Source organism: Drosophila persimilis, unplaced genomic scaffold (genome assembly GCF_003286085.1).
Source record: "Drosophila persimilis strain 14011-0111.01,24,50 unplaced genomic scaffold, DperRS2 tig00000431-arrow-pilon, whole genome shotgun sequence".
Taxonomy (NCBI): Eukaryota; Metazoa; Arthropoda; class Insecta; order Diptera; family Drosophilidae; genus Drosophila; species Drosophila persimilis.
Window position 1 is genome coordinate 3,012,697 of NW_020825312.1, and position 52,878 is coordinate 3,065,574.

Below are 52,878 nucleotides of genomic sequence, written 5' to 3' on the forward strand. Positions count from 1 at the left end.
GTACCACCCGTCGAACTTTTTAAGCATTTCCTAACTCCAATCGACTCGAGCCTTTTTTTGAGAGATTGATAAGTTATGGAGTATCCAACGAGAACAAACCTTTATTACAACTAAGTGTTGAGGCAAAATGGAATGTATTGAAATGGAACTAGTGTGCAAGGATGCCTCCATCTCACGATATTACGCATTGACATTAGTATAGCCAATTCCCGAAAGCAGCCCTCGTATGCTAACTCTAATTTAGCTCTATTTAAAGAGAAATTCGCATTAAGAAAACAATACCCTTTGAGTATGAATTTCCCATAATATGATTTAAAAGCGATATTGCAGCTTAGTTTACTCGGCCGAAAGTCGGTAATAAATATCATATTGTGTATGCATTAAAAACTTGTACTTGCATTGATTTTTGTAAGCTTTTTGTAATACACTCATTCTGTTTTAATTCAGTTAATGGACAAATTAAAGAGAACAATAGTATATATGTTGAGTATTTAATAATAAAAAAAAAAAACGACATTTAATTATGGATTTACGTTTACAAAGTTAAAAGCTAGGGTACACAAATATAAAGCGTTTAAAATCACATGTGCAATACCATATTAATAATAGCATTATGTATTGAAGGCCCGCTATGGACGGATCCAATTTACAGTCCCGTCTGCTACGACGAGTGCTGAATAAATCATGACTGGATATCGTGCGAGCTGAAGCTTCTGTTCATTTTGGTTTAAAAGTTTGTCCGTTGGTCCGTTCGTCGGTTTGTCGCTTGTTCGTCGACTGATAAATACGATGGGTAACACGATGGCTTGAACTGGCAGCGGCAGTGGCTCGAGAAAATTAGTGGTTGCTCTGTTTGAGCAGCAAACAGAGCAGCGAGCAGGACATGTAAATTACGGCGCTTAATTAGAACCGCGGCGCGTGCAATGGATTTAATAAAAAAAACTCTCGTTCCCCGCCGCAGCGCTCCAATTAAAAGCCACTGAAGGCTGAGGCTATAAGCGCCGCCACAAGGCCAAAGCCGCTAAGAAGGACTTCCGGGGAATAGGACCTCCTGTTGGCCGCATTTTCCACGTTCACAAAAGGAATCGCACTCTGATTGAGAAATGGCATCGGCTCGAGCACACTTTTGTACACCTTGCGATCGTTGAGCGGTTGGATGGGTCGGAAATTGTTGTTCAAGTGCTCATCGTTGGCTGTTAGCTGGCGGAAGGCGTTGAGCTGAGGGCACATACGTAAGAAATGGATAATCGTCATTCAGGAGAGCGTTTTATGCGATTAGGTTGACCCACCTGCTTCTCCGTTATATCGATCGGCTCCATGAAGTCAATCCAGGTGACATCCTCGCTGCACGGCGGAGTTGTCAGCGAGCCTACGTAGGTATAGTAGTTCAGGAGATCCCATGAGAGGTAGTCCCGCAGGGGCATTGGGTTTGTGAAGTTAACCGACATGCCCTTCCTGCCAATCTTGGCGAGCTGGTTTGTAAAATCCTCGTAGCTCTCAGTACCCTCTTTTTTGACCTAAATATAAAAACACTTGTGGGTCATGCAACCGAGTAGACCTCTTGCCAGTCCCCTTACCTGAAAGAAGAATGCCATCACGGCAAGCCCGTGATCCTTGCCGAGGGCGCTTTCAAAGTTCGGGTACTCCAGATTCCGCAGCACCACATGCAGCTCCGCGGGGTAGGCGTGGTTATCTATCAGATCCTCACTGCCCACCGTGTCGTTCTCGCCCCAGTGAAAGTGGAACTGCTCGAACTGGTATCCGGTAAAGGGAGACAGCTCGGAGAGTGGCCCGCCTCGGACCCGCGGCTCCATGCCCTCCTCATAGGTCATCCTCACCAGCACCGTGTGCCCGTTGTTCGATATGTGCATGACCTTTGGCGTCACCATGGTGTTGAAGAACTCCAGCGTGGGATACGCCTTATCCTCAACGTTGACCAAATCAATGTTTATGGGGCTCTGCTGTTTGCCACTGCAGCGGTTGTAATCCTCGCTCCAGTGCTCGGGGCCGTGCTGCCCCCCATATCCAAAGTCCTGAGCCAGGCCAGACGACGCTGCGGGAAGAGAGGGGAGAATAAGCAAGCCGAGACTGTTGTTAATCGATCTCCCTCAGGTGCTAATTGCTTTGGCACTCGCCGACGTATCGGTGACATCGTCTGTGCCGTTGCCGACAGTCTGGATTGAGATGCGTTATTTGATCAAGCTATCTATTAAAGCGACAACTATTTTTGATCGCGGGGAAAGCTAAAAATACCCTTATGTTGGTCCTACCACTCAAAAGACTCAACTCAATTCGCACTTTGCGTCAAGGCACACATGCTGTACTCCGTCTGTCGTCAGAGGGCATCAGGTGCCTTCAGATCAAACATCGGTCTACACGTAATTGCACATTTAATTAGCATCAATCGAGCAGCAATTATCCATGTAAAGTTTATTGAGTTCCGCCGCCGGGAATACTTTCCGTGAAATATTCCATCTACGAGTATAGGAAAGGGCAAAAACAGTCTGCCAGTCTGTTTCTCAGCTTAGAGAAGCTTTAAAAACATGATATGTCATATATAAAATTTGCATATTAATAGCCGAAGATTATTTTTGTTCGCGTCTGCGATATTATCCACTAATTTGTGGGCAACAAAAAATCCCAACAAAATTAGCAGAACGCTCAAACTGAATTAGCTGTCATTAGTAGTCGATGTGTGTGTTTAGATGCCCAGACAAGTTACAAATTTACGTGAATTATGAACTAATTTTGACCAGCTGGCCTCTTTAGTATTTTCAACCACAAATTAGCAAAACATTGCGGTGAAATTAAATTAAATAGCATAGAATAAGTGGATCACATGGAAAATTGAAAAAGTGCGCCCAGGGCAATCGGAAATCATGCGTGATTAATGGTGAGGCATCGACTAGAACAATCAGAAGGTTAAAGATCAGTCAGGTGACAGTCAGCAAGACGGTAGACATAAATTGAATGTCGTATCGCAGACATGTCCCAGACTTCTGACGATGTGCCAGTCATAAAGACTTCAAGCTTTTAGTTCAACCGCCTTGATTTGATATATCATGGAGATAATCGTTAGGCACAATTAATTCTTGGAATCATACGAGTGGTACAGTACTGTGTTTAGTTAAATGTTTGCCCGTAAACCAGCTTGCACCAGCTCGGAGTGCACTTATTTATTCATTCATTCATTCATTCATTCATTAGTTAGTCTTGGGATATCACTTCTCGGGGAATTACGCAAATATTTGTATAACTAAATTGCCAAGACACCAAGTGCTCAATTGATAAATATGTTTAATTAACGCAATTGAGTATTCAGTGTGTTATTTGCTGGTTTGCTCACCATAGGCTAAGATCAGGGCAAAGGCCACTGTAGCACTAACATTACACCTCCACATGGTTTCGATTCGATTCACTTCTGAGAGACACTTGCCGCCTTATCGGGCTGTCGGGCCGTCGGGCTGTTGGGCTGGCGGGGCACTGCGCTTGTCACCTTGTAAATTATTGTAACTGTTAAAGGCCTGCTGCCAATCGAGAAATCTTGCGGCTTTCCGACGGTATTTGTGTCTATTGTCTGCTGTCTGCTGTCTGTTCGTGCTCACCCGCCAAGTGCGGTCACACAACTGCGGTTAGGGCCGGAGCGGTGCCTAAACTTATATCAGTTAGCCAGAGCTTGGCTGGTGCTGATTGCTTCTGTTGTCCTCTCTTTCTGCTCGATGTGGCCCACTGGTACTTCCAATTCCCCTTCAATTGAATCCCCAATCGGCCCGTGGTCATGAGAGTTCCACTTGGGCATCGACGCAATGTCCGCTCCGCTACCTGCCCCATCCCCTGCCGCAGCCCCATCCCCTGCCCCAGCCCCTGCTCTCAGCGACAGGCGAGTGAGGGGCAAGTTTCTGCGGGTAATCAAAAGGGAAGACGAAAATTCAAATGGTTTGCCACTGCTGTGCTGCCCTACGCTGCGACAGAGTCCATCTGACTGGCTGTTCTTGAAATACATTACAGGAACGGTATGATTTTCGGTGTTTGCTCTCCTTCCACACTCTACACACGGATATCCCAGCGTATGTATCGTGTGATATCCTATGTTCTGGTTTTGATATTCATATTTTGATATTATTTTGAGCTGGAGCTCCTCTGTTCTGATTTTTAACTACAGAAACGTTATCATTCGAAACGAATATACATATTATCTGTTGTATTGTATTTTGCTAGTAGAACATACCCACTTTCAATGCGGGGTATGCTCGAGTAAGCCCTCGCATTGGAAGCATTCCGTTATTTCTATTCTTGCTCTTTTGCACTCACCTCTCTCACAGCATTACAGCATTGCCATGCTTAAGCAAGTTCATAATTCTACGATAGAGTAGGGCATAATCAATGCAGATAGAAGACATACTGAAAATCCAAATGCTAAGGATATTACAAGACATCGTGTGGAAATATATGCTCCAAGCTAAACCGAAAACCATGTAGAGAATCCAACTGTAGTCGAGTATTACAATGCTGAGCGAGTATACAACATTTATGGAAAACAAAGTGTGTGCACTATTCGATGAGGCGAAAGACGAACTTCTTTCCTTGCGAATGACTAATTGTGTGCGTGAGGGGAGGGGAAGTAAGTGTCGAACGCCAAGTTCGATGACGAAGGCGAAGACGATGTTGATAATGGTGATGACAGAGTCGGGGACAGCTGGTGGCGAAAGCCAAGACTGAAAAGTCGGATGCCAAATGCCAATAGTGCACGAGCGCGATTGTGGGAAGCGACTTTCGGGAGAGAGTGGGCTCTCGAGTGGACGGGGTTGCGAAACTAGTACATCTACCAACAAGTCTCTTCTCTGATCATTGACGGGGTCGGGTCGTGAGAGCTATCTCATGTTTATAGAGCTGTACGAGTACTACACATTTCCATATGAACAGTAAATCTGGGCGATACTTAGGTTGATTGCTTTGCTGTTTATCTTGGCATCACATGTCGCAGCCACAAATCGCAATGCAATTGAAATGTACTATGCATGCTTAATGGAATTACTATTGCATGGTAATCGGTGCAGTGCAGTGCAGTGCAGTACAGTGTGGTGCGGCCTGTTTGCTTTGGACTGCGTTTGCATTCTCCCCGGGCATTAAACATTAACAATTTAGACTGCCTTTCATTGCAGTTTGAATCGATCAATAAACTATTTTTACTACCGATTCGACAACCGATCGCATGCCTAATGGTGTTTCCATATGGCTTCGTGTCAACTCAAACGATTGTCTATGTATAATTTGCTCTGATCTGAGGGGAATTTTTCGGCTGACCCACTCACCGGATTGACTCATCTTGAATCTCGAAGCTTGAAGCCCGCGTTTTGGCAGTGGAAACTTTTCCATTTTGGCACTTTCATTGTAGTAAACTCTGATGTACTGGGGCGTGAGGAGGGCGTTTATTAAAACGACCTCCAAGATATGTCAAGCGAGAGCATAATGTCTGGTTCCGCGCACAAACACGACCTACAATCTATTTACAATCTGGAAAAGTTTCCCAGAGAACACTTACGCTTGTGCCCGCATTTTAATAGTAGACTCTTTTTGTATTCTTATTTTTTGAGCAGGTCTCTAATTACTTTGTTTGGGGTTTCGGCTTGGGCTTGGGCTTGGTCTGGGGCTTAGAGCGGGAGAGAGTAAGTGCTTTTTTCTGCCTTTGAGTTCTTCACTGGCAACAAAATATATTAACGTTCACATGTACATATATATATATACATATATATACTGACGGTAGCCTGCGGTGAATGCGTAAATGTTTTATAATTCGGTGCCACAAAGTAGAACTTTTAATATCTAACCCCGGGAAGACGGCACACGACGAATGTCTGTTGGTAATGGGGGTAAAATGTGTGTTGAATGCGAAACTTTTTGCTTTTTGGTTTTTGCTTTCATTTGCCCACTGATTACAAAGCCTTTGCTGTTGCTTTGCCCAGATTTAACCAAACCGAACGAGACCAAACGAAAACCACTTGCCTACGAAATACATAAATGCACAAATATGAGTATTTTGTCGGAATTGTAAAAAAGTCGCAGCGCCAAGAGTTGCCCGGAGCATGACGAGCCACCGTGATTACGGAGAGATATAGATAAGGGTAGGGAGGTGCTTCCATATGTATGTACTGGGGTATGTGTGTCATAGTTCAGATAGAGATGGAGAGAGCCAGTTCTGAACAAAGCTCCCGGCAATAATCCCAGCGACTGTTCAACATCATCATCCACATCCACATCCACATCAATAATCATTCTAATAAGACTCGTTGGCATTTAGCATGGGACAGGGAACAGCAGGGGCGGCCTTTATTCCTATTTATTTTTAATTAAAGTGCAACTGCCGACGAGCTGCGGCTGGCTTTAGTCAATTTACGACTAAAAGTGGTCCAGGAGAGTGCCCCGACCAGGAAGGGCTGCCAGTTTGTCGTCGCAGCTCGAACTATTTGTTGTCGCGGTCTCCAAAACCATACTCCAGGGCGTTTATGCATTGGCGCCTATCATATCGGTATAGCTCCGTTATCGTCACTACCTCTGAACCTCTGAATGAACGCAGACACTGTACTTTCAAAGTGCCTTCAATTGCATAATGCAGTGTAACGTGTCCGGCTAGTGGCACGGAAAGGCTGCGGTTGCCCATGGCACGCGCGCGCCACAGCCGCAACTCCAATCCGAAAAGGGCCTACAGGCATGGCGCGGCTCGCCCATAATCACCCATAAGCTCACAGCTTTTATCAATGGTCCATGCACCATCTACCATCCGCCATCCACCATCCATCATCCATTAAGGCATCAGAAGTGCTAAGCCAATGACTGCTCCTGGGCCCTGCGCCCTGGGGCTTACTTTACTGACCAAATCGCGGCATTCTTTGTCACCGACAAATCATATATGTATGCGAAACGGTGCCATCAGCAAGCCAACTTTTAGGCATGTGGATGCGGTTGGCTTTAAGAGCGGAGAGCCCCCACAAAGAGCACTCGCCAATGCTCTCTCTCTCTTTCTCGCCGTTGCCACATTCTCTCTCTCGGTGCTTTGCAGCTACCAACTGGATGGTCTGCTCGGCGGAGGATGCCACTGCCTGCGACAAGCAACAATTTTCATTGATAAAAACGCCAGCTGCTGGATCCTGTGGCTCAGTCGTACGCGAGCCTTCAGTCAGTCCGTGCCGGATTGGCGAAAGTCCTTTGGGAGTCTGACGAGTCGGTCTTTTCGGTGGATCTCCTTTTTCCGTGTGAGGGTCCCAGACTTAATTAAAACTCGCGTACACGCCGCGTGTCAACAAGTTTATTTCCTGCATAAGCAGCTCAGAGCGGCTTACGAAGACATCAAACAAACGGCTTAAGGCCTTTAAAAAAATCACCATTCAGCATAATTTTACTGGATAAACAGTTGAATTCGCAGGAAAGTTTTACGTCCAATTGGCGCCACTCCACAATCGCAGTTGGTAAACTTTGGGTCCGCCCGATGATAAATTGTTAAGGAACTTTTCCCAAAGAGTTTTCCTTTTCGGCAGCAAGTGGCAATTGAAACGACAATTTCGCAATCAGATAACATTTAAGTTTCGGGAAAGTTACAATGCCGCTCTGGTAATCCAAATAAAAGCCGAGCCGAGCTAAAGTAAATAGATTCAGTATCCTCTGCGATTTGAAAAGACTGCACAATAAATCCAAAAGGTGAGCAGAGTCACTGATTTGATTGGTTTAGCACACATCCGCTACACTTAAACGAACAAATACACTCGCCAAAAAAGTTTGACCAAACTCAAAATATCTCGAATGAATCCTCGAAGAACTAATTTAGATGTAAGCAGCCCAGAAATATTGAGCTGAGAATAAAAAACTCCCTCGTTTACCAAATGAATTGAATCAGAAAAATGCTTGTTGTGGTCTCTTTTTTTTATGTTTCTAAAATGTTTCTTAAAAAAGAAATTTCCCATAAATACGTGTCCTAGAGAAAGCCAACTTTCTTGTTTCATTAAAGATCAATCTATCTATAAAGTACAAATTACTGCATCAAAACTGGTAAGTTGGTTGAAAACTTATAGCGGCACTGTATATATGTATATGTATTACAGGAATACCATGTTGATTGTGAGCCTTTGAGGATATTTTTATAGGATATTTATAGGATATGCTCCCAAATGCAAAAATGTGCAGGCCACAAAAGTACATATATTCCAGCCGAGATTTTAATTTAGGTATTAAGCCTAGATATTTAGTTGAATACAGCCCTAAACACACATTTCACACATAAAAAGTGCAACTTTGTTGGAAAGGTTATTGAATGGATCAGCATAATCGAGGATTTAAACTTTTTAAATCTCTTTACTTGCATTTACGAAACCTCTAGTCAAGTCTCTAGTAGAATCCCCATTCGTTTTCGGAGTAAAATACAAATATTGCTGGAATGAAATTTAACCAAAAGAAACCTAAAAGTACAAAAAGATGTACCAATGTTTTCTTACAAAATATTCAACCAACTCCTTTAAGTTTCATAGTTCTACTGAGCGATTAGCAATTCCAAGGATGATATATTTGTTCATTTTTGAATCATTTATGCCGTAAAACATCTGCAGTTATCTCAGATCTCTAGAGTTAATTTATGTGTCGCAAGTGCAAAATAAATTGCAGCGTTCCCTCAGTGTAGAAGTGTTGACTTTACATTTTTTGTGCTTAACTTTATTTGCTAGCCAGCATTCTGTCTGGCGTCATTTTTAGGGCTTTTTAGTTAACGCTTGTCACATTTATGATGAATAAATAAACTGCGATTCGAACTCGTGTCCAACCATATCCAATGCAACTTTCGATGGGGGAAAATTGTATTCCAGATACATTACTCATTAAGTTGTTCAACAGTCAGTTTATTTTAAGAGGATTTAGACTTCTCATTCATCCGTGAAAACACGGTAACGGGCGTCTTAATTGACAATTGAGAAAAGCTTAAGCTTGTTTGCTCATGGGCCGGAAAAACAATCCAATGTCCGAGAAACACTTGACCATCGCCCCGGCGACTAAGCGGATTCCAACGACATGTTCCATTCCGATGGAAGAAGCTGAAATATATCAAGAATGAGTCGACAAGCTGCAGTGCTGGCTCCATTCCTTTATCTTTATCTTTTTCTTTGGCTTTCTCGGTCTTTGGGCCCCGGCCCCATTTCGGCTAATATCGCCTCCTTTGTTTGTCAGACACACCTGAGTGGCCGCCGGTCTTTGTGACATTTACCAAGTTAACAAGTCGTGGCATCTTGCATCGTCTGACTTATAAGCCCCATGAAGAGGGGCTCGGACCCGGCCTGTGAGGATGCTCCTTGAGCAGCTGGCCTCGGGGAAACCTCTCTTGGCCTGCCCGGAGTGATGCAGGGCGTCCGTATCAGTTTCTCCTCCATGCTGCGCACCCTCTCACATGCCACTGCGAGTGCACTTCTGAGCTTTGGCCTGCCACCGGGTGGGTCACAATGCAATCCGTATCTTAAAGCTGTCGTGCCTTAAATCCAAGCAAAATGAATACTTGACATGCTCTAATGCGACGGCGTTCTCGGTTTCAGCAGCAGAGACCTGTCTCGTGGTCCCAGTATCTTAGCAGCAGAACCGGCATCAGCACCAGAACCATCACCCAGAATCATCAGCCAGCACCCGCATCCATCAGAACTACATTTAGGCCTTTAAGTGCCTGTTGATGATGGCGGCATAGAACTTTCAGTGGCAGCCTTGGGCGGCAAACATTTCATTTAGAATATCTAGACGGGCCAGGGGCAGAGGCAGAGGCAGGGGCAGGGGCCGAAAGAGGTGAGTGGTAAGTGCGGATGAGGACTGCAATAAACTACATACTACATACATAAGTGAAAACTGTGAAATGAAAACTGGCGCGAGCGTAAATCAATACACCCATGAGGGTCATGGGCTCACATCGTAAAAGCAAAAACAAAATCACAAAATAAATATGTGCAGAATTTTTCTTCGACGAGGATGTACCCCGTATCAAGGGTCAAAGGTGACCCTTCTAGTGAATCCTTTGTGGGTTTTACGAAAATAGCAGAATGTTCAATACGCTTGAGAAGTTTTTGCCAAATACGGGTTCACCGGAGCAGAGCTGCCTTCTGATGCTGCATATGAGAAATAAGTGAGGCACATTCCATTCCATTCCATTCCAGGCGAGTCCTATGAGCCCGTTCCACAGATATGTGACAGATATATGCGTCCTGCGTTTCCGAGTGGGAGTGCAGAAACGAATGCCAGTGGCAGTCAGACCCTTTAAAGCTTCCCCCAAACGCGACATGACTATTTAAAGTCCTATAATGGTCGGTATGCATGTTCCTGTACCAGATATGTGCATAATACATTCATATGGTGCTTGTTCGGTGGCTGGTGGAAACTTTTTTATACAGCAATTATAACCAAATTCGTGTTTTCATGGGGATTCCCATATGGGATCCACCAAGGCGAACAGATCCAACGGAACGTGACGAAACTAAAGCCCGTAAATTGTCGTTAATCATGGTGTTTTCCACGCCAATTTGTCTGGATATTGCATTCACAGCAGAGACAGGGGCAGAGGCCGAGACAGAGCCAGAGCCAGAATCTCGATTAATGGTCTTCCAAGCCGAGTTCCAGGAAAACGAATGAAACAGTCTGATGAATTCGACAAGAGCTTGCCAAACCAAGCAGTGACAGTACTACATTTTTTTTTTTTATGTTTTTAAGCATTATAAAATGTTTAACGATTCCTGGAAAGTGCCAAACTATGGATGGTTGAAGCATCAATACTTCAGCCAACAGCAGATAAGCCAACTTTACAACGTCCTTGAAATGGCCACGTTCTTTGAAAATATTTGCTTGTCAATGTATCCATTGCTATTAGATTGCTGTTTTTGATGGGCAAAACAAACCCGTTTACCATGCACTCGTACATTTATGACGCCATCCTTTCATGATGTTATAGTATATTTACAAACAAACGAATATATATATACATACTCGTATGTGTATGTAATCCAAAGGTATTCATTTCGAAGCATCCTTTTGACGAGCTTTGCTTTGCGCTCTTTGATTATTAATTGAATTTATTCGCGTGTTTGTTTTTAGCATAGAGTGCACATTATTGCCCAGATATTTTTATTAGGCTTTAGGCTTTAGACTTTATACTTTGCGTATTTGTTTTATTGGTTTGAGAGCAACAGATCAAAAGAAAACTAATAAAAAAATACACTACTGAAGAATTTCAGCAGGACCTGTATACGGGCTAAAATCGATCTATCTGTAAGCCAAGGCAGAAGGTAGGAAGGAGCCAAAGAAAAGGCCAAATTATGTCCAAGAATAGTTGAACCAAGAGCTCCCGGGACTTCCATCCAATCGTCGAACTTTGTCCCCATAAAAACGTTGTTTGAAAACACGCAAAGTTTTCCCTACACATATTTATGCATAACTTGTCTCCTGCCAAGTTTCCATAAAACGTTTACATTGGGAACACGAATAAATTAGATTTTATTTAGAGCAAAAACAGGGGTAATCCGTGAGCGGCGTGTTGCTGCTCAGCGTGATGTGATGGCGATGCAACGCCTCTTATCCTCATTAACAGCATTGATTGGTGCCCCCACTGGAATCCAATAGCGATTACACTATTCAACACAACTATTTTTAGACATTGATTTAAAGTATTCCACTATTTCTACCCATTTACATATATTGCCTCCAAAAATATATTTATAATTTAATCAGAGAGAAAAGACTAAAGTAAAAATAGGTTGACTAGTGTAGCATATTTATTCATACCTTGTCGTCTGCCAAGTTTCCGTAAAGTTCACCCCTCCCCCGTATCCGCCCTCCTCCAAACACAAACTTGATTTCATTGAAAGCGATTAGGAATAGCACAGAACCCCATATGGTTATGTATCCCTGCGCATCTGGGATACATTGGTCATTTCACATTTATGCGAGTTGAAATGTAATTATCTGCGCTGAGAAGCTGGTTATTAACATCTATTCAATGAAATGCATCCATGTGGTCTTGCTCAATAATTGTGTTAAGAAATAATCAAAGTAGGGGCAGCTGTCCTTCCAGTTGAATGGTTTCGAAAGGCTGCTGATACGGCCAGTACGGCTTACTTTTAATAGCAATTCAAGTACATACCAACTGAATATAAAATAATTAGAGCTGGAAAAGGCCCACTCCCACTCCCACCACCACGCCCACACCCACACCCACGCTCAAAGCTCGGACCGAGTACTATAATTTCTATGCAGCACTCGCCACAATTTAGTAAAGTGATTCCCACTTATCTGCATTGTTCATTATGGGGCTCCCATCAACCTCTGAATGCTTTTTATCCTAGTCCCGCCTAGTCCCCCCCCCCGAGCGCTCTCCGCAATGCAATTGCCATGACAGCTGTTTGCACTGGCGGTAACATCAGCCGAAAGAGCTTTGCTCCGCAAACGAAGGAGCAGCCACTGCAACCACAAGAAATTGAAACTTAATTTAAATAAATTATTGTTGCTTGCTCTTTTGCGCCCGCTCTCAGCGATTTGCGTCCTTGCAAGTGGCCGGATAATTGTCCCCACCCGTCCCCGCAGGCCGTGCCCAGGCCGCAGTTCTCCGGCAGATGAGAGGCGGGAACCTTTCAAACCATTTCCACCAGTAATTAAATTTTGAGTGCAGATGAAATTGTACCGGAAAAATAAAGAATAAGATGCATTTGCATTTGCATTCGGAAGCCAAATCCTGGTGCACCAGCCAAATGTGCAAATTCAATTGAAGGGCCAGTAATTCCCATATAAAAGAGCCACCGTGGAGGTCTGCACGGGCCTAGCACGGGCGATAGATAACACTTATATAAAGGCCTGGCCGATTGCGACGGCAGTGGCGATACATTGAAAGGACTCGACGCGACACGATACGACTCGGCACGACACGACTCGATTCGACTCTAATCAAATGAATGTCAAACGTGCACTAACAAGTCACGCCAGTTCGCACAAAAGAAAAAAGGCTGGAGCTAATGGGCTCCCTAGTTAGAGAGGTTGTCGCCTAACAGGTCTGGTGGGGTTGCTCACATGATTCTATTTCTTTGAAGATTGGCGATGGGGGAGATTCACTTCCTTTGATTCCCCTTCTGTGAAGCGGCTGCTGGGGAAACATCAATCACGTTTCAGCAACTGTCCTGAGCGATTGTTGTTCGACAATTCGATTAATCTGCTTATGACAGCTTCCAAACGTGGCATACAATCAGTCAACATCTATTTTTGTCTGCCCAGGCTGGGAACCGGCCATTAAAGTGTTTTTTGAAATCAATTCAATATGTATTTCGCAAACTGAAGTGCAACGTTGCTCAGATTTGGTTTCAACTAGTTACACCCAATTGACCAATTGCTTATCGACCAAATACGTGGAACTGTTCAAGTGAAATTTCCTACTCTTGAATGAAAACTCAATCGGGAACAGTTTTCCCTTCTTTTGCGCTCAAATTGAACAGAAATAGTTCATTGTATTGCGGCAAATGGCTTGCTAGTTGTTTATATTATCTGATTCTATATTTTGTTCATTTTCTACTTGGCATTCGCGTATTGGCCTATTGGGAGAAAGTACGGCCCAAAGTTTGAGCAATCTGACAAATCATTGTTTAAGTGGCGTTCAGTTTTTGTGTGTGGAATTTCTTGAAAAGTCACTGAAAAGAGCATCTGCTGCAGTCTTTTGAACTGTCGCACATGGCACATTTGTGGGGCACTCAGGCCCAGCCTGTGCACAGCTCAAATTAACTGACAGCCGACCTTAGCTGCTTACTTGCCACATGCCTCTAGACGCCGGCGCCCAAACATGTTTCCTCATGTGTGGCGATGGGAACGCCGTCCTTTATGAATGATTAATTGCCGTTAGCATTGCCAATGCCATTGCTTTTTGCCACAGAATTTCAACAAATGGGACAAAACGGCTCGTTTCGATTTGCAGGAAAATTTATTTCGCATCGAGCCAGAACAAAGGCCGAAAGTTATGAGGGCAAAAACCAAAAACTAGTGTCCTTTGTGCGCGCAGAGCAAGAGCAAGGGCTATGACAAATTTCAATTGGCCAATTAGTGCCAATTAAATGGCATAAAGCACCAACCACAGCAGCAGCCACAGCCAGCGCCGCATTCAGGCCGTTTACAAAAACTGAACTATTTTCCAGCGGGATCTCCCACAAAAGGCAGAGCCGTCAAGAGTTGTAAATATAATAATACTCGCATAATAAGAAGACGCTGGAGCGGAAGGACCCGGGACCTGGTCACTTGTAGTTGTTGTACTCTCGTTGTGCAGTTGTTCTGCTGACTGAAAGCTGAAGTTGTTCTTTTCCAGCTGCTGTTTCTGCACAAACTTTTGTTATCGGAATTTGTCTTTGGCCTCGGCTGCCAAGTGCTCTGACTCTGACTCTGACTCCGCCTCTGGTTCTGGTTCTGCCGCTGGCGCTGGCGCTGGCTCTGACTGAGTCCCGCGAAGGAGGTTGACTTTGAGAAGTTCATGTTTAAGTTTTAGTTGTAGAGCACTTGCGGCAGAACCTCAAGTTCGTGAGTCCTGCAGGGCGCACGTGGCCGGATTCTAGTTATTTAATAAGCAATTAAGTTGCCCTAATTAACAAGGCTTCCCAGGATTTGCATAATCAGTTCTCATCGGAGTAGGTGCCGGACTGAATGAATGCTTGCCTGAATACCTGCCTGCCTGGCCGCCTGTCTGGACAGTCCCTCCAGCAGCTCAGCCGCAGAATTTGGGTTACATTCAGGTGTTAATTGATTTCAGTTCCGTCCTATTAATTCATTGGGGGTGGACGCACCATCATTTTTGTCTCGAGAGGCCGTTCGAGCAAACATATAAATGGCGGCAGACTCCGTGTGGCAAGTTCAGTTGTTGCCAAAACATGAACGTGTTCAGACCTTTGTGAAACGCTGCGCATGTGCCAAATAATAATTGAAATTGAGTTGCTTTTCAGATTTCAAGTGTCTTGTGGTGGAATAATAAACTACACTGTACATCTATCCTTTATAGGCCAAATAAAGTTTCGACCCAATTCGTAGCACACTTTTTCGGGCATTTTTCGGATACCTTTGTATTTAACTCTTGAGCGGCATCAACAAAAATATAGTTAAATATGTCAATTAAAGAGAGGAAGTGAGAAAATACTTAAGTTTGGATTTCTTTCAAACTCCCTCCATCAGAGCCAAGACAATGTTATTGGTTTCACGCTGGTTGTAAGAACTTCTTCATCGAGGGCCCACCTGCTGCTCCCTCCCTGGTTGATAGACAAAGGCTGATGTTAAGTTTAGGTAAGCAATTTAATGCAATCTGTATTCCGAACGAGGCAGCCGAGAAGAATCATTAATAGAGACTTCGGTGGTGGCTATCAAAACCTCCTTTAGAAGTCATCATCACTGGTCATCTTGCATCTAGAGTTGCAATCTTTGTATTGGCGTCTTTATTATGCTTCAATTTCCGATATGCTTGTGATTCGTTTCGCTTGTTCCCTTTGGCCGTATGACCATATTCCTTACCGTTTATTTTAAAAACACTTTCTAGATAGTTCACGCCTTTTCCGTTTACTTATAAATACACAGAAATGAAGATAATCCGAGTAGCGGGTATCGAATTTTGTTTGTCTTAAACTTTGCTGAGGGCCCAGGTTTAACTTTTTAAGTTTTTGGTTGAGACAAGGACCGAGCTGAACCTCTAAAATGTGATTAAATTGATGCTGAAATAACTACTAAGCCATGACCATCCGCAAGAAGGCGGAGGACTAATCAAACCAAGAGCATCGATTAAGAGAAACTACGCTTTTATATGTCCTCTTTCAGCCATCCCCTGGCCGAGGGCTAATTGGTTGTGTCTGTGCACATTGAAAATGCTTCGTGACCGCCGCGTCCGCCATGATGCACTACCAATGAGGACAGCCGGGGAGCTGCAACACGAGGCAGCATTGCCAAATGCGGTAATTGGAGCGCCGACAAGTAAATAAGCGCAATCCCAGCGTCCAAGCGGAACTCACCTCTGAGGCACATCGGGCACACGCAACCTGTCACGTCCCGGCTCCAGTTTGAGTTTGGAGAAGCCCGTACATTTGGCAAAAGGCGAACCGCACGCCATGGTCATGGAGGCCCTCATGGCAGCCCTGCCCACGCTGACGACGGAGGCAGCTGGCAGCAGCCTCTGGCTCACCAGTGCGCTGTCCCTTTCCGAGATGCTGGCCAACAGTAGCACCAGCCCCAACGCATCTCTGGTTGCCACCACCAGCTCTGCGGCCGCAGCGACGGCATCCACAACTTCCGCAGCGGAAGCTGTGGGAAAGGTCCCAGACAAGCACGAGGTGAATGACAATGTATCTACGGTACTGAGGTAATTATCCAAATGACCTGAGGCTAATTCCAAAAGATGAAGGGCTCTGTGTAGCCTTTGGAATTGTATGTACTTGCTAAACATCCTTTGATTACTTCCAGTTCATATCCCGGCTATATACACTATCGCGACAAGTACGACCTCAGCTACATTGCCAGAGTGAACCCGTTCTGGCTGCAATTCGAGCCGCCGAAATCCAGCACGTTCTACCTCATGGCCGCCCTCTACTGCCTCATCTCGGTGGTGGGATGCGTGGGGAATGCGTTCGTCATCTTCATGTTCGCGAACCGCAAGTCGCTGCGGACGCCGGCCAACATTCTGGTGATGAATCTGGCCATTTGCGACTTTCTAATGCTCGTCAAGTGTCCCATTGCAATATACAACAACATCAAGGAGGGGCCGGCGCTGGGCGATGCAGGTGAGTAGCGATGCAGGCAGGAGATTGGGCGCTGCCCCCCACTAACCAACTCTACCCGCAGCCTGTCGCATCTATGGATTTGTGGGCGGCCTAAGTGGCACCTGCGCCATCGGGACACTAACGGCCATCGCCCTGGATCGGTACAATGTCGTGGTACATCCGCTCCAGCCCTTGCGCCGCTGCTCGCGACTTCGCTCCTACCTGATCATCTTCCTCATCTGGTCCTACAGCTTCCTCTTTGCGGTGATGCCCGCCCTGGACATCGGGCTTTCCGTTTACGTGCCGGAGGGATTCCTGACCACCTGCAGCTTCGATTATCTGAACAAGGAGACCCCTGCGCGCATCTTCATGGCCCTCTTCTTTGTGGCCGCATACTGCGTTCCCCTCACCACCATCGTGTACTCGTACTTCTACATCCTCAAGGTGGTGTTCACGGCGAGCCGCATCCAGTCGAACAAGGACAAGGCCAAGACGGAGCAGAAGCTGGCATTCATCGTGGCTGCCATCATCGGCCTGTGGTTCTTGGCCTGGTCGCCCTACGCAATCGTGGCCATGATGGGGGTCTTCGGCCAGGAGCGGCACATCACGCCCCTGGGCTCCATGATACCGGCACTCTTCTGCAAGACAGCCGCCTGCGTGGACCCGTACTTGTATGCCGCCACGCATCCCCGATTCCGCGTCGAGGTCCGCATGCTCTTCTTTGGACGCGGCGTCCTGAGGAGGGTTTCCACCACACGATCCTCATACATGACCCGCTCAAGGTCCTCGTTCAACCGACGACTGCGTCCAACCCCCGACGCGGAACACCGGGTGGAGTCCTACCTAATGAACAACAACCTGATGATGGTGCCCGAGGAGACGGAGGAGAACGAGGAAATTGTCGTTGTGGCTGAGTTTAACAACTCCTCGTACAGCGGCATGGAGCAGAGTAAGTTCTAAAAGGTAAGAGCAAGTCGCACCACTGAAAGAGCAGATGACGATCTGCCAACCTGGAACTGGAAGACACATACATAGATATGAGTGGCGTTGTGGCGCAATCTGTTTAACATCGAATCCTCGGAATCCTCAGTCATAGGGGAAATTTGTCATGCATACTCGAACACACACTGGGGACCCGAAACGAATGCGCAATGTGAATCTCTATGCCACAAAGAAGAGCCAACTGCTTTGTTCGGTCACTGCAATGGATGCCATGCCGCCGAGGGACTCCCACATCGCGCCCCATAATGAAAGCGAACGAAAAATGAAACGGAAATGAAAATGGAACTGGAACTCTTGGCCATTGTGCTGTGTGTTATGAAATCCCTCTTCCTTCTCAAGGAGGAGAAGCCATAGCCATAACGATAGCGACAGCGACAGCGATAGCGATAGCGACAGCGACAGCAACTGAAGAAAGTGATAGCAAAACAAACTCGTATTTAATGAGCTTACGGAATGTTTTGAGGGAATCCGAGTACAATAGTCGAAGTACAGCATGTGCAATAGGAACTGGTAATTATGTAAGTCTAGGGAATTAAGTGGTAGGCATAAGCAAAGGCAACATTAGTACAAAGAGCGATTCGATTGGGAGTCGCAGAGGCCGAGCCTGTGACAGTGGCCGTGGCAGTGGCAGTGGCCATGGCCCGCCGGGCAATGCGATGGAAATACGACACATAATATCAGGGAAAATCATACATTGAATCTGGATAATTGGGCAAGCCGGACGCACGTCTGGCATTAGCAACTAGGGGAAATTTCGGGGGACAGCGACAGGATGATATTAAAAGGATTTTCAGATTGTTTTTGTGTTCGGCCACTATTTGAGGGGTGCACAATCAGCCTGATTGCGACCCATTTCAATTGCATTGTGATGGCAGCTTAGTTGTGCATTAGAGCTTTCAATTATTCAAGGGAAGCCACAGATACATTTTCAATTTCGCAAAGTAAATTAATTTAATTGCTTTTATGTCTTGATGTCTACTCCTGTGGCCCCGTGTACCTTATAGATATAGTGGGATCTGATCTGTATGTTTGTATGTATATCGTAATCACTCTACCTAACTAAGCGAACGACTCTGATAAAGTCAACGAGTACTTGTACCTGTCACGACGATAGAACATAGAAAAGGAACTAAGCAACCTATATATCGAATTTATACCCCATAAATGTACTACTCTATCTGTGTATCACTTTTTTTTTGTATGTATGTATGTATGTATGTGTGTGTGTAAGAATATGTACTATGTCCATGTATTTAGGGACAGTACAATTACAATGGGCCGGAGAACAATGACGGAACAGAAGATGAACCAGTCGCCAAGCATTTTAATTACGAGAATACAAATTTAAGCCATTGTTGGGCAAACCTGTGTACTGTTTCCTTCGAAATGGTGGAGAACAATAGGCACGGACACAAGCACGGATACAGTGGCACTGGCACGGGCACCGGCACGGCCACGGGCACGGGCATGGGCATGGGCTCAGGTCCAGTAACTCGTACCGTGTTGGTTGTAATGGTCCTCAAAACAGAATTGCAGAGAGTACCTGGCCAACAACGTGAAAGGGAAACAGAGCAAAGGGAAAACAATTTAATTAGCATATTTAAAATGCACTTTGACAGCAGTTTATTTTTGTGTGTGCAAGCGCTTGTATCCAAATTAGTTCAATTCCGTAATTGTTTAATAAACATGTTTTGTATTTACGGCAATGTTGAACCAAAGAACCTTCAATAAATGTGTGCAAAATGTTGTAATTAAATATATTTCAAGGGCCATAAGCGCCGCTTCCCAGCCGTGGGTCATCCAACAGGTGCACGGGCCAGCAAATGAAAATATTTCTGAGTATAAAAACGACTGCACAGGACCTAATATAGTGAGTGTGTGTGTGTCTGCTGAAAGATCCCAGCAGCAACTAAATCCACACGAGTCCATTGTCTTTTGATTCCGGCTGATAATGCAATCTGCTGCACACCCCTTCCCCAGCAGCTGCAGCAGCATAAGCAGCCGCCACGGGGCGTATGCTTTATTTGCGCCGAAAGAAGCCGCATGCATTTCCCCGTATTTTTTGAAGAGCGCATACTCACAAGAGCCCCCCACCACCAAGGTATACTGAGTAGAAGGTAAGTCATTCTCCCAGTCTCAAAAAGGTTACATTACAATCATCCGCCTATCTGGATCTATCCGTATTCACGGGGACGTTGTGAGATGCGGCAAGATCCACGGCTCTACTTTATGCCTACAAAGCAAACAAATCATAGAAATCAAACCGCTTGGGAGATGTTTGTATATTAGATTATATCTGTTTTCTTTTTTTTTAACAGTTTTTTATATTATTACACCATAATCTGCCGAAGGAAGTGCAGTAAGTGAGAGAGAGAGAGAGAGAAAGAGATGGGGAAGAAAAGAATTAGTAAGCGCGTGACAAGCGCATTTCTTTCTTCTGGCTATAACAATAATCTGATCTGATTCAGATTCAACAACCTGCTAGATATGGCCATTCTCTTTCGTTACCTGTAGGGGCGGAAGGTGGCGGGGCGAAATTTTGACTTGAAACAGTATGAAATCACGGGAGTCTAGATAAAAAATTTGGTTTCTCTAGCTCTTATGGTCTCTGAGCACTAGGCGCTCGACTCAGCTATTGATGCTGATCAAGAATATATATACCTAATGGGGTCGGAATATTACACACCTCCAGCTTCACGAGTATACCGGCATTTCTGTTGTATAGTGGCTGCCTTCGCACCTTCAATGAAATATACCTTGGGCTAAACGATGTAACAGAGAGAAAGAACGAATAAGAGAGAGCGTTTGCCCACGTACAGTGGACGCCATTTGAATAGAAACCTCCTTTAGTACCAGCTCCAACAGCTGAGAGATTTGCCCAGTATTTCTGGCTGGTGGGGAAACACGGGGCCAGACACGACGCCGGCGCCGGCTGTGAAAGCAGAGCAAAAGCAAAATCCACACGCAGCATAACAATAATTTCAGTCGTATTTTTCCCGACCAGCCCGCGGTTGTTGTTCCAACAAAGATTTCTTCCACACCCAAAACGGAACTTGTTTAAACAGAAACTTTTATTTATTTTACACATATCGAGAAAAGTGATTGCCGGCTACAGAGGCAGAGGCAGAGGCAGAGGCACAGGCAGTGCAGCAGCCGTCGAGTGAGTGTGTGAGGAAAAGTGAGAGAGGAAAAGTGAAAAGCCGGGCGCAATAAGGGGAAGAGAGCGAGTGATTGCCAGCATCCAAGGAAAGCCAACCCACACCCCAACCTCAATCCCTAGTCCAAACACCAGCCGACCCAAACGACTCCCAGCTCCCGCGCTTATGCTCGGTTTCGGTTCGTTTTATATACCCGTAAAGACTACGGGTGTAGTGCCCCCGCGTTTTGCCTAATTGTATTTCGATTTTCCGCTTTTTTTCCTGCTCCCAGCTCCCAAAGGCCACTTTGTGGGCATACAGCATACAGCCATGACGGAGCAAGTGGCGCCTTCAACGTGCTCCACTGTATACTCCACTGTGTACTCGATGGCATGTGTGTGCCGATGCTACAACTCGTATTGTGTGGCGTGCCCGTGCCCCGTCGATGCCCAGACAAATATTGACTAAACAAACGCCATGTAGGCAATATTATTGCTAGCGATTTATCTCACTGCACAATGCACAGCCAGCCGCCCACATCGTTTACAGGGTGACCCCAGACATGCACACCCGTCTGGGCACAAGTGCCCCCCCATATGGGAATGTTTATGTATCCACGGAATCCGGCAGTCGCGTGTCTATAGCCCGGGCCATGTCGACAGTTAACATTCGACATTCGACATTTCATGCTCATCGCCATCGCAATCGCAATCGCCCACTCGTTTATCACCTGCGATTGCCAAGTCTATTAGGGTCGCGCGCCTTAAATTTATTCTCAACTTTGGGGCACATTCCGCACGTTCCCCTGGCAAGCACTTCTGAGGACTCTCTCTGTGGGACAAAATGTCTGGCATACTCCGGCGAACAGCGAAAGCAGACAACAGCGCCCGAATGACAATTGAAAGGAACACAAATGAGCATGCAAAGAACGGCACTCGAGTGCATAGACTAGCCTGGCGGCGGGTGGGATTCCGTTCCTCCGTTATCCATTCTCCTGTCGGCACACTCAAATTACTCATACGACGGGTTGGTTGCCTGTGCAACAGAACACAATGCCAGGCACCACCTCAAGTGACGACGCGAACGACTGTCGCCGGTTGCACCGTCACTCACTCTGGCACCCAGATCCAGTCACTGCCACAGACACCGATTGAGGTGTTGTTTGCACACAGCCTTTGAAGGAATTGTTAATCTGTGAATTCGCACACCCCCATTCGCAGGGCGGCAACTATCCGCGGAGCGGGAATGTGCTCATAGTGTGCCACGAGTATTGGGATTTAATACACTTTCATGTACCCAACACTATCTGAAAGGTGAACATCCCTCGAGGAAGTTCGCTTGGGGCTCCGCTCAGAAACCCTGTGGTATGATGGGATGAAGGCAGAAAAATAATAGAACCCTCAACTTAAGCATTAGTTGAATAAGATTGATTCGAAACGACAGAAGGAGCTGAATCCTTTTTATATGCTGACTGAGGGACGCTCTTTCCGCATGAGTAACGTTGACAAACTCAAAAGTCTCCCCGAGGGGCCCGACCATTCAGATATTTTGAGGCACATCCATCCCATCCACATAACGTTTGGCATGTCCCAGGCCCTTATGAATGAAACATGGCATTCGAAGATTGCGTGAGTACTGTGGGGTGCTACTCTTACTATTCGCAATTTGAAATTCATACCGCATGCTACAACGATTTCACTTTTCTGCTTAGATAAGTTTTCAATACCAATGCTTGGCTGCATCTTCCTGACTTCCCCCGTGACGTCAATTGTTTCGGCTCTTTAGTTCCGATTCGTTTGGGTTTGCTTCATCTGCTCGGTTCGGCTTGCCTTTTATGGGGCAACAACAGCCGCAGCAGCAACAGCAACAACAACAGCAATGAAAACAAATCGGAATAGTTTCCCCTGCCAGCATTCTGGCAGCCTCCCATCTCAGAGGCGATGTATTAATTAATTTGGGCAGCAGCCGCACACTACTCGAACTACACTTTTACTCTTTTTACCCTTGGAGAGGGTAGACAGATGTTTGTAGGTCGTTTGACCAGATTTTTGCATCGCAGACAAGATCTTGATCGGAATTACTCCCAGGGGCTTAAAGTTTTCGATCATACATATACACCCCATAGGAACTATGAATGTGCACACCTTAGGCGCAAAAACCCAGATTCAAAGATGCTAGAGTATCAAAAGATTCGACATGTAAGTCCCAGCTAGCCTTCGCTTCCCTTGCACCGCCCATTGTATTCCCAACTGCAGTTGTTTCTCCCAGTCCCAGTCACTGTCCCAGTCACTGTCCCAGTCCGAGTCCCATTCTCATTTTCGTTTTCATTCTCAGTATACCATTCATTAAGAGGCAGCCCCGGTGCGCACTGATGAGCGCTCGCTGCGCTTTTTGGCAACAGTGCCAGGAGCAGGAGGAGGTGGAGTAGAGGGCTGCTGGGTGTCTTGCTTGGAATGCAATTCACCGTGCGTGTACTCCGCCTCTGCACCGGCACCTGCCCCTGACGCTAGCGCAGTGCCTGTGCCTGTGCCTTCGATACAATCGGGCGGTATATGAATTTATAATTGCATCATTTTTGGGCACACAGGCTGCGAACGCTGCGAGGATGACATTCACTCGGTCACTCAGGCTGCAGTTGTAGTTGCAGTTGCAGTAGACGTTGCCGTTGCCGTTGCCGCTGCAGATGCAAATTCAGTGGCATATACGAGTACATGCGCGTATGACAAATTTGCATGCCATCCCACCGTGAGAAATGCGTCAAATGGTGCGCCTTCTCTGGGTTCATTTCAATAAAAACACTCGGGATGTGTTGCACACAGCTGAATAAAATTTCTTGTCCCCTTTTCTTTTTTTGTTCTGTTTATTTTCATAACTTTGCAAATACCGAAATAACGCATTGGCCCAAAAAACCAATTGAAATATTTATAAACTCCCAAAAACCAATCACTAGCCCGCATCAGTGGCAAAAAATGCCTCAATTGGGTAATCACTGAATGATAAATGGCGCCTAATAATTACTTGTTTGGATAAAATTTTCGGGTTACCGAATACGAGTATTAACATAACAAAACAATTCTCAGGTATTGCCTTATAAACAATTCGTCAGAACACATAAATATGCACCTGTATTTGAGGTACAAATAGGAAGACTAGAATAGATTTATTGTGTGAAAAGTTTCTTGGAACTGTATTTATACACAAAAATTTCTATGGAGTAATAATACTTCTCCCAGATTTGGCAAGCCAAAGGAACAATCAATATGTATGGATATATTCTTGATCGGCATCTTTAGCCCTTCTGTCTGGTGGAAGTGGATGTGTGTAACACCCAGAAGGAAGCGTTTCCGACCCTATTAAGTACATATATTCTTGATCAGCATCAATAGCCAAGTCGATCTAGCTATGTCTGTCTGTCTGTCCGTCTTGATGAGCGCCTATATCTCAGATAAACACTGTGTCCTCTGAGACACAACCTCTCGTTGTTAGATGTGTTCATACAGATGTACGAGTACATATAAGAAATTCACACCATTCCTTATGGGAACTTCATTTCTTTCCTCCAGGCACAAGCAGGGGATGGATGATGACTGAACTTAGAAACTAGTGGAATAGAAGAGGGCCAAAGGACCACGCGCAACCAAGCACCGAAGCCATCAAAGAACATATCATTTTGTGAAGGAACCTAGTATCAGTATTAACAGCATGTTGGACATCACTTGGCTACCCACCGCCTGCGGCTCTCTGGCACCTGCCCTGATACCGCCGGCACACATTGCCATTCTGTGGTACTTCTGGGAGAACTACTCCCGGTACGTGGACAGGCACTTCTGCACTTGCTCCTGCTGGGACACCGTGTTCAAGGGCCCCTACGAGTCGGGGGTGGCCGCCTACAAGCACATGTACTTCAATGCCACTCCCAACAGCTTCAAGATGTGGATACTGACCGTCTTCGCTGTGATTGCCCTGTACGAGTGCATTAAGCGGCTCATCGCCCTGATCCTGCAGAGCCGCGTGCGGTACTCGATGCTGCTGCTCTTCCTGCTGTCCATCTTCTCGCACTACTACGCCTGGTGGGCGTACATCAACTACTACAACGACGACTACTACAACCAGTGGAACCACCAGCTCTTCTTCACGGTAAGCTCACAACTTTCAAAGTCAAATATCCCGGAACATGCTGCTGTCATATGTGCCCCTAAGACTTGTCTTAGCCCCAAGTGCCGCAGCGCCGGTCATCCATAATTTATTGCCAAAGTTCGTTCGATTGCGTGCTCTAAACTTGGACAATATCCTCGCCTGCTGAGGATGGGAGCATTTTTCCGAGCACTTCGCACTTTTCCTGCACTAAGCGCTGGTGGGCGCCCGCGGGGCACAAGATAGCACTGCAAAATATAGGCCCTGCGAGGGCTGCAAGGTAATAAGTTTCAAGTGCAAATCTATCCCCGTAAAAGTATAAACTCAAAAGTTTAACCCCGTTAATGAGCAATTCACGAGGGCGAAGAATGAGTGGGCTGACCTAGAAAATAATAATGGAAATCTGTTTGCCAGCCTCGTTAATCTGATTGCCTTCCAGGCAGCAAATGGCCGGATTGGATTTTCTCAATTTAACCGATTGCTGGTTCCATAACAGCCATACAAACTATTTTCCGCAATTCAAAGTTTTTATTTCTTGAAGTGTTCAAGAAACACATTTCAATTCCATCCGTTTACATACAAATGTAGGGGAGTTGAGACCGCTTCGACATGACCTTTAAATATACCTTCATATATTCGTGGAACACCTTTTGAGCGGAACTTTAACCTGCTGAGTCGAACCTCAGTCGATCCAGAAATGATTCTGGAATTATCTCGAGTGTACATATGTCTGTACATATTACTTCTCGAAATTGATCTTATCTATAAATTTGCATCCCAATTTTCCAGATTACCGAACTGTTCTCAACGGTGCTGGTGATGCACCTGGCCAGCACCACTAATGTGGTCACACCGAAGAAGGTCTTCTGCATTGTTGGCATCGCCCTGCTGCACATCCTCGCCAGCAGCTTCGATCAGTTCTTCCTTAATGTAGTGCGAGGCGAGGGCTACGCCCACCAGATAGTGCGGGACATTGGATTCATGGTGCCCGATCTGCTGCAGCTCTTCGTTCCGGTATGGCTGCTCCGTCAAACGCGACGTGAGAGCTACTCCACGCGGCCCTTCTATCGGGATCGGAAGCTGCATCGCGACATCGTGGCCATGTTCTGCCTGGTGTCTCTGCTGTTCGTCCTGTGCACGGTTTTGTGAGAGCGAATCATGCTGGACGCCTACGAGGAGACGCACGGCAAGATCGAGCCCGTGCAGGATGCAGCGGTGCAGCTGCTGAACCGATATCGAATGCTGGCCAGTGGCAATATCCACAACTAGAGACAGAACTGACGGACCCGCATCGAGGTGGACTGGAGAGGACAATATGCAGCACTTGGCAGTAAGTGCAGGGCGCCAACACGTCCCGATTCCTGTAGAATTTTGTATTTTGATTTACCATTTGTGATAGTTTTTCTTGTCGTGAGTGTTCTTTCTGAACATTTTGTTTTTTTTTGTGGTTTTTTTTTGAAGTGTTGAAGCATATCGGTAAGCATAATCAGCTAACTAATCAAGGTACATAATCAATACAGAAAACTGTAATCTTCCATTTAGAAACAATGTTGACCGATGTTGATGTTGAGTTGAGACATAATCCCATAGTTGAACTAGGTATACACATACAATAGCATAGATATACATATACTAGAATCGAGCGTAGGTGTAGCCTCCCCCTCTAGATACAACGAACATGTGAACACGAATGAGCGTGCACTTGTCCGTAGAGACCTACATAGTGTGTAGTGACATTGGTTATACAAAAGAACAGCGATGGATTATGGATTATGGATGTGGATGTGGATGTGGACTGTGGATACCCTCCCCACCCGATGTTATAGTACTACCTTAACGTGTTACATGTGTGACTTACGACTGTTGTTCGATAATAATAATAACAATATTATACATGTGCATACAAATGGCAAACCCAATATTCCAATACATATACATACATACATACATAGTAGTAGTAGAGACCCAAATCGTAGTAATCAAAATTAATGTTAAACGAGATATTGTTACAAGGAAATCAAAAAACAAACCATCAAATATTAATATTTGGAATAGCCTATACATATACACGTACACGTACACATACACATACATTATATACACATATATACCTATATATTTTAGTATACAAGAATATATTGAATAAACTTTAAGAGACTGAAAATCCAGTAGTTTCCCTAGCATCCGACAAAATGGTAAGTTCCACACACACTTTTCAGTTGTTTATAGTTTTATTTTATTGAAATTTAAAAATTAAAAAAAAACCTTTCATTGTCTCGTTTTTTTTTGTTTTTGTTTTTTTTTTATGTATATAATATAGTTCTATAATCTAGATTTTTGCAAATTCAAAGTTTAAGACGTTTAAACTGCATTTTCCAAAAATACAATTTGCCTTTCGATTTTTTTTTTTTTAAAGTAGCTGATTTGTTTAGCCACAAAACGATTCGATTCACGTGTTCTTTTGTGTGTAAATTAGAAGACATATTTAATTATACATTAGAACAAAACATATTAAAAGTAATGGAATGTTCATCTTTATATGTATGTATGTATACTCGCCATACTCGTCATACTATCAAAAAGTGGCTGGTTTCGGTAAACTTAAAATACAAGTTTTAAACTTAATTTCGCAAACAAAAATGTGTTCATAAAATTAACTAAAAAAAATGGACGGTTTTCTGACTATTGAGAGTGTTCCAAAAGTGAGAGTGGTGTAAGGGTAAGGGTAAGGTGCCGTCAAACAACCGAAGAATAAAACATAAATAACCGGCTGCAAACAAAATACAAATCAAATACAAAACTGGCAGTGCGTGGAAAAGTCTCAATCCAGTTTTCGGCGAGAATTCTCCGCGTATTCCTTTGATTTTTCATTACGATCTTTATATCTTTTCTTTTTGGTGAGTCTTCTGCTTGTCTAAGGCGATTTGAAAAAAAAAAATAATAATAATGTATTTGTGTGTATTCTTGCGACTGGATTAGATGAAGATCTCTGTTCGCTTTCTGACTTGGTGGCCAGTGGTCGAGTGGAGGACTGCGTCATCGGGATCGTCGGCGCCATCGGCTCCATGATCCTCGTGCGTCAAATAGTCGCCCTTGTGGCGGTGCAGATACCGGCCGATGAGGAAGAACATGAGTATCAGCAACAGGAACAGAATCACGAGCAGACCTATCAATTAGTACAAGTTAAGCATGAATCGGCTGCTAATCAAGTAAAGGAAATTCAAGCACTTACATGCCAGCAGCACAGAGTTCACCTCATTGTAGGCCTTGCGCAGCTTTTCCTCATCAACCAGAGGTGGTGGTCGGGTCTCGATTTCGATGGGCGGATGCGTCACTGGCTCAACGCCGCAAAAGTCTTCAGTCAGTTGTGCTATAACGAAGAGGGTGGTAGGCATTCGATGTATATTCTGGGGAGAGACAGCACTTCAGTTCTGAGTACTTACTGCCCATGGACCTGACATTTTTCGGTGGATTCTGCTGGAACATCAGCTTGAGCGGATAAATGTCATCGAACTGCACTCGGGAGACACAGCCGACGAAGCCATCGGTCATGGACTCGTTCTTGCCAATGTACATGTACTGGATGTTGTTGAACTGGGCATCGGCCGAGGCTTTGATGTCGAAGTGGTACTCCACGGGCTCGTAGTTGTCCACCTGCAGGACCACTGTGGATCCGCCATTCTTGCGCATGAAGCGCATGTCGTGGTACTGGCCCAGCCCAAAGTGCTTCTTGGGGAAGATGATCTCCTGCCGCTCGAAGCCAAAGTCAAAGACGCAGCGCAAGTGACCTGCAAGGGGATTAACGGGAGGAATAATAATAATAATTTCTGCTTGCACCAAAGAAGTTTCATCTACGCACCGGAATTGGAAATCTGTATGGTCAAATATTCGCCAGTCAAATTTGAGGAGAATCCCAGCAGGAAGCCTTTGGGAATGGTCGTTGTGAAGCCAACGCGAATGTTCTCCGCAATACTGGAGCGGAAGGAGCCCTCGAACTCGTAGCGAATGATCGAGCTGGAACGCAGGTTGACACCAATCTCTGCAGTCACAGAATTTCCATTAAATAAGATACAATTACTGCCGGCTAGAAGCATCACTCACCATCTGCGCAAATGGGTCCTTTGAATGCGCTCCAACGGCAGTCGCAGCTGTAGCCATCGTAGCGCTCGATGCAGGTGCCATTGTTGAGACATGGACTCGACTCACAGCGACCCACACACCCAGAGCTGATGCCATACAGTCCCCGCTTGGAGTGCTCCTTGAGGTCCACCATCTTTCCGTTGAGCAGCAGGGCGCGGATGCAGCCCACATACCCATCTCGATACTCTGTGGTGGCTCCAATGACCAGATCGGAGGTCAGATGAAGGGCGCGCACTGGGCCCGGCGGTTCACGAACCTCCGCCTTTATGGATCCGTCCACCACCAGACGAGCCTCCTTTCTGTTGCGCTCCACACTCACCGTGTGCCAGTTGTTGTCGTTTAGGTGATAGCTGGTCCCGACATTCACACCGAGGGGCCCGCTGCCCGCCTGGTACTGGAACTGCAGCTTGTTGCCGCCGATCAGACTCAGTTTGATGTAGTCCGTGGGGCCAGTGGCGTGGAAGAGAACCGAGTTCTCCTGCGTGGTGCGGAACTCCAGGTAAATGTCGCCAGAGTGGCCCATGTCGAAGGGTGGCAGGTTAATGGAGGCGTCGGAAATGCGGAAGGTCACCACATTGCTGAACAGATCGTCGCCCTCGCAGCGCAGCGGTCCGAGCGTATAGCGACCCTGTTTCTCGTCCAGAGGGGTGCCCGTGTCGCCGAACTTCACCGCCCGCACTGGCAGATATTCCTTCTCGCGTATGTCGCCGCCATCCTCCATCCACTCCAGGGAGTTGGAGTCACAGTTGCACCACTTGGTGGGGTCGTGGCACTTTCCCAGTATGCCGCACTCGCACTTACGCGACCCTGGCAACGCGCCAGCCCAGTAGTCCATGGGTTGATTGTGGCGCGATAGCCACCAAGAGAACGGACGGAAGTTTCCAGCTTCAGCTATGTGGGCGAGGGGGAGGGAGGGCATAAATCAGCATAAATTATCACGATACGGAGCCAGATACTTACAGGGGGAGTTGAAGAGTCGCGAGGAGCGGCAGGAGTAGCTCAGACGCTGCCAGCAGCTGTGAGAGCGGTTCAGCAGGGCCTCGATCTGCAGTAGATTGGCATCGTACATAATGGATTGCTCGAAGGAGCCCGGCTCCTGGAAGCCATCCACTGTGGTGGTGTGCTCTTGACTGTGGCTCAGCGTGGTGATGACGCGACCATCCGCTGAAAGAAACATTTCAAAGCCATCCATCAATGAAGCAATATTCCTCGCAACTGTGTGACATTCCACTTACAATAGAACTCGCAGGTGACGGGGAAGGGCTCCAGGGGACCACTGCCATCCACATCTAGATTGAGGTTCACCCGCTGCTGCACATGTTGGACATTCTTGAGCGCCAGACAGGACAATGGATTGTTCGCTGAAAAGGAGACATCGAGGAAGTGAATTTCACGGTGCAGCTTCCCTTTTGTCTGCATCCCACTTACAAGTATGACAAACGGCTCCCGCGTATCCCGTGTGGGCGCAGTCGCAGAAAAACTCCATGGAATTCTGGTGGCACACACCCTTGTGCTGGCACGGATTCGGGTTGCAGCGATCAATCATTTGGCAGGCATCGACTACAACTTCGTCGCCGCAACAAACCTCCTCTCCTTGAACCCAGTCCTGGGGCAATTTGTAGTTGCCGTCCACCGAAATGAGCCGCATGCAGCCCACAAAGCCGTTCTTCTCCTTGCCACCCGCTATGTAGTAGAGCGCGCCAGTGGCTATCTGCAGGTTCTTGGTCGTGGTCATCGGCCGCTGATCAATGTTCAGGATGAGGCGATTCCGCTCGATCGAGAGCACAAAGGAGTGCCACTTGCCGTCGTTGAACTGATCGTCGTAGTTGTCGAGGATGATGCGGGGCCTGTCCTTGGCCATCAGATCGATCTTGACCTTTCCGAACTCGAGGAAGACCTTGATGTAGCCTCCGGAGTAGAAGTCGTGGTGGAGCATAACGCCGCTCTCCTCGTATGTGCGGAAGTAGAACGAAACGTTGAGACGCTGCGAGTTCTCGTAGCCCTTGAGCCGCACAAAGGAGCCGCGGGTGGTGAAGGTCACCGGATAGATCGGCGGCGCGGGGCACGCGTAGATTGTGTTCACCTTGTGGTAGAGATAGGCCTCGCCCAGCTCGTAGCTGTCCTTCATGCCCCGAATGAAGTTTGTCGAATTGAAGTAGATGTTCTCGAAGCATCCAGAGAAGTTCTGCTGGACGATGAGACCCTCCTGGATGTTGGGCACGCCGCCCAGATACAGCTCCCGGTTGAGATTCAGGCGACTGAACTCGCCCTTGATGCGGCCGCGCACTATGACGCGGTCCACCGAGAAGATGATGTCCCGCTGGTTGCGCGAAATCACGACATCGTGCCACACATTGTCGTCCAGCAGGCTGCCCACCGACAGAGAGGTCATCAGGCCCGATCCCAGGTCCAGATTCAGCACCATTTTGTTGTCCTTCAGCTGCAGGCCATAATAGTCGCCCTGGGTGCCGCGCGAGTACATCATCACGCCGTTGGCGAAGGCCGTCTTGAAGCGGAACCGAATCGACTCGCGCGTCGAGGCGATGGGATCGCGGCGCAGATCATAGCGCACGAGACCTGTGCCATTGAAGTACAGGTTCTCCGAGACTGTAACCGAAACAAGGATCGAATGAGAGTTGGCCCTTCAATTGTTCAAGGAGCAGCACTTACTGTAGTCGCAGCCGTAGAGCTCCGTGCGCATGGATATGCGATCGTGCCAGCGGGTGGGATTTATCCTCACCCACTGGGCAATGATGGGCACCTCGAAGACGTTGTAGTGTATGGAATTGCCATCGGAATTGCCCTTGAACATCTGTTTTACGTATTGAAAGACATTTTAATGGAGTAATTGGAGTAAATCTACATTTGAATCACTAGTGGCAACCTTTAAGCCTTGCTGACTGTTAGTTAATTGTTTAGTTAAGCCTAGGGTTAGTCACCGTACCTGCGGCTCGCTTGTGGGATTCACATACGAACGCCAGAACTCGCCATCGTCCGAGTACTGGACAATGTACTCCGTCACAAACTCGTCCGTGTGCATGCGTCCCATGGTGGCGATTTTGCGCACCATGCTCGCCTCTCCCAGATCGAGTGTTAGAAAGTGGTTATAGGTATTCTCAACTGGTGTCCAAGCAGCGTTCCCTGTTCCAGCATTAGGTGCACGTTAGTTGCAGTGTTTAAGAGTGTGAGTGTCAGGAGGATAGTGGAGGATATATGCGTGCTACGTTACATGCCATAAATAAAACATAACCAAAACCATAAAAAAGCAAGCACAAAATCAAACAAAAATGTTAATGGATAATGATTATGATAAAGCGGATTGCTTTAGGAGATCGAGCAAAGGAGTTCCCCCAGTCACCAGTCACCAGTTACCAGTTACCAGCCACCAACCACCAGATTACAACACACACATTCCATTATGGGATTAGAGAGAGAGACATTCGTTTTGTTAGAGGGAAAGAGAAGGGAGGGAGATGAACGGCCTCTGGGGCTTACCTTGACGTTGCCGCCCGGCTCTTTATAGTCGGCAAATTCTAGATCGGTTATGCCATAGCTTATGGTGTACTCTGTCACGTACTCATTGCTATGAGGACGTCCTTGCAGGGCTATGTGCGTGACATTGCGCACCAGGCCCAAGTCAATGATCAGACGCTGATCAAAGTCCGAGTTCTTGGCCGACCACGAGGTGCCAGCTTCAGTTCATGGATAGAGTCGCAAGGATGGATAATGGGCGGCAATAAAACAGAAACGATAAAATTAAAAACGAAAACAAATCAAAATCCACTTAAAGTCTACAACAAATGGGGGGGGATCGATCCTGTGGCATCGAAGAGTTTAAAGTCTCCCGCCCGGGGTGGTGTTCCCATTAATAAACCATAATTTACGGGGCGAGACCGATTGACAGCTGCAAGTGGTCGCTGCTGCAACCCAAAAGGTCCTTCAAATCAGCCATAAGAGTGCAGCGGCGGCGGCGGCAGGGGCAGCGGCAGGGGCAGGGTTCAACCCCTGCCAAAAAAGGATTTTGGCAGAGGCCTTTGTAATCCTTGAGGGTTGAGTTGGTGCCAACACTAAATGGGCAGGACGTTTGCACATATAATGGGCAAGCATAAACAATTGCAGCAGCAGTCGGATGGCTTTGTTTTAATTGCGGACCGCGCGCCAAATGCTGCGGAGCAGGTGTGACAAAATAGTGTGAGAACGTAGCGGACTGCAGAGAGGGATTCGATACCCATTCCCATTCCCATTCTCCAAAATCTCCGGTCAATGCCGCATGAAAGTTTCGCTCGTTTGAGCGCTGGCAACCGCAGCAGTCGCTCCCATCATCGATAAAACTTTGAAAGGCAATCCGGGAATGCCAAAAATAAGCGAGCTACCCTTGCCGTGTCCTGTTTGCCGCATAAATTTACCCACCAAACAAACGAACGAACGAACGAACGAACGTTGTCTGGCCCCTGTCTGAGGCCCATTACGGGTCCCCGAATTTGGGTTTATTGCCTGTTAAGCACATTTCCGGCTTGCTTTTTCTTCTATTTTGTTATTCCAGTGTTAGGCAAACAAACTGGGAAGCGCGCCGGCAGGGGTCGGGGGGGGACATGACAACACAATAATTGCCCAAGAGTAGAGATTATAGGATATTTCAGAACATAGATCTAGATTTATTCTACAGATAACAAATCTCCTCCGTCAGCGATCGCTCTTGTGGGGCTTCAGCAGCGCCTCCTTGCAGTAGTCCACCACGCTTCTGTCCAGCTCGGCAGCGTCTGCACTCTTTACAATAAGCTCATCGAAGCGAAGCATCTCGAATCTGGCGTGATCCTGGGGCAGGCAGTTGCGGAATGCGATGGCAGCACAGTACTTCTCCTCCAGCAGGTGCTCCTCAAAGTGCCAGTTGTCCATCGGCTTGTCGTTGCAGCGCAGTGTGGTGCCGATCAGCGGGGAGACGGCCTCCACCAGCGAATGGGTGGTGTCCACAGAGAAGCTAATCTTCTCTAGGTCCACTGTGATGCCTACGCCGAGCTCTTTGACGTAGGCCTCCTTCAGGCACCAGTGGCGCATAAATGCCTTCAGTTGGGCGGGTTCGTTGTGCTGCGGGCGGCCGATATAGCTCCACTCTTGGGCCGAGAACTTTCCCTTCATGAGCCGAAAGAAGTCAGATAGAGGCTTGCCTCCGTTATACTCGATCTTCATGACATCTGTTCCAATGCCAAAGTCCGCCGCCTCACTCCCCGTGGTGTCGGTGTCAGTGGTGATACCAGCCAGCAGCACCAGACGGCCCTGATGCGAGACATTAAAGCTGAGTGGTGGCGGCGGCTGCTTCTCCGCCGCCTCGCTCTGCCCTCGCACCCAGTAGGGCTTGCCGCGCACGTCGCGGGCAAATTGCACTTGATGGTAGGCCGTGGCCGTGCACACGCTCACATATTTACGCATTAATAGCCGACCAATTAGCGAGGACAGAAAGTCATCGATGAAGTGGAACTTCATCAGGCGGGTGCGCTCCTCGGGCTGTATCGCAGCCACCGCCTGCGTCAGCTGCGGCAGCGTGGGCGTCCATGTGCCCAGATCAAAGGCCCAGCGGGTGCAAACGTGTCTGCTCATCGGGATGGCAGTTTAGTGTGAGATAAGTCAATTGTTTTACGGAACTATCTAATTGAGTCAACGCTCATTTTGGGCGTTTTCTTCGTTTTGCGACAAAAAAAAAAAAAGTTTTCGCCGTTCCGCTTGATCTGCTTCTTCTTGGTGGCAGTATGCCCGCAGTGGGAAAGCGAGAATATACCAATTTATAGACTATATTAAAAAATACACTATAAAAATACTGCAAACGGGAGGGGTCTTTGGGGGGTCTATTTGAAAATAATCAACAGAAGAGCTTAATAAAACAGAAATCAACGGTAACTAAAGCATACAAACAAAATCAATCAAACGAAGTTAAAGTAAGTAAATAAAGAATTAATTGTAGTGCGAAACTTACCATTCAATCGCGCCTTCTCTGGCCCCCGCTCACCGAGCGATGAAGTGGCCGTGAGCACTGCCCTCTCCATCAGCGGCTGATTGCATTCATAGTCGGAGAAGTAATCGGTGAAGGCATCTGAAAGCGACGAAAGACTCTCTTTTAATACTCTTTCGCTTGACCCATATGCAGATACATTGTGTGTGTGGAATAAATGGATTACAAACTGTCACAGGCGAAAATTAAATTGAGATGCGAACAATATGTTTGGACAGCGGCCAAGAATTTCAAGTACTTTATTTCGGTCATATTTGTTCGAGTGGCTGCATTTCGGTGCTGGTCCCTGGCCTTCTTGCTTTTTATGGCTATCATAAATAAGGCCACAGGAATAATAAACAGCTGGAGGGTAAATATTCATCGATATGTACTCGCACATGTGGAGCCATGTACGTGTAGCCATGAAAGGATCGCAGATTCTTGTCTCTTATTTGTACCACAATATTATGCATATTGCAAAGTGCCCACTCAGACGGTGGAACAAGTGAAGAAGGCAGACAGGAATTCTAGCGCAGACATCAGACAGGACACGGGACACGGGAAACAAAACAGCGTTCCAGCAACGTTGCAATAAACAACCCCCAAGCGATGGATGGGCGATGGGTGCAGCTCCTAGGTAAACAAGGCCAGGACGGGGCAAAACAACCCTTACACGGGCTGTTCCGGCCCATCCATCCATCCATCCAGCCAGAGTTCATGTACACTTTAAGCTGACTTTGAGCCGTGGAAATCCACAATGATTAGCTATCAGAGCGGGACACGCACGACAGTCCCCGGCCTCGAGTAAGGCAAATAATCAATATGGGGGCAGTGCTACTACTTTGAACTACTTTTACTGCTGCCTTCTATTGCTCCTTTAAGAATATACACGGATGGACATTCCCCGAACGGTCGGTCTTACATAATGGCCCAGTGCGTGCGTTTTTTGTGTGGAATATCTAATCACAATAGAACTGGAAATCTGGCTAATGTTCTCAATGAAATAAATATGACGCGACCGATGGGGAAAAGCAATTTCCGCCGATCTAGAAACGTGGAGTGCGAATGATGGGGCGGGCGAAGCACAGAAATAACTTATCAACGCGTCGGACGGGGGATGTCTATCCGGATGGGGCGCGGGGTAATTGGCAATTTATTGCGAGAAAATTGTTTATTTTTAGTCATAAAAATGTTTGCATTTGAACTCTGAGTTGTTTATTTGTAAGCGCAACAAGCTCTGTTAGTCAGGAGAAAGAGTATTTCCAGACTTTAATGCTCGGGTAATCCGCTCTGTTGACATATGGTGCGATGCCCCCATGGCAGCACGTGCACAGCATCAGCACGAGAGGCAGCATCAGTCGCATGCGCAATGAAGTCACCGGGAAAGTCGCCGGATGCGGCTTGCAGGGAAGCGACATGGCATCCTTCATTCAACCCAAGCACCGACCGGCAATTGTTCCCATGGGTGGCCAACGCATGCATCCGATAAGAAAGAGAATTTCGAGTGCGGCGGCTCCAACGAAAACGAGTTGTTGCTAGTCGGCGGTTTTGTTGTGATCGTTTCGATCTCCCTCTCGCACTCTCTCGCTCTCACGCTCTCCCTCTCACGCGCGATCGAAAGAGCGAGTTGAAAAGCAAAGCACAGAGTAAAAGAAAAATGGAAATGACGAAGAGCGAGTCTTCAGCTTTGGGGAACACGCCCAAATTTTGGCTTACAAACAATTGGTGTTTTTATGCAACTTTCAGGGCGTTTTTTTCAAATAAATTCTACAAAACGAACGCGCATTCATTCATAAATTACGATTATACACTGGACTCACCTGCTTGCACAGCTCTCAGGCTGTTGTTGGCCAGCAGGAGGAGGCATAGGCACAACTGAATCGAAAAGAACGACGCTTCTGTGGAGGAGGACTTGGGCTGCCTCATTCTGGCTCTGTGGTGGGAAATCACTGGATCCGATTTACAAACACATTTATATCCGTTTTCCGTATTCAGTGCAATGCTTCACGAATTTACTGCAGCCAAATGCACTGCGCTGGCAGTCCCAAAGACACAGGGGGCTGGGGCTGGGCACTGGAAACGCGTCCGCGATGTCAACTTCTACGCTAGCAATTTCTTGAAACGTTGTCTTTTAGATGTTCACAATTGTATTTCGATATGACTGTTGCTCTGCAGCTCCTACTACTCACGCCCTCTTTGAGAAGGTGCTTCGTTTGAATTAGAAATAATTAACGCTGCGGGGATGACACACGAACACGTCCCTCTCGCTGCACAGTCGAAATTAGTGTGAAGTATTTCGAATAGGAAAATATCATTACAAAAAAGATGGGGGAAAGAAGAAAATATCAAAATGTCGACGGTATTTAATCGGTATTTCAGGACTAGTCACAAAACAGAGATAGTATGCGACAATAAGTTAAAATAATTTCGATGATCCAATTTTTCAGATCCAATTTGGCTGGCTGACTGGCTGTGTATGCTGGAAGACATCTTTTGTCACAAATAGTGCCTCTGTTATTCGACTGATAGCCGGGAGACGTGTTGCGTTTTAAGTCTCATGCTATATCTCTCTATTTAGAAAAGTTAGAAAAATCCAATGTCATAGGCTATAAGGATTATATTGTAGATTAATTTTATACTTTTTGGTATACTTTTTCGTCCAAATTGAAATTTTATGTGTATTTAGCCTTTATTTTAAAAGTGAGACGGAATATTTCGATATATTTCTGAGAGTCGGACGGTATATTTTATCGATAAAACCACGGTCACACTGATTCTCTTTCTTTTCGCCAAATTTTTGTTGGCGTGTTGACAAAAAACCGTGCTTCCTTGTGGATTTGTGTAGAACAGAAGAATATATCATGTCTAAATACAGCGGTGAGGAGTTTTCCAACAACGGGGTAAGTTCTAGCAGTCTGGCGCGACTGCAAAGCAGCGAAATCATTAGTTTTGGCTACGGCGGTAACATAACCCAACTTTTTTCCCAGATATTTGTAGAATGCATTGATTTCTAAAATTTGTTTATTTCCAGGACTTTTATGATGACTTTGCCCACACCGGCGATCCCGCTCTGGATATGGAGTATGAGCGCAACTACTACGCCAGCCGCATGCCGGAGAATGTCAAGTACTTCTTGATGAACTTCTGCCAGGCCGTCAAGGAGGGAAATCTCTATGATATACAGAATATGTACGAGAACACATTTCCGCAGATTAGCGACCACCACTTTGACAAATCATCTTGGCCAGAGGAGACGGAGGTCGGGGCGCTCGTGGAGAACGACAAGGTGTTTATGATCCTGTACAAGGAGCTGTACTACCGCCACATCCATGCCCGCATACCTGGTGGCCCCAAGCTGGATCAGCGCATCAACTCGTTCTTCAACTATTGCGATTTCTTCAACCTAATCATTTCGGCGCCGAACCCCGTCATGCTGGAGCTGCCCGACATTTGGCTGTGGGAGCTCGTTGACGAGTTTGTGTATCAGTTCCAGAACTTTGCCCAATACCGGTAAGGGATTTTCACTTCTCCCACATCTCCCATCGTACATCCTGATCTTGATAATATCAATCTATAAATTGCAGTGCCCGGCTTACGGACAAATCGCAGGAGGAGATTCAGCAGCTGTGCGTGAACCACAGCAATGTCTGGAGCATTCTGTGCATTTTGAACGTCTTGCACTCGCTGGTGGATATCTCCAACATCAAGAAGCAGCTGGAGGCGATTTCCGGGGGAATCGATCCGAATACTGTGTCCGGAGACTTTGGTAAGCTCTCCTTCTACAAGATGCTGGGATACTTCTCGCTGGTCGGCCTTCTGCGCGTGCACTCTCTGCTGGGAGACTACTACCAGGCCATCAAGGTTCTAGAGCCCATTGAGATCCACAAGAAATCTGCCTACTCGCACATACCAGCCTGTCAGATATCGACATCATACTACGTCGGCTTTGCCTATATGATGATGCGCCGCTATGCGGATGCCATACGCACCTTCTCCGACATCCTGCTGTATATCCAGCGCACAAAGCAGCTGTACAGCACGCGCTCCTATCAGAACGATCAGATCAACAAGCAGGCCGAGCAGATGTACCACTTGCTGGCCATCTGCCTGGTCCTGCATCCCCAGTGCATCGACGAGTCCATTCAGCAGGTGCTGCGCGAGAAAAACTACCACGACGCCATGTTCAAGATGCAGTGCGGCGACCTGGAGGTCTTCAAGTCGTTCTTTGTGTTTGCTTGCCCACGCTTTGTCAGCCCCTGCCCCCCTGCAGCCGATGCGCCCATGGAGGACTACGTAAAGGACCCCATGGAGCACCAATTGCAGGTGTTCATGGATGAGGTGCGCCAGCAAAAGGATCTGCCCACCACACGCTCGTATCTGAAGCTCTACACCACATTGCCGCTGGCCAAGCTGGCCTCCTTCATCGACCCCAATGCCAACGACGACGATGTGTCCAAGCTCTTGATACGCCTGCTCTGCTTCAAGCACAAGATGCGTAATTTGGTCTGGAGCAAGGGCCCCAGTGGTCTGGAAGGCACATTCAAGTCCGGCTCTGAGGTAAGTTCTCCAAGGATCACTCGGCTCGCTCTGAGAAATGTTCTCATCCTTTCATCTTTATAGCTCGATTTCTACATTGACGACGACATGATTCACATAGCCGACACCAAGGTCTCCCATCGCTACGGTGACTTCTTTGTGCGCAAAATCCTGAAGTTCAACGACCTGAATCGCAAACTGAAGAACATCAACATTTAAACCCAATAGTTTACGATATATTTAATATTCCAAACTGGACCGATTCGTTCTGATGATACCAATAAAAGAATGCCTGCGCGTATCCATATCCGCAGGAAAGGGTCCTCAACAAAACAAAAAAAAACCGAACTTTATTATATCCTGCACTCAAAGATTATAGGGGTATATATAGGTTTATACATACGATCTCAAAGTTTGGCCCATCATTGGGCGGAAATCTGTGTCAACATTGAAGATACAAGATTCTCATGTCTCTCTCTCTCTCTGTCGGCTGGATGAGTTTTCGTTGTAAAGAGAGAGAGGGAGATATATGTAGGGGACGATTCGGTATGGAAATAGATCATTACTTGGAAAGAGGATAAACGAAGGGCTAGAATTCACATTGAAAGATAACTATTGGTCGCGCTCCACCTTTTTCTCTCAGTGCCTCGTGACGAGTCCATGCAAAACCAAGACAGAGAGAGAGAGAGGAGCGGTCTGCTTTGCCCCTCGACTTGGAACATTTCGACTGGTTGATTAGGACTAGGGTTTTAACATTTGACTTTATTTTTAGTTTTTAACAATACGTTATTATATAAAATTTGTATGTATGACTATAAGGAAATTCAAAAAACTACACGTATTACGTACTTTGAGTTTGCCACAACTCCACGTACATTGGTGCACATAGCATTCAGCGACCATCAGCAGCAGCCAGTTTTCGTTTTTGTTTTCGCTTTCGTTTTGGTTTTTTTTGGGCCATGGGAATGTGCGTGTTTATTGTATACATAACATCTCAAATTTCTTTCTTGCAAAATTTCTTTGGTAAATCAACGTACTAAGCATTTAGTGAGAGTTTTTAAATTATTATAATTGGGGGTGTGGTGGAGTTGGGGTAGCTATAAGCAGTATTCACACATTTACACACAGTTTAAAAACTCAACTTAGGATTTAGATACACTCTTTCTTTATACACCGTATTAGGTTTGCCCTTGTGCTAAGCGGACTCTGCCGGCTGGGGGCTGGGGGCTGTGGGCTGTGGTTTTGCTTAGAACTAACATTAAAATCAAACAATTTACAAATTACGGACTTGTTTGTTGGGGGTTCGCCGGGACACGGGCTCACAGGGCGTGCTGGTTGACATCGATCAAATAGATGTCTTTGTGATTCTGTAGGACAAAGTCGACAAATGCATTGATGGGTGCGATTTCCTCCAGGGAGGTGCTAGTGCTGCGGGACCACAAGAAGTTGGGGCCGAACACGATGGCCAGATTGGACGAGGTCATCTTGTTGAGATCCTCGCAGTCCATCACGCGCACCAGGAACTCGACAATGTACTTGAAAAGCTCATAGTTCTCTTCGGGCAGTTTTTCGCGTATCAGTTGGGTGACATTTCGGGAGCGCTCCTCCTTGGGCCATTCCAGGAACTTGGTCACATCCTCGTACAGTTCGAATGTGAGCAGCGGCTCTGAGAGATCGCGCAGGAAACTCTTCAGCAGGCCTGCAATCACATGGACATTCACACTCTTCAGGTCCACGTCCTCGCCGCGATTGACGCGCTCCTTGAGGGCCATGATCTCGGCATGGTTGCCCGACCGCCTGAAGATCCCCTCCGTATCGATCACGCCCGTAATCGACAGAGAGTCCACACACTTGCGCACTATCGGGGGTATGGAGTTGAGGCAGGGACTGTTTACAACAATATGCTTCAGGGGCACCCCAAATTGCATCGTCGGCGCCATTTTGTGCTGCTGCTGCCTGGATGCATTTATGCTGTTTGTTAGGTGAGATGCTGGTGCGGCTGCGGCTGACTTGCGGCTGGGGTTCAGCTTGTCGTCAAAGTCGCAAATGTTATCGGGCAGCTTCAGCTTGTTCAGGCCCAGAGCCTGGCGCAGCTCATCCAGGCTGGAGATGTACACTAGCTTCTTGCGGAACTTGTCGCTGATGAAGGGGCTGAAGAAGTTCCAGATGACCCGAATGAACCACGTCGGATGCACCACATACAGAGTCTTTAGGTTTTTACGAAAGTTACGATCCAGCTCCTTGTACGAGTTCCACAGGAACTGCGCCGACGGTTTGTTGTCCTCCTTAAGGCCTTGGTGAAAATAAACGAGTATGTAGTCGTTCTCCACGAATGGTTCGATCTCTTTGATGATTTGACTGGCGGATAAACGATAAGCGAGCTTCGCGTCAGTTAAGATGTTCAGAAGGCACTGATGCCACACACATACCGCACGAAACCCTCCAGCTGCGACTTCTCGGGAAACCGCGATGCGTAAATGCCGAAGACGTGGCGACCCTGCTTGTCGGTGCCCAGAAAGTCGCATTTGTTTTTGGGTGCTTGAAATTGCTCCGACTGTTCTCTCAGTTGATCTTCAAAGTCGTCCTCCAGGGGATTCACATCCTCTTCGGGTTCAAGTTCTGGATCTGCAGGGAGAATCGGGAGAGAGATACCATTACCGATTACCATTCAGGATCGCATTCATTCGAGCCCACACTCACCATCGGCCAGGACAAAGTCACCGACCATAACATCTTCTGGGGGGATAAATCAATTGTTCAATTAGCAGCTGTTAGTTTACTTTACCACAACTTTAAGACTTTAGGACTTTAGGACTCAAACGCTTACTCTCTAGAGGAGCCGGACTCAGGAGCTCAGTGTCGTCGAACTCTAGCTTCGGCTCGAAGTCGTGCAGATCCGAGAGACTGGGCTGCGGCTCGTCCGAGTTCTCGACGATCGGATTGATGGCAGGACCTTGTGGGTGCGAGAGAAGGCGTTTATTAATCTCGTAGGTTTCCGTTGCAGTGGACAGATATTCCAAAACGTAGTCTTACAAGTAGTAATGCTTGCTTTCACTTAAGTATTTTGACGGCCTGAGGCAACAAGTTTAGTTCGGATTGAGTTTGAGTAAGTGAATAGACATGGATCAGATCAGAGAAATTTGTAATTGATGAGTTACTTTCGTACATAACTGATTTGGGATTAGTAAGGTTCAACAGTTCAACGGTTCAACGGTTCAACAGTTCAACAGTTGCCTGTTGTACGTAGATAGTGTGTATGTGTGTGTATGTATGTATGGTATGGAACAGAGGCAGCCACAAAGAATTATTTTAGATACTTGGAGAGAACCAAGGCTACACAGAGACACAGGCACAGCCACAGACACAGACACACACACACATACCTCAAACAAACATTGGCAACAAACAGCTAGCGACAAAACGTACAAAACACAGGATTCATAATAGTACGGGCAATAGTAGTATAGTGAGTACGGCAGGTAGGTATGTAGGTATGTACAGGTACAGGTACAGTGAGGAGGCCAGGCCTAGTTTTACAGCTTCAAATGGGGTTAGTAGCACAACTTGATACCAAAAACAAAGAAGGGCGGGCAGGGCTGGGCAGGCGGGGGCATTAAATTAGTTTAATTGTTAGTTAGTTCTTAAACAGGGGTCCCCCACTGGCGGGGCCCTCAACAGTACTTGGCTACGGTTAAATGAATGAAACACACAAAACAAGCGACGCCGCGAAACAATTCCCAAGCTTTGTGTAAATTACAGATTAAGTTTTTGAAATTTTGGGTTTATTGCTTCGCAGCGGGTTCATTGGCTAAGCTAAGCAGAAAACAGAAATGGAAGATCGAAATTTGAAATCCGCATCTACATTAGATCGAAACGGAAGCGCTCTTACCTGGTAATCTCGATGTGAAACGCGAATGGGTGTCCATTGTGGGACAGACAGGTGTACAGAGTGTGGATTATCGATGCGATGCAATGACGCAGGACGTATCTCAGGCGCGCTATCGAATTGGCATGTAGAACATACAGCTGGAATACAGTGAGCAGTGAGAATAAATTAGCCATAATCGGTCGTGGGCCAACTGGCGTTTCAACCGCTTCAAGCTCTGTGTGCTGTACACATATAGTAGGAGTCTACCGGTGACGTCACACCAAGCTATGTAGTTTCTTGACTATCGCGCGCTGTCGACGTCGACGTCGCCGTTACCGTGGTGGGATGTGGAGATAGTGCCGTGCGCTGATTCACATTCATTCATTCATTCATTCATTCCGAACGAGCGATGGATTGCCGTCGAACGGCAATGGATTGTTTCTTGCTCTTTTATATGAACACGACTGGAGCTTAAGGCAAAGCGGTGGTAGTGGTGGTTAGGCTGTGGGTGAGGGGGGCTGTGGGGCCAAGCCGCCTACGCCCCACCGCATAGTATACATACAGTGCTAGCGAAAATAAAAGGCAAGACGAGAGTCTTTCACGAAAGATAACACAGAGAACGAAGCGAAGCTTATCGCTTGGCACAAATTGGGAATTGAAATTTGAACGAATGAAATGTTGGTATTTAATCCATTTTTTCCAGCGTCTGTGCTTTAGATCTGCTCCTGTGCTGCATGTGTATGTTATTTACCATACATACTAGCACATACAGGGAATATGCAGAGTTCCCTGTGCGAAGGCACAATCGTGCAATCGCCTGACTGACATGGCAATAATTTGCAAGCGAACTGCGCATTTGTGTTTTGTCACCACTTAACAATATTTACTTATTTACAAATGTACTTTTTTATCAGCAACTCGGGGATTGTCTGTAGTCCACCGACCATAATATCAATGCTGCCTAGCTCTATGGCAATACGAAAACGTATACTGCGTCTTAGTTCTATATACTGCACTTTGCACTGTATCTTTGAGCCAGAATGGCTTGCAAATTTACCTTTTATCAATAGAAAAAAAATATCTCCGTTAATTTTCTTATTGCAAGACGTTGTTTTTGCGGATGAATAGTGGTGGTCATTGATCGATAAAATATACCGACCGCCCCTCAGAAATATACCAAAATATACCGTCTCATTTTAAAAATATACCATAAATATACTGCCGAGTTCCTGCTCTATTATACATATTCCTCGTTTTTTATATTCCGTACCATATAACTAACTAAATAGAACCCTCAGCCCTGCCCACATAATTTTATCCGATTAATGAATCAGTTTTCTACTTAACTGACTTATTTTAAATACTGGACTTTGATTTTTCTTGCATCAATTTATGCAATAACAGTCTCGTACAGACAATATAAAGTCTCGGATGATGAAAAACCGAACTTAGCCCACTTAAGCCCCCTAAATAGTTGATAAATAGTTAAACTACTTGAGGTAAATGGCGGAAAATATGAACGAATGAACTGCGCTAAAATTAGTATATTTTTATTATTTTCGGTGGAATATGAAAATACCCCCTTGGCTTGCAATGGAGTATCAAAATCGAGGAATATGTATAATAGACTTTGAATTAGTCAGAGTATATTTACGGTATATTTTTAAAATGAAACGTTATATTCTGATATATTTCTGAGGGTCGGGTGGTATATTTGATCGATAAGTACGCGGTCACACTAGCACTATTCCAAAAAGACAGCCAGCTCCAATTAATTAAAATTTACTTTAAATTTGTTAAAATGGTCGGTTGGAGCCGTTTGCTGTCGCCAGCGGCGCAATTCGCCAACTACCGCGCCGTTCTGCAAGCGCCGGCTTGCCGGAATGGTAAGTAGAGCTTAGATCAGTCTCTGTAAACACATTATCCCACATTACGCAACCAAAACTACAGATCTCCCCTACCTTTGCAGCGTTGCAGCAACAACTGCGCCGGATGGGTGGTGATCATGGACACCACCACATGACAGTAAAGCCATCGCGCTTCCAATGGGACAAATTCAAGGATCTGATGCACTTTTACGTAATGCTCGGCGTTGTGCCGATCACAGCGTTGGTGCTCTACTCGAACATCTTCGTCGGGCCTGCTCAGTTGGCTGAGATTCCCGAGGGTTATGTGCCCAAGCACTGGGAGTACGAGAAGGTAGGACACAGTCACAGCCACAGCATTGCCACTGAAGTCATTAATGGCCGATTTCTCTTTTCCCCGACAGCACCCAATCTCGCGCTTTATTTCCCGGTACATTTTCAGCTCGCAGCAGCAGGAATACGAGAAAGCCTTGCACAACTTGTTTGAGGAAAACGAGAAGGCTCAAATCCGGTAATATATTCTTTTTACAACTAGATCCTGTTTAATGTTGACGTGTGACTTTGCATTTTCAGTAAACTCGAGAAAGAGGTTCGTCGAAAGATGTCGGAGCGAAATGATTACCAGTCGTACTACTACCGCCCGACAGTAGCCAAGTATCACAGAATATCCAAGGAGGCTGCTGATGAGCTGGAAGCTCTGCGGGGCGATTAGGCCAGCTCTTGGCTGGCTCTAACCACATTTGGTCGACAAGTAAATGAAATGTATAGGCCTCAAGTTGGGGAAATAAAGTGTTGAATTTGCAACATCTTCTTACATCCTAATATAAACAGTACAATAGTTGAATAAATACTTAAGACTTAGTCAAGTCGAGTGCGTATCGATTTAGCCCCACGCCTGATTCTTGCAGTAGTAAAGCACCAGCTTGCCATTTGTCCCGTGGCAGTCGTACAGGTTTTTGATTATCTGATCCGGAGCAGGTGCAAACGTCTGATTGACATACAGGAACTGCAAAACAGACAATGGTGTGATTAATCAAGCAACGAAATGCTTACTTCGGGCTGGTGTGGTGGTACTCACAATTTGCTCAGTGGCGTCCAGCTTGAGGTATTTGTGTATGAACTTTTGAATCCAGCTGACTGTCTTGTTGGGGTCCACGGTCCAGGTGCGCTTCTTAATGATTGGCACATTGCCTGTAGCGTTTAGCAAAACACATACTGATACGAAATGAATTCAGAGATTAAACAAATGAATGTGGGTCCGGCAACTTTTTCTTACTCTTTGCAGCGTCCTTGTCGGTGGCGTTGGTAGTTGATAAGCTGGCCTGGTTCTCCTCCGCGTCAGCCATTGGTCCGGAATGTTGTTAAGTATTTGTTTTTTTTGCGAATATGGACCGAAATAGCAAAATAAATATAATATAATCTTGTGACCAGATATCGATCACACTATCGATAAAAGAGACAAAATATTTGTATTATTTTAATAATCAAATTATCAGTCTGTGGGGACATTTATGAGTTAGTACATATTATACGATTAAACTAACTGATTTTGCTAAAATATTTGACTTATATAAGTGCTTCCTCGACATTCCATGGTGTCTGTCACTTAAAAGTCACAGTATGTATTCGTCATCTCTAGCTGATAACGATAAAAAAAACATCTGCGGTTGAAACGTACAATCGGACTGAAACACGTGTGGATTTATATTCATATATTTTGATTAAACAAACCACAAAATAAGCCTATAACTATGAGCGGTAGACTATTTGATGGATCGGAAGACGAGGCTGACGACCTGCAGTTAACGACCAACCAGGACTATGCCAAGACGTACAACATTCTGCGCAAGAAAGAGCTGCTTCAAAAATGTAACTTACAATTCTCTCCACTGATCATTAAAAGTTAACGTTTTGATTGTTACTTAAAGATAAAGATCGCGGCCTGGATGTGTCCGAGTCCGAGTTCGACAGTGACAGCGAATCATCGGAGGAGGATGAGGTGGATCCCCAATTCGATCAAGACTTCTTCAAGACACTCTCTTCGCTGAAGAGCAAAGATCCACGAATATACGACAAGGAAACGCGTTTCTTCAACGAGTCCGAGGACGAAGACAACAAAGATGAGCAAACAAAAAAGAAAAAGTCCAGCAAGCCCAAGCCGGTCACATTGAAGGACTACGAACGAAAGGTTATTCTCGAGCATAATGGCAAGTTTGAGAGCTCCGATGACGAGCAACAGCAGAAGGAGGAGGAGGAGTTTGAGCGGGCACAGTCACCCACTGCAGTGGAGGAAGAGCGACGCCTAAAGGCAGAGTTTAGTAAGGTAATGAGCCAGGAGGACAACGGAGAAGAGGAGGAGTTCGGTGGCATATTTAAGAAACGTACCAAGACTAAAGAGCAAACGGATGCGGAAGAGGCGGATTTTGCCAAGTGGCTGACGGGCCAACAGACAAAGATTGAACAGAATGACAAAGAGCAGCTGGAACCCCTGAAGGAATACTGGAGCAGCAACAAGCTGACGCAGGGCGAGTGTTTCCTCAGGGACTATATTCTCAGCAAGGGATACGCCAACACAGATGCCTCGGAGATACCCACCTACGATGAGATTGTGGGCGACAATGCCCCGCTGTCCGAGGACGAGCAGGAACTGGAGAAGCAGGCCGAGTTTGAGCAAAAGTACAATTTCCGATTCGAGGAACCAGATGCAGAGTTTATCAAGCGTTATCCTCGCACCGTAGAGCAATCGATTCGTCGCACAGACGACAAGCGGAAGGAGAAGCGCAAGGAGGTAAAGGAGCGCAAGGAGCAGGAGAAACAGCAGAAAATGAAGGAACTGGATCTGATCAAGGACATGAAGCGCAAGGAAATCGAGGAGAAAATTCGCAAGCTGAAAGCAGTTACGGGCAACGATGAGCTGGGATTCAGGGACGAGGAACTGGAGGAGGACTTTGATCCGGCAGCCCACGATCGTCGCATGCAAGAGTTGTTCGACGATGAGTACTACAACGTCGATGAAGGCGAAGAGAAGCCAGAGTGCCCCTCGGATATTGACGAATTGACTCTGGAGGACTGGGACAACTATGACCCCAGGAAACTGAATGAAATGGATCACGATGATGTCGAGCACTGTGAAGATGATGATTTCAACATGGACTGCGACTACGATCCATCAACGTCGAAGCAGCAACTGCAGCAGGAGCTGATCGAGAACACACGCGGTCGCAAGGGTCGCAAAGGGCGACGCAATCGTTTCATGGAGATGATTCAGGCGGAGAAGCCAGCCTTTAACCCCGAAGAAGAGAAGACCTACGGCGAATACATCGACGAGTACTATCAACTGGACTGCGAGGACATAGTCGGGGACCAGCCGTGCCGCTTTAAGTACGTCGAGACCACACCGAACGACTTCGGCCTGACCATCGAAGAGGTGAGTAGAGTTCAGAGGTTTCATTTGGGATCTAGTGCTCACTTTCCGGCGACTTACTTGCAGATCTTGCTGGCCAAAAACAAGGAGCTCAACCAATGGGCTAGTCTCAAAAAGGCAGTGCAGTTCAGACCAGAGCATGTGGAAAAAAAGGAGCAACGTTTATACAAAATGAAGGCCAAGAACGAAGATCTCAAGCGAAAGATATTCAAGAGTCTGTATGGGGATGAGGGGTGAGTGTCTGGCTTCAGTCTTCCATCGATGCAAATCTCAAAGCAAATTATTTTCAGTTCCGATGATGAGGATCAGCCAGCTGGGGAGAGTCCCCAACCGGCCGCACCTGCTGACACGAGCAGTGTGTCTGCAACAGCAGCTGCTCAAGTCCCCACTGAGGGCCTGTCCAAATCGAAGAGAAAACGTTTGAAACGTAAGGCAGCAGCAGCAGTTGCAGGGATTCCCAAACAGATCGCAAAGGATAACGATAATGAAGTGAATGATTCAGAGAGCCGAAGGGAACAAGATGAACCTGCCACAAAAAAGAGCAAGGAAGTGGAAGATCAAACACCCAACGAAGTCGAGAAGCAGCAGCAGCAGCAGCAGCAGCAGGAAAATAAAACTAAGACAAATAATGCTGTTGGTAAAAACCAAAAGTCCCCCAAAACAGTGACTAAAGCTAGGCCAGCACAAAATCAGAGTCCAAAAGGCTCAACAGCAGAAAAATCAAATGGCAATAACCCATTTAATAGGAATCAAAATCAAGCGAAGCCTCGAGCCCAGGCGGCAGTCAAAAACTTCCAAGGTAAACGGAAGCAAGGGTTAAATGCATCCTCTGATGGCAATCCCTTCCAAGGCAAAGAGAGAAAGGCGCCAAATGCACCAACAGGGACCAGTCCCTTCAAAGGCAAACAGAATCAAGCGACAAGTCCGTCATCTGGTGCGAATCCATTTAAAAAATCAAACCAGAAGTCTGGAGAAAGACCATTCCCAGCAAAGAAGACGAACAACTTCAAAGCAAAAAGCAGGACAGACACGAATCCCAGTGGAATAACCGACGATCGCCTGAAGGCCTATGGCATAAATCCCAGAAAGTTCCACAAAAGGGAAAAGTATGGAAAAAAGGATAACTAAGGCCAGGCCAGCGTAAGGATCACAATAATAGCAATAATAATATATTTTCTAGTTACATCTTATGTACATACGATTCACATATTAAAAGACTTGAACAGACACAAGCGGTACAAGCGACTACTCCACCACATCGGGATGACCCTCAGGCACAACTTTGGCATCTTCCGTGCTGTTCATTCTATCGAGCTGCAGTCGGCGCTCCTGGATGCGGACACACTTTGGACATATCATGTTCTTGCGCGTGAGGCACACTCTGTGGTAAATGGAGTTGCATTGGTCGCACTTGATGCAGCCGTCGTCGAAGGGGAAGATCACTTCGTTGTTGCTGCAAATCTCGCAAATGTACGCCTTGGCCAGGCACATGTCGCAGGACCGAATATGGTCACCGAATGCCCTGAAGACACCCTGCAGAAACTCCGTCAAGGCGCCGGACTCCACTTGAGTAAGGTCGCTCAGCGAGTAGAACTCATTGGACTGGGCCAAGTGGCGTCTGCCGGCCATCTGCTGCTCCACCAGCTTCTGTTCCATGGCCAGCTTGCAGGCAGCCAGATAGTGGCGCATGTGAACGAGATTTTGGCGCAGTTTCTTCACGGCACAGAGCTTCTCGACGAACACAAACAGCTTCGGATTGTCCTCCTCCAGTCGTATCAGCGCCCTGTCCAGGAACAGCCGGATCTCCTGCAACGCCGCCCGAGACACCCGTCGGGGAGAGAAGTCCCAGTTGTGGATTATGCGAGCAGGCACGAAGCAATTGTCGTTCCAGTTGCACGAGGGGCAGTAGTAGAGGCCACTGTAGTCGCACAGCCGCGGCTCAATCCAAGAGCTCTCTGAAAGATTGATGCGAAATCTGAATAAACGGAAATCCATGTGCTGGACTCGTTAGAGCCACTCACTCAAGTTCAGCAGCGTTTCGCACTCGGCACACTTGTAGTTCTGGGCAGCCAGTCCTATCTCGGGGCAGATCTCCGATATGGGGTGCTGTCGCTCCGAGACCAGGACGTTGGCACACACCCTCTTGACATTGTCGATGCACTTCTGGTGCACCAAGTAGCCGCAGTCGCTGCATATGTACGAGGCCTGCACCACACTCCAGATAATCGCTGTGCAGTGGTCACAGTAGAAGCGCTTGGCGGCGACCTGAAGCCTGTTTTTCCTGCCGTGCGGGTGGTGCGGCACAAAGTGGTGACCCACCACGGCCTTGATGGCATTCATGAGCACCACATCCGACGCCAGAGCCTGGGCCTCCTCCAGCTCTTGCAGCGAGTAGCGGAGGTCCACCAAATGGCGGACCAGCCAGCGTCTCTCCTCGCTGCACTCTTCGCTGAGCAGCACCAGATCGCGGCAGTGGGCGATGGCTGCATTCAAGTCCTGCAGGTTGGCATCGGACGTGAAGATCAGCCGCCACTGCTCCTTCACCAGCGACGCGGGTATGGGCAGCGCCTTGTATTCCCCCTGTGGCGCACTCTCCTCGGACGCAGATCCAACTGTTGCAGTGGGCGTGGGCGAACGGGTGGACGCCTGCGAGTGCAGGTAGCTGGACGCAGTGCTGGCGCTCTCGTTGATGAAGTTCGCCACTGTTCCCGGAATGTTGGTGAGACTGTCACGCCAGGAGCTCATTTTGGACCCAAACAAACGACAACAACAACAGACAAAGCTAAAACAATGCTATTGGGTGGAGAATAGTGTGACCGCGGATTTATTGATAAAACGAGGGGGAACGTTGTGAGTTGCTGCGGACACCGCAACTCTACAGTTATACCCGATACTAAGTCAGTATGGCTCTCCTCCGGCAGACGCCGCTAATATTGAACGACACGACAAAGAGTGCGTGCGAGAGAGACAGAAAATCAGGCTGAGCGTGAAGTCGGGCGCTGCGTAGCCACTGCAAATTGATTTGTTCCTTTTGGCTATAAAAATTATCTGATGTGATCCAGATTCAGCAATCTGATAGATATGGTCGTTATCTATGATTCTGCGTTTTTAGTTTTCTCGAATCTGCAATATTGTGGATGCAACAGATTTTCGTCCTTTGTGGGGGCGGAAGGGGGTGGGGCGAAATTCTGAGATATACGTTTTATAGTGAGATCTAACAGAAGTGCGGATACCAAATTTGGTTACTCTAGCCTTAATAGTGTCTGAGATGTGTGGATGCCCCAGATTTTCGTCCTTTGCGGGGGCGGAAGGGGGTGTGGCGAAATTGTGACACAAAACGGTCAAGGTCAAGATTTTGCACTCTAGAACATATAGAACATTCATATCCTCTACGATTCTGCGTTTTCAGTTTTCTCGTATCTTTGAATTTGTGGATGCCACAGATTTTCGCCCTTTGTGGGGGCGGAAGTGGGCGGGGCGAAGTTCTGAAATATTTTTGTAGCAGTGACATTAGACAGAAGTCTGGATCCAAAACATCGTTGATCTAGCTTTTATAGTCTTTGAGCACCAGGCGCTGAAGGGGACGGACAGACGGACGGACGGACAGACGGACAGACGGACAGACAGACAGGGCTCAATCGACTCGGCTATTGATGCTGATCAAGAATATATATACTTTATGGGGTCGGAAACGATTCCTTCTGGACGTTACACACATCCACTTTTACCACAAATCTAATATACCCCAATACTCATTTTGAATATCGGGTATAAAAAATATACCGTCCGACCGAAATATACCGAAACATACCGCCTCATTTTCAAAATATACCGTAAATATACTGACGAAGTCAGTTGGGGAACAGTGCTGCTCGATTTCACGGCACATGAGTCTGGCCCATACAAATTAATGTTGCCAGCAGCATAAAACGTCAGTATGGAATGTAAGATAAATTGTTGAGGGGAAAAAAGACATTGTGGCGAGGAAAAATCCCAGAGAAAATCCCAAAAAAGTCCCAACAACTT

At 46.6% G+C, this 52,878-nt stretch overlaps 11 protein-coding genes across 13 annotated transcripts; 5 read left to right on the forward strand and 6 right to left on the reverse strand.

Annotated features, from left to right (window-relative positions):
* Nucleotides 1-490: 490 nt before the first annotated feature.
* On the reverse strand, nucleotides 491-3,626 carry LOC6596133 (carbonic anhydrase 2). Its single transcript, XM_002021061.2, has 4 exons — nucleotides 3,347-3,626; nucleotides 1,578-2,053; nucleotides 1,290-1,517; nucleotides 491-1,218 (listed from the first exon to the last, which is right to left on the reverse strand). Exons 1-4 carry the CDS (start codon nucleotides 3,399-3,401, stop codon nucleotides 970-972), a joined length of 1,008 nt encoding a protein of 335 aa, XP_002021097.1. The 5' UTR covers nucleotides 3,402-3,626; the 3' UTR covers nucleotides 491-969.
* A 3,556-nt stretch (nucleotides 3,627-7,182) lies between these two features.
* On the forward strand, nucleotides 7,183-19,497 carry LOC6596132 (opsin, ultraviolet-sensitive). Its single transcript, XM_002021060.2, has 4 exons — nucleotides 7,183-7,692; nucleotides 15,829-16,366; nucleotides 16,468-16,784; nucleotides 16,846-19,497. Exons 2-4 carry the CDS (start codon nucleotides 16,116-16,118, stop codon nucleotides 17,721-17,723), a joined length of 1,446 nt encoding a protein of 481 aa, XP_002021096.1. The 5' UTR covers nucleotides 7,183-7,692; nucleotides 15,829-16,115; the 3' UTR covers nucleotides 17,724-19,497.
* Nucleotides 19,498-20,824: 1,327 nt separating this feature from the next.
* On the forward strand, nucleotides 20,825-26,557 carry LOC6596130. Its single transcript, XM_002021058.2, has 3 exons — nucleotides 20,825-20,925; nucleotides 24,466-25,039; nucleotides 25,826-26,557. The coding sequence occupies exons 2-3, from the start codon at nucleotides 24,605-24,607 to the stop codon at nucleotides 26,183-26,185; spliced, it is 795 nt and encodes a 264-aa protein (XP_002021094.1). The 5' UTR covers nucleotides 20,825-20,925; nucleotides 24,466-24,604; the 3' UTR covers nucleotides 26,186-26,557.
* A 762-nt stretch (nucleotides 26,558-27,319) lies between these two features.
* Nucleotides 27,320-37,399, reverse strand: LOC6596129 (neurexin-4). 2 transcript variants are annotated; one of them, XM_026989406.1, is made up of 12 exons: nucleotides 36,980-37,399; nucleotides 35,145-35,261; nucleotides 32,121-32,317; nucleotides 31,847-31,988; nucleotides 30,605-31,783; nucleotides 30,412-30,537; nucleotides 30,137-30,340; nucleotides 29,138-30,067; nucleotides 28,896-29,075; nucleotides 28,480-28,824; nucleotides 28,269-28,406; nucleotides 27,320-28,202 (listed from the first exon to the last, which is right to left on the reverse strand). In XM_026989406.1, the coding sequence occupies exons 1-12, from the start codon at nucleotides 37,083-37,085 to the stop codon at nucleotides 28,012-28,014; spliced, it is 3,855 nt and encodes a 1,284-aa protein (XP_026845207.1). In that variant the 5' UTR covers nucleotides 37,086-37,399; the 3' UTR covers nucleotides 27,320-28,011. The 2 variants fall into 2 exon arrangements, with proteins under 2 accessions (XP_026845207.1, XP_026845206.1); XM_026989405.1 differs by lacking the exon at nucleotides 32,121-32,317 and adding an exon at nucleotides 32,672-32,868 and having other exon boundaries at nucleotides 27,321-28,202; nucleotides 36,980-37,398.
* LOC113565963 (L-aminoadipate-semialdehyde dehydrogenase-phosphopantetheinyl transferase) lies at nucleotides 33,811-34,890 on the reverse strand. Its single transcript, XM_026989407.1, has one exon. It carries the CDS (start codon nucleotides 34,769-34,771, stop codon nucleotides 33,860-33,862), a length of 912 nt encoding a protein of 303 aa, XP_026845208.1. The 5' UTR covers nucleotides 34,772-34,890; the 3' UTR covers nucleotides 33,811-33,859.
* Nucleotides 37,400-37,974: 575 nt separating the features above from the next.
* Nucleotides 37,975-40,033, forward strand: LOC6596128 (eukaryotic translation initiation factor 3 subunit L). The gene is made up of 4 exons (XM_002021056.2): nucleotides 37,975-38,059; nucleotides 38,191-38,669; nucleotides 38,744-39,716; nucleotides 39,780-40,033. Exons 1-4 carry the CDS (start codon nucleotides 38,021-38,023, stop codon nucleotides 39,912-39,914), a joined length of 1,626 nt encoding a protein of 541 aa, XP_002021092.2. The 5' UTR covers nucleotides 37,975-38,020; the 3' UTR covers nucleotides 39,915-40,033.
* Nucleotides 40,034-40,437: 404 nt separating this feature from the next.
* Nucleotides 40,438-44,483, reverse strand: LOC6596127 (rho GTPase-activating protein 68F). Of its 2 annotated transcripts, XM_026989694.1 has the most exons (6): nucleotides 44,467-44,483; nucleotides 43,585-43,721; nucleotides 42,523-42,648; nucleotides 42,396-42,428; nucleotides 42,125-42,320; nucleotides 40,438-42,053 (listed from the first exon to the last, which is right to left on the reverse strand). In XM_026989694.1, exons 2-6 carry the CDS (start codon nucleotides 43,619-43,621, stop codon nucleotides 41,015-41,017), a joined length of 1,431 nt encoding a protein of 476 aa, XP_026845495.1. In that variant the 5' UTR covers nucleotides 43,622-43,721; nucleotides 44,467-44,483; the 3' UTR covers nucleotides 40,438-41,014. The 2 variants fall into 2 exon arrangements, with proteins under 2 accessions (XP_026845495.1, XP_002021091.1); XM_002021055.2 differs by lacking the exon at nucleotides 44,467-44,483 and having other exon boundaries at nucleotides 42,396-42,431.
* Nucleotides 44,484-45,330: 847 nt separating this feature from the next.
* LOC6596126 (NADH dehydrogenase [ubiquinone] 1 beta subcomplex subunit 5, mitochondrial) lies at nucleotides 45,331-46,234 on the forward strand. The gene is made up of 4 exons (XM_002021054.2): nucleotides 45,331-45,449; nucleotides 45,533-45,762; nucleotides 45,833-45,939; nucleotides 46,002-46,234. The coding sequence occupies exons 1-4, from the start codon at nucleotides 45,365-45,367 to the stop codon at nucleotides 46,138-46,140; spliced, it is 561 nt and encodes a 186-aa protein (XP_002021090.1). The 5' UTR covers nucleotides 45,331-45,364; the 3' UTR covers nucleotides 46,141-46,234.
* On the reverse strand, nucleotides 46,205-46,825 carry LOC6596125 (autophagy protein 12-like). The gene is made up of 3 exons (XM_002021053.2): nucleotides 46,705-46,825; nucleotides 46,507-46,643; nucleotides 46,205-46,434 (listed from the first exon to the last, which is right to left on the reverse strand). Exons 1-3 carry the CDS (start codon nucleotides 46,772-46,774, stop codon nucleotides 46,312-46,314), a joined length of 330 nt encoding a protein of 109 aa, XP_002021089.1. The 5' UTR covers nucleotides 46,775-46,825; the 3' UTR covers nucleotides 46,205-46,311.
* A 320-nt stretch (nucleotides 46,826-47,145) lies between these two features.
* LOC6596124 (protein KRI1 homolog) lies at nucleotides 47,146-49,997 on the forward strand. The gene is made up of 4 exons (XM_002021052.2): nucleotides 47,146-47,297; nucleotides 47,357-48,855; nucleotides 48,919-49,085; nucleotides 49,143-49,997. The coding sequence occupies exons 1-4, from the start codon at nucleotides 47,180-47,182 to the stop codon at nucleotides 49,978-49,980; spliced, it is 2,622 nt and encodes an 873-aa protein (XP_002021088.1). The 5' UTR covers nucleotides 47,146-47,179; the 3' UTR covers nucleotides 49,981-49,997.
* Nucleotides 49,994-51,632, reverse strand: LOC6596123 (differentially expressed in FDCP 8 homolog). Its single transcript, XM_002021051.2, has 2 exons — nucleotides 50,874-51,632; nucleotides 49,994-50,807 (listed from the first exon to the last, which is right to left on the reverse strand). The coding sequence occupies exons 1-2, from the start codon at nucleotides 51,595-51,597 to the stop codon at nucleotides 50,098-50,100; spliced, it is 1,434 nt and encodes a 477-aa protein (XP_002021087.1). The 5' UTR covers nucleotides 51,598-51,632; the 3' UTR covers nucleotides 49,994-50,097.
* Between the last annotated feature and the right edge of the window lie 1,246 nt (nucleotides 51,633-52,878).

What these genes read in the sequence shown, in the direction of transcription:
- LOC6596133 (XM_002021061.2), bottom strand. Translation starts at nt 3,401, where the DNA reads ATGTGGAGGTGTAATGTTAGTGCTACAGTGGCCTTTGCCCTGATCTTA. An exon ending in TGCCCTGATCTTAGCCTATG is followed by an intron (nt 2,054 to 3,346) that starts GTGAGCAAACCA and finishes CTCTTCCCGCAG; the next exon opens with CGTCGTCTGGCCTGGCTCAG. An exon ending in TCGATATAACGGAGAAGCAG is followed by an intron (nt 1,219 to 1,289) that starts GTGGGTCAACCT and finishes ATGTGCCCTCAG; the next exon opens with CTCAACGCCTTCCGCCAGCT.
- LOC6596126 (XM_002021054.2), top strand. Translation starts at nt 45,365, where the DNA reads ATGGTCGGTTGGAGCCGTTTGCTGTCGCCAGCGGCGCAATTCGCCAAC. An exon ending in AGCACTGGGAGTACGAGAAG is followed by an intron (nt 45,763 to 45,832) that starts GTAGGACACAGT and finishes TTTCCCCGACAG; the next exon opens with CACCCAATCTCGCGCTTTAT. An exon ending in AACGAGAAGGCTCAAATCCG is followed by an intron (nt 45,940 to 46,001) that starts GTAATATATTCT and finishes TTGCATTTTCAG; the next exon opens with TAAACTCGAGAAAGAGGTTC.
- LOC6596130 (XM_002021058.2), top strand. Translation starts at nt 24,605, where the DNA reads ATGTTGGACATCACTTGGCTACCCACCGCCTGCGGCTCTCTGGCACCT. An exon ending in ACCACCAGCTCTTCTTCACG is followed by an intron (nt 25,040 to 25,825) that starts GTAAGCTCACAA and finishes CCAATTTTCCAG; the next exon opens with ATTACCGAACTGTTCTCAAC.
- LOC6596124 (XM_002021052.2), top strand. Translation starts at nt 47,180, where the DNA reads ATGAGCGGTAGACTATTTGATGGATCGGAAGACGAGGCTGACGACCTG. An exon ending in GAAAGAGCTGCTTCAAAAAT is followed by an intron (nt 47,298 to 47,356) that starts GTAACTTACAAT and finishes TGTTACTTAAAG; the next exon opens with ATAAAGATCGCGGCCTGGAT. An exon ending in AGTCTGTATGGGGATGAGGG is followed by an intron (nt 49,086 to 49,142) that starts GTGAGTGTCTGG and finishes AATTATTTTCAG; the next exon opens with TTCCGATGATGAGGATCAGC.
- LOC6596125 (XM_002021053.2), bottom strand. Translation starts at nt 46,774, where the DNA reads ATGGCTGACGCGGAGGAGAACCAGGCCAGCTTATCAACTACCAACGCC. An exon ending in CGACAAGGACGCTGCAAAGA is followed by an intron (nt 46,644 to 46,704) that starts GTAAGAAAAAGT and finishes ATTTCGTATCAG; the next exon opens with TATGTGTTTTGCTAAACGCT. An exon ending in TGGACGCCACTGAGCAAATT is followed by an intron (nt 46,435 to 46,506) that starts GTGAGTACCACC and finishes TCTGTTTTGCAG; the next exon opens with TTCCTGTATGTCAATCAGAC.
- LOC6596129 (XM_026989406.1), bottom strand. Translation starts at nt 37,085, where the DNA reads ATGAGGCAGCCCAAGTCCTCCTCCACAGAAGCGTCGTTCTTTTCGATT. An exon ending in GCGACTCTTCAACTCCCCCT is followed by an intron (nt 30,068 to 30,136) that starts GTAAGTATCTGG and finishes TCGCCCACATAG; the next exon opens with CTGAAGCTGGAAACTTCCGT. An exon ending in AGGACCCATTTGCGCAGATG is followed by an intron (nt 29,076 to 29,137) that starts GTGAGTGATGCT and finishes CTGTGACTGCAG; the next exon opens with AGATTGGTGTCAACCTGCGT.
- LOC6596127 (XM_002021055.2), bottom strand. Translation starts at nt 43,621, where the DNA reads ATGGACACCCATTCGCGTTTCACATCGAGATTACCAG. An exon ending in GAGTCCGGCTCCTCTAGAGA is followed by an intron (nt 42,432 to 42,522) that starts GTAAGCGTTTGA and finishes TTATCCCCCCAG; the next exon opens with AAGATGTTATGGTCGGTGAC. An exon ending in TGACTTTGTCCTGGCCGATG is followed by an intron (nt 42,321 to 42,395) that starts GTGAGTGTGGGC and finishes TTCTCCCTGCAG; the next exon opens with ATCCAGAACTTGAACCCGAA.
- LOC6596132 (XM_002021060.2), top strand. Translation starts at nt 16,116, where the DNA reads ATGGTCATGGAGGCCCTCATGGCAGCCCTGCCCACGCTGACGACGGAG. An exon ending in AATGTATCTACGGTACTGAG is followed by an intron (nt 16,367 to 16,467) that starts GTAATTATCCAA and finishes GATTACTTCCAG; the next exon opens with TTCATATCCCGGCTATATAC. An exon ending in GCCGGCGCTGGGCGATGCAG is followed by an intron (nt 16,785 to 16,845) that starts GTGAGTAGCGAT and finishes CTCTACCCGCAG; the next exon opens with CCTGTCGCATCTATGGATTT.
- LOC6596123 (XM_002021051.2), bottom strand. Translation starts at nt 51,597, where the DNA reads ATGAGCTCCTGGCGTGACAGTCTCACCAACATTCCGGGAACAGTGGCG. An exon ending in CGAAACGCTGCTGAACTTGA is followed by an intron (nt 50,808 to 50,873) that starts GTGAGTGGCTCT and finishes TCAATCTTTCAG; the next exon opens with AGAGCTCTTGGATTGAGCCG.
- LOC113565963 (XM_026989407.1), bottom strand. Translation starts at nt 34,771, where the DNA reads ATGAGCAGACACGTTTGCACCCGCTGGGCCTTTGATCTGGGCACATGG.
- LOC6596128 (XM_002021056.2), top strand. Translation starts at nt 38,021, where the DNA reads ATGTCTAAATACAGCGGTGAGGAGTTTTCCAACAACGGG. An exon ending in AGGAGTTTTCCAACAACGGG is followed by an intron (nt 38,060 to 38,190) that starts GTAAGTTCTAGC and finishes GTTTATTTCCAG; the next exon opens with GACTTTTATGATGACTTTGC. An exon ending in CAGAACTTTGCCCAATACCG is followed by an intron (nt 38,670 to 38,743) that starts GTAAGGGATTTT and finishes TATAAATTGCAG; the next exon opens with TGCCCGGCTTACGGACAAAT.